The sequence below is a fragment of the Loxodonta africana genome, chromosome 3, assembly GCF_030014295.1.
Source record: "Loxodonta africana isolate mLoxAfr1 chromosome 3, mLoxAfr1.hap2, whole genome shotgun sequence".
In the NCBI taxonomy this organism is placed as follows: Eukaryota; Metazoa; Chordata; class Mammalia; order Proboscidea; family Elephantidae; genus Loxodonta; species Loxodonta africana.
The window spans coordinates 30210587-30276557 of record NC_087344.1 but is presented as its reverse complement, the minus strand read 5'-3'; the positions used below and the strand labels follow the sequence as shown (position 1 = coordinate 30276557).

The following is a 65971-nucleotide window of genomic DNA, read 5'->3' as shown; positions in this document are numbered from 1 at the left end:
AGCCTCAGCCCGAAGGTGCTCAGCTTTAGTTCCATGGGTCAGCAAACCTAGCTCCACCAACTGCATGGAGGCACCCTACTCCGCCAGCAAGCCTCCTGCCTGAAGACACTCAGCTTTCTCCCTGGGAAGCCCACCGCACTGTCTCCTGCTGGTCTCTCCTGCCACGTTTCTCTGCTATCACTTCTGAATGCCGTCTTCAGTGTTATAGCACTCTCTCTCTAGGTATCCTGGTTCCAGGAGCTTCTCAGTGCAGGGTCCTAGGTCCAAAGGACATGCTCTGCTCTTCACTCTCTTCCTTGGTGGTGGTGGGATCCTCTTTCAGCTCTGGAACTGGCTCTCTTTTAAGCCTAGTGGGATGGCAAAACTGACCAATCCCTTTGGTGGGTCACAATTACTTTATTTGCACAGTTCCACTCAATCACTTGGGTGGGAGTTACAAGACCATGTTGAGAAAGGCCACATGAAAGTGATCCATCACACTGCAGCCTGACAGGCTAAGTCATGCCTCCTGAGGTTAGTTGACATCAGCCAACTAGATGAGTCTTTTCTAGTCTGCCAGCCCCCATTCTTTAGCACAAATCTTCAGGTGTGGTCTAGAGGTTTCAAATAAAGGAATCTCGATTACTCCCAGAGTTTCTTGCAGAAACCAAGGACAAAAGCCAAAATTATTTTTCATCACCACACAGTAGCCCTAAGAAACTGAAACAATTTGGTACCTGTTCCAAATTACCCATAAGGGCTTTTTCCTAGAACAAATCCAGAAGAAGCCGTAAGCAGAAAAACGAAATCATGTGTGCAGAGAGTTTATATTATGTGCGGCAATGCACATGCTCAGTTTAGTGAAAACTATGTTATTTTCCATTTGTATGGAGGAGTTCTAGGGTAGACATTTCCCTAGAGAGTAAATACTCAACTCCTAGATACTGCTGGGAGGTAATATCTTTTATTGATGATAATCATATTAGTTTTCAATACAACTTTAGTGACGTGGTTTGTTAATTAATACTCTTGTTTCAAGTCAAAGAATCTATTTTTTTTAAATCTAGTATTTATACTTTTAAAAAAATGAGTATTCTTGAAACCAAAAAATGGAAAAAGCACTGTGAATTATTCCTGGTCTTGATTGGTCTGCTTCTTGAAGTGACCTCATAAGGACCCAATGGATTGGAATTCTAAGCCTCTATATGTTCCTGGGGAGCCCTGGTGGCACTGTGGTTAAGAGCTCAGCTGGTAACCAAAATATTGGTAGTTCGAATCCACCAGCTGCTCCTTAGAAACCCTATGGGGTAGTTCTACTCTGTCCCGTAGGGTCACTATGAGTTGGAATTGACTTGATGGCAACAGGCTTGGTTTTGATTTTTACATGTTCCTGGACTATATGAAGAAGAACGCTGCATCAAGATTGGTGGAAGACTCATTAACAACCTGCGATGTGCAGATGACACAACCCTGCTTGCTGAAAGCGTATAAGACGTTGGGCACTTACTGATGAAGATCAATTAACTACAGCCTTCAGTATGGGTTGTAACTCAACATCAAGAAAACAAAAATCTTCACAACTGGGCCAATCAGTAACATCATAAGTGGAGAAAATATTGGAGTTGTCAAGGATTTCATTTTACTTGGATCCACAATCAATGCCCATGGATGCAGTAGTCAAGAAATCAAGCAATGTATTTTTTTGGGAAAAACTGCTGCAAGACCTCTTTAGTGTTAAAAAGCAAAGATGTCACCTTGAGGACTGAGGTGCACCTGACTCAACCCATATTTTCAGTCACCTCATGTGCATGCCAAAGCTGGACAATGAATAAGGAAGACTGAAGAAGAACTGATGCCTTTGAATATGGTGTTGGTGGAGAATAAGGACTATACCATGGACTGCCAGAAGAACAAACAAATCTTTTTTGGAAGAAGTACAGCCAAAATGCTCATTAGAAGAGAGGATGGCAAGGCTTCATTTCACCTACTTTGGACATGTTATCAGGAGGGACCAGTCCCTGGAGAAGGACATCATGCTTGGTAAAGTAGAGGGTCAGCAAAAAAGAGGAAGACCCACAATGAGATGGATTGACACAGTGGCTGCAGCAGTGGGCTCAAGCATAACAATGATTGTGAGGATGGCACAGGACTGGGCAGTGTTTTGTTCTGTTGTACAAAGGGTCACTGTGAGTTGGAAACCGCTCGGCAACACCTAACAACGATTGTGTCTTGGCAACCTAGTTTTGTGGTTCTTGTAGCTCAGGAAGTTGTTTTCAGTGACTTGCGGGGCTGTGATTAAACTTAGCTTGTTTTGTCTTGGCATTGTGGGTTTTTTTTTTTTTGTCTATTTTATTATTTTTTCTTATTTTGTCTGTACTCTTTTTTGCTCTGCTTTCTCAAATTTTTCTTCATTCTTTTGTTACTTTTTCATTTATTTTCTTTTTCTCATTTTGTTAGTTTTTATTTGTACTTCTCTGTTCACTTCTACTTTTTCTGTTTTCTTTACACTTTTCTCATTTTATCTTTTTCCTTTTATTTCATTTTTTCTTGATTTTTAAGTTTTTTAATGTTCTAGGTTTATTTTCCTAACTCATCTTTTAATTTATTTTTACCTTTTCCAATTTTATTCTTTTTCTAAATTTTTCATTTCCCTTTTCCTTTCTTACTTTTTTCTTTATTCATACATTTTTATGTTTATACATTTTCTATATTGTTCTTTTCTCACTTTAGTATTTTTTCTTATTTTGTTTTCTGTATTCACTTCTTTTTATTGTTCACATTTTATCTTTTCCTATTTTTGCCATTTTTCTTTGTTTTTATATTTTTCACTTTTATTCTTTTAAGTTTTTGTTTTTTTTCCTCATTTTACCTTTTTTAACTTATTAGTATTTTTCTCATTTTATTCATTTTCAATTTTTTGACCACTTTTTTCACTTTATATTTTTCTCATTTGTTAACTTTTCACATTTTAATTAAGTTTTTATTTGATTATCTTGTAATCTTTTAATTCATTTTTATTTTTGTTACTTTTGCATTTTATAAACTTTTTCTAATTGTTATAAGATTTTTCACATTTTTCTTTTTTATAGTTTTATTATATTTTCATCATTTTTCTTTTTAAATTGTTTTAATTTATTTTTTCTCATTTTTCCTCTTTTAATTAAGTTTCTAGTCACCAGCTTTTTCCATTTTTAATACTTCACCAAGGGCAGTCCTTGGCCTCAAGTCCAGTAGGCCTTGATCCTAAGGGCAAAATGATGCAGAGACTCCTAGCCACCTCTGCTGAGGAGGACACCCATGTGAGAGATGTCACCTCATCAGAACCATCTGCAAAAGGACCTTCACCAACATGAAGTTGGTCCTGCACATCTTCACTGGGAATGTAGTAGTTAGGATTGTAGATAAGTCCCAGGTTCCACAGGCTATCCCAAGAGATAAACATTATGAAGGCTTTTAATCATCCCAACATTGTGAAGTGTACAGATTTGTTCCTGGTGCTCAGAACCTGCTTGAGCTATGAAAATGGGAAGCAATACAAATTCCCTCCATAGGTGTCTTAGTCTGGGTTCTCTAGAGGAGCAAAATCAGTGAAGTGTATATAGATATATATAGAGAGAAATATACTTCAAGTAAATGGCTCATCAATTGTGGGCGCTGGCAAGTCCCAAATCCATAGGTCAGCAGCAGGGTGAAGGCTCCTGGAGGGCTGAAGGCTCCTACAGGTTCACGTTGTTGCGGGGGCTGGCAATAACATATTAATGTTTCTAGGAAGAAAAGTTATTGTTAAGAGAGAAGAGGTATAAACATAAAACAGAAAGTGAGAATATTTGCACACTTATCCCATGAATGTTTCTTGCTTTGATCCAATAAGTCAACTCTGAGCAAACATTTGTGGGAATCATTAGAATCCTTGCCTAAAACCCACCTTCTTGCCCTATTTTTGTTTTCAATCTTACACTTAGTACATTTCCAGTCCACCCCAACTCATAAAAACCCCTTGCCTAACCTCACTTTGGAGTTGAACTAATATTTATGCTAAGGTCTCTCTGCATTGCAATAGGCTGAATAAAGTCTTTATTCCTGTTTAACATTGTCTGGTACATTTTCTTTAACATAAGAATAAACTTTATAACATTAAATTTGTATTAGGAATCTGAGTATGAATTTATTATATAAAAAAAATTTTTTTTATTATGTAAGTAAGTATATATATTCTTGTTGTTCACCGAAAGAAATAGGCAAAATTATACCCCAGTAATATTGAGTCAAAAAAAAAATTTTTTTTTTAATATTGAGTCTATGTATCACACAGATCTTAGTTTCAAAAAGAAACCGGAGATTTTAGGAGAAATGGTTGATTCTAGCTCTATAATAGAAAAGTAGATGTGATTTAGGGACTTCTTTTGTATTCAGAGACTAACAAGGTTGTGTCAGAGACACACAGGAAGCAACTTTAAAGACATACCCTTGACCAAATTTGGGAAAATTTGAATATTAAATGACAACGATTGATTATAATATAGGTTGTTGTTTTTGTTGTTAAGTGCTGTCGAGTCAGTTTTGACTCATAGTGACCCTATGTACAACAGAACAAAACACTGCCTGGTCCTGCACCATCCTCATAATGATTGCTATGTTTGACACCATTGTTGCAGCCACTGTGTCAATCCATCTCGTTGAGGGTCTTCCTCTTTTTCACTGACCTTCTTCTTTACCGAGCCTGATGTTCTTCTCCAGGGATTGGTCCCTCCTGATAACATGTCCAAAGTATGTGGGGAAAAAAAAAACAAACCCAAACCCGTTGTTGTCGAGTCGATTCCGACTCATAGTGGCCCTACAGGACAGAATAGAACTGCCCTATAGGATTTCCAAGGAGCACCTGGTGGATTTGAACTGCCGGCCTTTTGGTTAGCAGCCATAGCTCTTAACCACTACACTACCAGGGTTTCCAAAATCATATAAGTAGTGAATGAAAAAAAAAAAAAATATATATATATAAGAATACACTGTGATACTCTAAATAAATATAGAGGGCAGGGGGAAGAACAGCTCTTGTTTTTAGAAACTGCCAGTTAAAGAATGGAGAAGGAATGACAGAAAAAGCCACCATTTTGTAAACCCTCAAATGTAAAAAAAGTTTCAGGCAAAAATCAACAAGTGATGTTGAAGTCATTGAGTGAAAGGCTGTTGGGGAACAGATTATTCCCGTGTTGCCTAAGTAACATCCACAGATGACTACAAAGAAAAATGTGACTTTACAAAAGAGAGATCAGCAGCTACTACCTTAACTAAATGCCTGTTGCAATGCAATGGATTTTTCTTATATATAGCTTTTCTGGCCCTGGCTAACAGTCTGCCCTGTGATTGTGAAGACCCTCAATGAGACAGATTGACACAGTGGCTGCAACAACGGACTCAAGCATAACAATGATTGTGAGGATGGCGCAGGACTGGGCAGTGTTCCGTTCTGTTGTACACAGGGTCACCATAAGTTAGAACCAACTCAACAGCACCTAACAACAACAACTTACTTGCAAGGATTGGTCAGTTTACTGGTCAGAAAGGTGGTGTGTAAAACCACCCAAAAGGATTGAGCAACTTGTGGTCCACCAAAGGGATTGGTCAGTTTGAGGTCCTGCTAAGAAGGCCACACCTTGAAACGGAAAAAGAAATTGCTTATATAAGCAGCAAACCCTACAGAGCTTTTTAGAGAGGAGAGGAGGGAACCTCAACACCAAGAAAAGCCTGGCGCGGAACTGTTTGGATCTGGGGTTCCTACAAGATAAAACCTCCTAAAGAGCTATAACATAGGTTAAGGGCTATAACAGTGAAGATGGTGAGAAGCCTGAAAGGGGCTCAGTGGCGCAGCCAGTGGCTGAGAGGCCCAGAAGGAGCCTGGTGGCAGAGCTGGTGGCTGAGAAGGCCTGCAAGGCTGAGAAAGGGCCTGCACAGTTGAGAGGGCCTGAGAGAGGTAAGCAAGCTGCTACACTGGCTATAAGCTGAGCCAGTTAGCAGCAGAAAGGCTGACAGTGGAAAGGCCAACAACGAAGAGACCTGACAGTGGAGAGGCCTGACAGTGGACAGGCCTGATGGCAGAAACCAGCTGATGAAGCTGTCCTGGTTGGAATCTGTCCTGCACTGAAGAAAGGAAGAGTGTGCTCTCCACCTCGGGGAAACTTCCAGACCTTGCCCATGTGCTTCCTGATCCTGATGCAAGTTGTCCCTATTATTTCCAAGTTGATCCCAATTCTGAGTTGTCCGTGTGGTGAAATGAGTTTCTTTATGTGGTCTTTTGCCTTGGTTCTGTGAAAAAGAGAGAAAAAGAAAACAGCTTGGGAGATTTTTTTCCCCTGGGCCCTGGGGAGTTTTTACAGTTGCCCTTGTTGCAATTACCCAGGGAAGAAGCCAGTCCCTGCTAGTTGAAAATGTCAGTTATTATGCAAGCAGATGGAGCCACTTAGGAGAGGATTGGTCGATTTAGTGCAGAGAGGGGATTGGTCAGTTACTATGTAAATAGGGTGTGTAAAATGTGCCCAACAGGCAATTCTTTATGCCACATTAGACCTGTCATCACTAATAGTGGGAAAGCCTTCATTATGTGCCTACTAATGAGATACAACATGAAGTACAGACATCACATATGAAATTTTCAATCATCTAGACCTGCGCAATCTAACACAGTCATCAGTAGCCCTATATACCTATTGAGAACGTGAACTGTGGCTAGTGCAACTGAGAAATGGAATTCTTAATTTTATGTAATTTTAATTAATTTCATTTTAACAATAAACCTGATTCAATTATTGGAAAAGTAAGTTCAGAATAACCTCAGCTTGTGAACCTACTTTCTCAATGGGAAATTTTACTAAATCTAAATGCTGATTAAGAATTTCCAATGAAAATTGGGCATCCATATTGAGATGTGCTGTTTCCAGATTCTGGAAGACTTAGTACAAAAGAAAAAAAAATCTTTATATACATGACTTTAATTGTTAATTTCAATAATAATTTTTATACTGATAGTAATTAGATAAAATAAAAAATAAAAAATATATTGGGTTAAATATGTCATTAAAATTAATTATTATTTTATATATCATTAAAAATAATTTCCTGTTGACATTTTTAATTTTCTAAAATGGCTACTAAAATTTTTAAAACTACATCTGTGGCTTGTGCTACATTCATGTTAGACAGAACTGCTCTAGCCCCAACATCCACTTTATGAGAAATACAGGAGAAAAACTAATCAAACAAAATCATGTGAAAACAACTAGTCTCAAGTCTCTATTGTTTAAAAAAAAAAAAGCAGCAAAACTGCAGGAGAATGTACTATATAAAATATATTAAAGAGACCTAGGTCCCCATTCACTTTTTATCCACCACCCTGGGTCTCTTACATGTCATTTCCCTTTTCTCCATGCCATTAGCCTCCCAGTTGCTTGTGGTTCCATGAAGATGCCTCATACTCCCTGCTCTTACTATTTGGACAGCAAAAAAATATGATGCCACTTCTTGATAAAAACCCTTAACAAGGTAGGAATAGAAAGAGAATTCCTCAATATGTTTGAGGTCATTTTTCAAAAACCCACTGTCAATATCATTTTCAGTGAAGAAAAGACTGACTGCTTTCAATTTAACATAAGTGTGGTGAAATGAATTCGTTTATGTGGAATTTTGCCTAGGTTCTTTGAAAACATAGCTCGAGAGATTTTTCCCCTAAGTCCTGAGGAGTTACCTTGGCCTTGTTTCCTATCCTAGAGGGTTTGTTACTTTTGCCCAGGTTGATTGACATTTCCTGGTTAAGCTGAACAACTTGAGAGCTTGACAAATTTTGTCTGGCTCTGTGCTGCAGCCTGCCCTGTGACTGGTCTATTTTACATACCTGGCAGGGTTTGGTCACTATATTACAGGCTAAGTTAAATGCATCAAATCTGCTCTTGAGGTGGTCTCTAAATGCAGTTGAGTATATCCAACTGCATTTAGAGACCACCTCAAGAGCAGATTTGATGCATTTAACACTAAAGACTGAAGACCAGAGGAGTTAAGGAATGACATTAATCACATCATACATGAAGAAAGCAAGAGGTCTTTAAAAGACAGGAAAGAAAGAAAAGACCAAAAGGAATGTCAGAAGAGACTCTGAAACTTGCCCTTGAACTTAGAGCAGCTAAGGTGAATGGAAGAAATGAGTAATAGAGCTGGACGGAAGATTTCAAAGAATGGCTTGAGAAGACAAAGTAAAGAATTATAATGAAATGTGCAAAGACCAGGAGTTAGAAACCCAAAAGGAAAAAACACGCTTGGCATTTCTCAAGCAGAAAGAACTGAAGAAAAAAATGCAAGCTTTGAGTTGCAATATTGAGGAATTCTAAGGAGCACTGGTGGTGCAGTGATTAAGCGTTCAGCTGCTAACCGAAAGATCAGCAATCTGAATCCACTAGCTGCTCCACAGGATGAAGATGTGGCAGGTTTCTTCCATAAAGATTATAGCCTTGGAAACCCTATGGAGCAGTTCTACTTTGTCCTGTAGGGTTGCTGTGAGTTGGAGTCAACGTGATGGCAATGGGTCTTGAGTCAGGTCATGGGCAAAATATTGAACGAGGCAGAAAGCATCAAAAGATGGAAGGAATACATGGAGTCACTACACCAAAAAGAATTGGTTGATGTTCAACCATTTCAAGACGTAACATATGATTAAGAAAGATGATAACGAAGGAAGAAGTCCAAGCTGCACTGAAGGCATTGGCAAAAAACAAGGCTCCAGGAATTGATTGAATACCAGTTGAAATGTTTCAACAAATGGATGCATGCTGGAAGTGCTCGTTTGTCTATGCCAAGATATTTGGAAGACATCTAGTTGGCCAAATGACTGGACAAGATCCATATTCCTGCCCATTTCAAAGAAAGGTGATCCAACAGAATGATGAAATTATCAATCAGTATCATTTATAACACACACAAGTAAAATTTTACTGAGAATAATTCAAAAATGGTTGCAGCAGTACCTCGACAGGGAACTGCCAGAAATTCAAGCCAGATATAGAAGAGGACATGGAACAAGGGATATCATTGCTGATGTCAAATGGATCTTGGCTGAAAGCAGAGAATACCAGAAAGATGTTTGCCTATGCTTTATTGACTATGCAAAGGCATTCAACTGTGTGGATCATAACAACTTATGAACAACATTGTGAAGAACGGGAACTCCAGAACACTTACTTGTGCTCATGAGAAACCTATATACTGCATGGTTTAAAATCAGGAAAGGTGTGCATCTGAGTTGTATCCTTTCAGTATACTTATTCGATCCGTACTGAAACGAATTGGTCGACATTCAACTATTTCAGGAGGTAGCTTATGATCAAGAACCAGTGGTACTGAAGGAAGAAATTCATACAGTATGATTCAAATTACATGAAGACGAACAACAGGCAAAACCTATTTCTGGGGATAACAGAACAGTGGTTACTCCAAAGGACAATATCAACTGGGGAAGGGCAAATATCATTTGGGAATCACAGAGGTGGTTTTACGAGTTTGTACACATATGTAGGAACCCTGCTAACCAAAAGGTCTGCAGTTCGAATCCATCAGACACTCCTTGGAAACTCTATGGAACAGTTTTACTCTGTCCTATTTATAGGGTTGCTATGAGTTGGAATCCACTCGATGGCAACAGGTTTGAGTTTTTTTTAATACCTAATAAAAAAGTAAAAGCTGCTTGTAATTGTCATTTTCAGAAGAACTTCATTGTTTACATACTGTTCTTCACAAGTGCTGGTATGCCCGTCTTTCATCCTGGAAAGCTCTCTCCATGTGCCTAAAGTCTTGGAGAGATCAGACTGGGTTTGCATAGGCGGTGTACTGCTCCTGGGAAAAGGTAAGAGATATGCAAGAGAAGACAAACTGAACATCAAGGATTCTAGATGGGCAAATATTTATTTGTAGACCAATTATCTCTCTAAAGAATATAGTAAAAAAAAATTTTTTTCAAATGGCCAAATAAGCAAATACTAAATTTCTCTGCTCACCAAGGGTAGCAGAAATCTTTGGCTACTGAAATCCAGGTTTAAGCTTATATAGGCTTTTCTCAAAAGGAGCCCTGGTGGCACGGTAACTAAGCGCTTGGCTAGCAGGTTAGAGGTTGAAACCCACTAGCCGCTCCGCAGGAGAAAGATGTGGCAATCAGCTTCCATAAAGATTACAGCTTTGGAAACCCCAGGGGCAGTTCTCTCTGTCCTGTAGGGTCGCTGTGAGTCAGAATCAACTGCATGGCAACGGGTTAGGATTTTCTTTATAAAGGAATTAAACAAAGCAGTGGACAATTCCCCAAGCCCAGGGGAGGCCAGAGAAACGCAAGGCCGCAGGGCCGAGCCCTCCGGGTCCGCGCACGGGGCCCCTCCCCTTCCGCAGTGAGAGTCCCAGAAATCGGAAGCGAAAGCGCGCGTCCACGGCCGGCATCCATGTTTTGTCGCACTCCTCCGGTGTTAAGTACGTTTCCTACGTGTAGGCATCTTGCATGCTGCAGTGCCAGGTGAGCCCCCGGGTCGGGAGTCTAAAGCCGTGCTCCCTTTCTGCTGCGCAGTCCTGGCCTCCTTGCCGACCCTGGGTTGCCCCAGAGCCGCGCGACTTCCTCCAGCCGGGCTGCGTCCGGGGCCTGTCACCGCCGCCGCCTCCGAGACACCCCCTTCCTGCTGGCGCCCGACTAATCCGAGGCAGGTTTCTGCGCAACCCCGGCTGCGTCGTCGGGATGTACCAGGGTCAGGGTGCATTAACAGGTAAAATCATATAAATCCTCGCTAAGCAAAAGTGTGGTTTCCAGCCCAGCAGCAGCAGCAGGTTCACTTGGAAGTTTGTGAGAAATGCCTTATCGGAATCAGGGCAGTTATCCCCCGTCTGAATGCTCTGCCCCCACCGCCTGCAGTCTGCCGCTCACCCTGCTTCCCTTTGTTTTCTGTGCTTCATCAAGGCAGGACTTTGGTTAAGTATTGCTGGTCAGACAAAAAGTAGGGTTATGGTGAGGAATATATCCTTCCTCCTTTAATTATTGTAGGTCTTTAACACAGATGAAGAATTAAACACTTTGAGTTGGAACTATTACATGGCTTTAAGACCCTATGTATCCCAATTTCAGGAGGAAAAGATTTCATAAAATGCCATTCAAAGAATTTCTTTAGCTCCTAGGTAGACATTTTCATCACGATTTGTGAGAAACAATATGACTGACTCTACCTTGTCTGATGTAAAAAGTGAGACGGCTGAACAATCTAGATAGATGATGAACACATTTATAGAGATCACACAACCAGTGTGTCTCCAAGATCTTAAGGATTGGCTGAGGGCAGGTTGTGTGTGGGATTGGATACTTGGTGATCCAGCCACAATTTCTGCTACCAAGGAGCCACACTGCTTAATAGGAAGTCCTGGCCAGGGAAAGAACTGAAGACCAAGAACCTGTCACTCTCTCCTTACCCAACACTGTCTCCTCCTATTTCTGCCATTTCAGGTCCCAGGTGTTCCACAGAGAGAACTACTCCAGTCTAGGCAGCTGGAACCGAGGGTGACCATCTTTGCACATCCATGCAATCCCAAGTAAGGATTTCAAGTGCTCTGACTGGTTGTGTAGACCAAAATTTATCTGCCTCCAGACTGCCTAGTGGCCCTGCTTCCACTGCCATCCATCTTACTTAAGTGGCTTCTTGAGTTTAGAGAAGACTGAACGTGAACCTTAGACTTTGAAAAAACTGGAGGCAGGAAATGGTGAGTACCACAGAGAACTGGGTAATTCTAAGTATAAGGGTGTGAGGTTACATATGATTTGGTGGGAAACCAGCTCTGCTCTGTATTTCTTCTGTGAGGTAAAAGGTGGCAGAAGAGGCTCAGGGACTAAGTTCTAAGAAGTATCATAAGGCCTTGTTCTACTCTTATTGAGCCTTTTCTCTAGCATATGTGGGTTTTCAAGCCTTGGATGCCTGGGTACCTTCCTTATGTGACTCTCAGAGGTGGCACCATGGGGTGTTGAGATCCCCACCCTGGCCTTGAAGCTCTGTGTTAGAGACAGAACCTCCTGAACATGGCTTAAAATTGGTGCAGCTCTGGCTGAGGAGAGTGAGCCCCAGGTCCTCTGGAGCCATCCCTTGTCCCAAACCAAAACCAAAAGCCAAACCCATTGCCATCAACCCAATTCCAACTCATAGCAACCCTATAGGAGAGAGTAGAACTGCCCCATAGGGTTTCCAAGGAGCACCTAGTGGATTTGAACTGCTTACCTTTTGGTTAGCAGCCGTAGCTCTTAACCGCTACGCCACCAGGGTTTCCAACCTTGTCCCATCACTACAAATAGTTTTCTTGGCTTCCCTCAGGCAATGCAGCCTTTTGTGCAGTTCTGAAACCATAGCTTCACCTCTCATGCTGTGTGATGGGGTAAAGAAGAGGAGTGAAGTTATTAGAGGAAGAACCCTTACCCTTTATAAGATTCTGTGTGGGGCCAGCACTCTCATGACCTCATCAAAGGAATGAGGCAGAGAGTGAGTCCAGCTGGATCATGTGTGGGGTCTCCAAAACCATGTTTTTTTTTCAGTGGAGAATAGTTTTGCTTGAAGCTTTCAGTTGTGCAAGAAGCATAATACCCAATCCAGGTCCCTGTCTTCCCATCCTGTCTGTGCCTAGAGCTGGCATTTAAATGTAAAAATTTTTGATTGCTCCCAATAGTCTTGGATTAGAATCCAAAATTATTCTTTTTTGCTTGAGAAACTCAACATACGGGATAAAAAAAAAAAAAAAAATTTTTTTTTTTTGATGGGTGTATTTAATTTCTCAGGGTCACAGTTTCCACTAAGCAAATTCAGGATCAGTTTGTTACATTTCTAGTGAGAAGTTTTTAATTTAATGGATATAAAACTTCTTAAATACAGAGGAATGCCTATTTTAACTGATGTAAAAGTTACTCGGAAGTGTACTTAAATATTAAGAAGAATCTTGAAGACTCCCACTACATTTAACATATTACGCCAGAACTTCTAATGTGCTAGGTCTTCTACCCATTTCAGCATTTTCCTGGCTGAGATAAAATATCTGTACAGTCTGATATCCTTCGCTTCTGCATTTAAACAGAGAGCTCTGATTTAGATTTTTTGATTTGCACAAATATATTAAACCATTTCATAATAAATAGGTCCTAAGAGCCCTGGTGGTGCAGCAGTTAAGAGCTCAGCCACTAACCAAAAGGTCAGCAGTTTGAATCCACCAGCTGGTCCTTGGGAAACCCTGTGGGGCAGTTCTACTCTGTCCTGTAGGGTTGCTATGAATCAGAATCGACTTCACAGCAACGGGTTTGGTTTGATTTTGGTTTAAGTGATTATATCTCCAGTGGTTTTATACTTATAGATGGGACTTCCTAGGAAACACATTAAATATCACAGTTGGTTTATATTATGTTTAAAAGTAAAATTACTGTGTTAATTCCAATAGATAATAAACCCACTCCTCACTTATCAACATGGTTGGGTGCCAAAGCCCAGGTTTTTACGCAAAACTCAGTGGTATGTGAAAACAGGATGACTACATCATTATACACACCCAGTGCCGTCAAGTCGATTCCGACTCATAGCGACCCTATAGGACAGAGTAGAACTGCAGACGTACGTCTTTAATGTGCAGAATAGTCATGTAATTGATTTTTCACTGTCTTCGTAAATGCAAAATATTGGATAACGAGATAAATCAATAAGTGAGGAGTAGGTATACCTTTAAAGTTCAAATCTCAATATGACCTTAAATAGCTTACTTTATGAAGACTTGTTCTTACTCTTGTCCTCATCCAGACCATTCTTGTACCTTTAGGTAATCAGCTTTATTGTAATCTGTTCTTGAGCATCTTGCCAGTATTTTTTATGTAAATTCGAGCCAGTAGAATTGGAAGTTTCTATTTCCTGTACTTTGTTACACAAAAGATAGCATGGAATTTACACTTTTTTTCAGGTAAGAAATGATCCTGAAGATCTGCCCATAACAATATGTAGACAGTTTATGTCTAAAGTTGTGTAGAGCATCATAATACTGCGTCTTAGCTAGTGCTGCTGTAACAGAAATACCACCTTAGGGTGGCTTAAGCAAACAAATTTATTCTCTCATAGTCTAGGAGGCTAGAAGTCCAAATTTAGGGCACCAGCTCCTGCAGAATGCTTTCTTTCTTTGTCACTTCTTGGAGAAAGTCCTTGTCATCAGTCTTCTCCTTGTCTAGGAGCCTCTTAGCTCAGGGATCTCAAGTCCAAAGGATGCGCCTTGCTCCTGGCACTTCTTTCTTGGTGGTATGAGGTCCATCTCTCTGCTTACTTCTCTGTCCTTTTATCTCTTGTAAGATAAAAGGTGAATATAGTATTGAATATATCATGGACTGCCAAAAGAACAAACAAATCTGTCGTGGAAGAAGTACAACCAGAATGCCCCTTAGAAGCAAGGATGGCGAGACTGAGTCTTCCGTACTTTGGACATGTTGTCAGGAAGGATCAGTCCCTGAGAAGGACGTCATGCTTGGTAAAGTACAGGGTCAGTAAAAAACAGGAAGACCCTCAACGAGATGGACTGACACAGTGGCTGCAGCAGTGGGCTCGAGCATAATGACGATTGTGAGCGTGCCTTAGGACTGGGCAGTGTTTGATTCTCTTGTACATAGGGTCGCTATGAGTTGGAACGGACTTAACAACAAGATAAAAGGTGATCCAGCCACTCCCCAGAGAAACTTCCCCTTGCATCAGATTAGGGCTATGGCCTGAGTGAGGGTGTTGTATCCCACCCTAATCCTCTAACATAACCTGATCTTGACTCATTAACCACAGGCAGAGATAAGAATTTATAACACACAGGAAAATTGCATCAGATCACAAATTGGAGAAGAGCCACACGGTACTGGGAATCATGGCCTAGCCAAGTTGTCATACATTTTTGAGGGACACAATTCAACCCATAATGTACTGCATTGAGTGGATATACCTTAGTTTCTTCCTTTTTTTTTTAACCTCATCACCATGAATGGACACTTGGATAGTTCCCAACATTTTGCATTTACAGAGCTTTTCAGGGTATCAAAATTTAGGTATAAAAGCCCTTATTACCTAAATTACATCAAAATGAAGAGGTTGTTAGATGACTTGGTAAAATTAATATATGAAAATCACATTTCTTTCCAAGTTGTAAGTAATGCTGTGAACTTTCTATCGTAAAGTATAAGCAAGGAATGTGTGAAACTTCTCATGTAAGGTTTTAATAACACTAAACACCCAATTGTAAAAAGAAGTTGGGAGTTCTTACAGCCACCCAGTGCATCCTGCCCTGATCTCATTAACCTGGAGGTAACTCCTATCTATATAGTATAAATTTATTGTTATTGTTTACTGCTATTACTACAGCTTTAACCACCTGAGTTAATTTGTAAACTATACATAGCAAAACCTATGAGAGCCGGAACTCGACATCACTGCCTTGTTTTTCTGGGTCTTGCAAGTTTTCCACCTTGACAGGCTGAAGTAATCATTTTAATGCAAAATATTTGAGTTTTCCTCCTCTGATAGGTTTCTGCCTTAGACAGGTTCTGGCTTTCGCAGGTTTTGCTGTATTGAGTTTTGCCTCTTTTTGAGCTTCCTATAAATGTAATTACTCTGACTAGGTTCTTTAGTGACTTGTTTTCATTGTGATGTTTTTGAGTTTCATACATGTTGGTGTGCATAGCTCTAGTCTGTCCATGTTCCTGTGTATATATCTGTTACATTTTATGAATGGGCCACAACTGACCTACCCATTGTATAGCTCCTGGGCATTAGGTTGTTTCATGTTAGCTTTTGCTCTTGTGAATGGTTTTGCTCTGTTCTCTTTCCAGGCTCCAAGTGCTTTTGCACAGTAACACTAGTGAGAGAAAACCACTGAGTTGCCGATCATAGCCAAATTTAAATTTACTAGGAAATGCCAATGCACTTTACAAATTTTCCCACCAAGTATGTATATGTATCTTATTTGTTTCATTTTCTTGGCAATATACGGATTTTGGAATAGTTACTTTTTGCTTTGTAATCGGTGTGAAATTTTATTCTGCAGTTATCTGAAACTACTTCCATACTGACAGGCTCTGCATATTTTCCCACTGTGTTAATCCATCTCTGTGTGACTTTTTAGGGCTTCTTTAGCGCATTTGAAAATATACTTTTAGTTTATATATTAAATTTTTTTTTCTAGTATGTAGATTATGTACTCACTGTTTGCTACCCTTTGAATGGTTTAGAATTTCAATGTAGTTGAATTTGTCAGTCTCTTATGTCTTACACTTCTTATTTACGAATTTTTCTCTATTCTGATGTCATAAAGTCATTTGTACTTTCTGGAAGTGTTTTAATTTTACATTTAAGCTATTTGGAATTGATTTTTATATATGAGGTTGGTAATAATACATTGTTACGGATTAAATTGTGACCCCCCCCCCAAAAAAAAATGTGTGTTTTAAATCCTGACCTTTGTGCCTGAGGTTATAATCCCACCTGGGAACAGGTTATTTTGTTTAGGCTTGAGGCAGGATTAGTGTAGGGTGTATCTTGAGTCAGTTGCTTTTGAGATATAAAAGAGATTAAACACAAGGTAGAAGCAGAGATGGAATAAGATGGATGCCAAGACACATGGAGATCTCCAAGGAACAAGGAAGCAGAAGCTGAAGAGACAAGGACTTTCCTCCAGAGCCAACAGAGAGAGAAAGCCTTCCCCTAGAGCTGGCACCCTGAATTCAGACCTCTAGCCCCCTAAAACTATGAGAAAATAAAGTTCTGTTTGTTAAAGCCACACATTTGTGGGATTTCTGTTATAGCAGCACTAGATAACTAAGACATATGTTAATTACTCCAATTAGGTAATGAGTTGACTCAACTGCACATATTAAAATGTGTGTAATTTCTGGCAGTGCTGTGCAGTGCCTTCTGTATCAGGAGTCAACTTTTCATATAGGTAAGTGGGTCTGTTCCCAGTCTATTTTTTTTTTTTCCATTGACATATTTTCTGTATTCTGCTGATACTGTGCTGTCTAATTTATTATACACACACACGCAGACACACAGTTTTTTATATGGTGGACAAGTCCTCATGCAATATTTCTTAGAACATCTTGGCTATTTGTGGACGTTTGCACTTCCATATAAATTTTGAAGTATTTCTGATAAGTTCTAAAAAAATATGTAAATGGTTGGAATTTTTTTGAAATTCTTTGGAAATAAGATCTGTTTGGGTAGAACAGTGTCCTAAAAGCATGCTGCATTTATTTTGGTCAGTTTGAATGTTCTTTAATTATAATTTTTTATTAGGATCTTTTATTTACTAAATTACACTCCATCTTTTTTTTCACTAAAATACGTTATGCCTTTAATTTTTCAACTGCTTGGTACTAGTGTATGTAACTGTGTAGAAGAAACTTACTTTATTTTGCAACCTGAAAAAAGTACCAAAATCTCAGTCCTGTAATACTCTGTATATTCTCTTGGGGTTGTACATGATTATTTAACCTATAAAATAGAATGAGCTCTGTTTTTTTTTTTTCCCTTTAAAATGCTTAATGTTTTCGTGTGTTTATTTATTTGTTTTGAGGGGAATGTACTGGTTAAGGTCTCTAGGATAAGGTTCAGTAGGAATGGAATATTTGACAGCATTGTTTTTCTTTTACTTTTCTCGGGAAGTGTGGAACTTTTCACACTGTATGCTCCTTACATGTCCATTTTTTGTATATGCCCATTTTCAGATTGTGCATGTTTCTTCCCATTTCGAAATTTGATTAGAGTTTTTTACCACACGTGCAGGAAAATATATATTAAATCTGCAAGTGGAGTGAAATATAAAATGAACATCCATGTAATGGTTATACCCTCACTCTTGACACCTCCCCAAAACTAGATTTTTAAACACAATCCCCATCTACCCTTTCAGTGTAACCAGTATCTCGATATTTATGAGCATGATTTCTTTGCTCTCCTTTATATTTTTTCACCTGTGTATGTATCCCAGTCTTAGTTATCTAGTGCTGCCACAACAGAAATACCTAAAATTGGTCGCTTTAACAAACAAATATATTTTCTCACAGTTCAGTAGGTTAAAAGTCTGAATTCATTTGGGGACCATGGTTTCAGGGGACATCTAGGTCAACTGGCATAATAATATCTATTAAGAAAACATTCTGCATCCCACTTTGAAGAGTGACATCTCGGGTCTTAAACGGTAGCAAGCAGCCATCTGAGATGCATCAATTAGTCTCAACCCACCTGGAGCAAAGGAGAATGAAGAACACCAAAGACACAAGGTAATTATGAGCCCATGAGACAGAAAGGGCCACATAAACCAGAGACTACATCAGCCTGAGACCAGAAGAACTAGATGGTGCCCGGCTACAACCGATGACTGCCCTTACAGGGAACACAACAGAGAACCCCTGAGGGAGCAGGAAAGCAGTGGGATGCAGACCTCAAATTCCCAAAGCCAACTCTTCAGACAGGGATTAGACTGGACTGTAGGATAGAAAATGATACTGGTAGGGAGTAAGCTTCTTGGATCAAGTAGACACATGAGACTCTGGGCAGCTCCTGTCTGGAGGGAAGATGAGAAGGCAGAGGGGGACAGAATCTGGCTGAATAGACATGAAAATAGAGGGTGGAGAGAAGGAATGTGCTGTCTTATTAGGGGGAGAGCAACTAGGAGTATATAGAAAGGTCTGTATAAATTTTTGTGTGAGAGACTGACTTGATTTGTAAACTTTCACTTAAAGCACAATAAAAATTTTTAAAAAGTCTGAATTCAAGGATTGGCTGTAGGGGACGACTTTCTCTCTCTGTCGGCTCCGAAGTAAGGTCTTTTTTCCTTGGTTCCTTGACGATCTTCATGTGGTGTGGCAACTATCTTCCCCCATCTCTGCTTCCTCCTGTATGCCTAATCTGTTCTTTTATATCTCAAGAGAGACTGACTTAATACATAAAAACAAAAACAAAAAAACGCATTGCCATCAAGTTGATTCTGACCCATAGGACAGAGTAGAACTGGTTTATAGGGTCTGCAAGGCTGAAATCTTTATGCAAGCAGACTACCACATGTGTATTCTGTGGAGTGGCTGATGGGTTCGAATCGCTAACTTTTAGGTTAGCAGCCAAGCACATAACCGCTGTCATGAGGGCTCCTAACACAGGTGTAGGGGCTAGGATTTAAGTCTTGAGTTGCAATATTGAAGGATTCTATGGACAAAATATTGAATGAATGCAGGAAGCATCAAGGGAACATGTATGGCGTCCTTGATGTCATTCCACAACTCGTCTGGTCTTCAGTCATTAGTGTTCAATGCAGCAAATCTATTCTTGAGATGGTCTCTAGATTCGGATGGGATATACTCAAGGTTCTGCTTTGGCACATGTGGACTTGTTCTAATTTTCTTCAACTTCAACTTAACTTGGATATGAGCAGTTGGTGGTCTCTTCTACAGTTGGCCCCTGGCCTTTTTCTGACTGATTATATAGAGCTTTTCCATTTTCTCTTTCCACAGATGTAGTTGATTTGATTCCTGTGTATTCCATCTGGTGAGGTCCACATGTATAGTCACTGTTTATATTGTTGAAAAAAGGTATTTGCAATGAAGAAGTCATTGGTCTTGCAAAATTCTATCATGCGATCTCTGGCATTATTTCTATCACCAAGGCCATACTTTTCAATTATCAGTCCTTCTTCTTTGTTTCCAACTCTTGCATTCCAAACACCAATAATTATCAATGCATCCTGATTGCATGCTCGATCCATTTCAGACTGCAGAAGTTGGTAAAAATCTTCAGTTTCTTCATCTTTGGCCCTAGTCTTGGTGCATACATTTGAATAATAGTTATATTAACTGGTCTTCCTTGTAGGCATATGGATATTACCCTATCACTGACAGCACTATACTTCAAAATAGATCTTGAGGTGTTCTTTTTGATGATGAATGTGCCTGTCAGTTTGTCATACTATAGGGGCTTACCTGTTACAGTGATGCTGGAAGCTATGCAACCAGTATTCAAATACCAGCAGGGTCACCCATGGTGGACAGGTTTTAGATGAGCTTCCAGACTAAGACAGACTAGGAAGAAGGACCTGACGGTCTACTTCTGAAAAAAGTTAGCCAGTGAAAACCTCATGAATAGTAGTGGAACACTGTCTGATATAGTGCTGGAAGATGAGTCCCTCAGGTTGAAAGGCTCTCAAAAGATGACTGGGGAAGAGCTGCCTCCTCAGAGTAGAGTCAACTTTAATGATGCAGATGGAGTTAAGGTTTCGAGACCTTCATCTGCCGATGTGGCAAGATCGAAAATGAGAAGAAGCATCTGTAAACGTCCATTAATAATAGGGACTTGGAATGTATGAAGTATGACTCCAGGAAAATTGGAAATCGTCAAAAATGAAATGGTACACATAAACATCGATATCCTAGGCATAGCGTGCTGAAATGGACTGGTATTGGCCTTTTTGAATCAGGCAATCATATGGTCTACTGTGCTGGAAATGACAAATTGAAGAGGAATGGCATTGCATTCATCGTCAGAAAGAAATAGTTGTTCATAGTTGTTTTAAATTCCCAGTCTGGAAATTCCAAAAACTCTACCATATCTGAATCAGTTCGCGTGCCTCCTTTGTCTGTTCAAGCAAAGGGAAAAGCTGCCCTGCCAGACCCTTAGTATTTCCTAGTTATTAATATTGCATTATGCTTTCACCTGTGCTTCATGTTTTGTCGCATGTTTTGATGGGTCTTATGAAAGGAGGTGGACTTTCTTTTTTCCCCACAAAAAAATGATGATCTGAATGTAGAACTAGGTTTTTGATTTGTAGAGAATTTCTTTACCTTCTGCTATGTGTTCTGGCTGTTCTGAACCTGTTAAGGAAATAGGAATAAGACTGAAATTGGTCATAGTCAATCTGGAGAGATAAGCTCACTGTGTTAGAAATATTGTTAAATCTATGAAGTAAGATTCCAACACTCAGGAGGTAAATGCAGACAGCAAAGGGACAAGTCTGATGGCCAAATTCTAGATAGAACACAAAATTTTGTGTGTTCTATGAATTCTCAGTTCTCCAGGGCTGTCAGTTTCACCCATCCTTTTTGTACATACTGGGGAAGATGGCACCTTGCTGACCCAGAATATGTATGATGTTTTAGGACTCAGTGGTCTTTGAGGATGTGGCCGTGTGCTTTACCCAGGAAGAGTGGGCTTTGCTGGATTTTTCTCAGAGGAACCTATACAGAGATGTGATGATGGAAACTTTCAGGAACCTAGACTCAGGTAAGGATGTCTTCATTTTTATTTACTTCTTTGGTATATACATATATTGTTCTCATGGACTTTCCTATGGAATTCGGGTTGAGGAACTGGTACTTGTTGGCAAACATAAGACACATTTTCACTGACCTCAAGGAGCTTAGACTCTAAAGGCTTCCCATGAAAGGAAAAATCTTTATATGAAAAGCTGATTCTTTATTTCTCATGGTTAAAAGCCTTGAGGCTATTTAAGTGTTGTGTAAGCACCGGCTTTAGGCGTCAGTTTGAGGCGGAGAGATTTGTGGTTTAGTACCTTGTTAGAGTTTCACTGTGTATGTTATCCATTTGACATGATTATTTTGCTGCAAATAAACTCACACCTGTCCATTTCTAGAGATCTTGGAGACCAAAGTATTAGGGTAATGTCAAGGAAATATGCTTCTCCGTCTTCCCTCAAAATCTACCTTTCCTCAAGAGCACCATGTCATTGTTGTTGTTAGGAGCTGTTGAGTCGGTTCTGACCAACAGGACAAAACATTGCCCAGGCTTCGCCATCCTCACAACTGTTATGCTTGAGCCCATTGTTGCAGCAGTTGTGTCAGTCCATCTCCTTGAGAGTCTTCCTCTTTTTTTGCTGACCCTAGACTTTACCAAGCATGATGACCTTCTCTAGAAACTGGTCCCTCCTGATAACATAGCCAAAGTTCATGAGACAAAGTTTCACCATTCTTCTAAGAAGCATTCTGGCTGTACTTCTTCTAAGACAGAATGGTTCATTCTTCTAGCAGTCCATGGTAGAGTCATTATTTTTTGCCAACACCATATTTGGCATCAGTTCACCTGCAGTCTTCCTTATTTGTTGTCCAGCTTTGTTGTGCTTATGATGGAGTTGAAAATATCATGACTTGGGTCAGGTGCACCTTTGTCCTCAAAGTGAAATCTTTGCTTTTCAACACTTTCAGGAGTCTTTTGCAGCAGATTTTCCCAGTACAGCAAGTTGTTTCATTTCCTGACCTCCACTGCCATGGGTGTTAATTGTGAATCCAAGTAAAACGAAATCGTTGACAATTTCAGTCTTTTCTCCTTTTGTTGTGATGTTGCTTATTGGTCCAGTTGTGAGGATTTTTGCTTTCTTTTTGTTGAGCTACAGTCCATACTGAAGGCTGTAGTCTTTGATCTTCATCAGTAAGTGCTTCCTCTTCACTTTCAGCAATCAAGATTGTGTTATCTGGATATCGCAGGTTGTTAATGAGTCGTCCTCCAATCCTGATACCATGTGCTTTTTCGTATAGTCAAGTTTCTCAGATTATTTGCTCAGCATACAGATAAAATAAGTATGGTGAAAGGATACAACCTTGATGCACATTTTTCTTGACTTTAAACCATTCGGTATCCCCTTGTTCTATTCGAATGACTGACTTCTTCCTGGTCTATCTACATGTTCCTTCTGAGCACAACTGGGTGTTCTGAAATTCCCATTATTTACAATGTTATCCATAATTTGTCTTAATTCACACAATTGAATGCCTTTGCAGAGTTAATAAAACACAGATAAACATCTTGCTGATATTTCCTGCTTTCAGCCATGATCACTCTGACATCAGCAATGATATCCCTTGGTCTGTGTCCTCTTCTGGATCCGGCTTGAATTTCTGGAAGTTCCCTGTCAATTTATTGCTACAACCACTTTTGAATGACCTTCAGCAAAATTTTTCAAGTGTGTGATATCAGTGATATTGTTCGATAATTTCCACATTCTGTTGGATCACCTTTGTTTGGAATTGGCAGAAGTACGGATCTCTTCTGGTCAGATGGATAGGAAACTGTCTTCCAAATTTCTTGATACAGACAAGTGAGCACCTCCAGTGCTGTATCTGTTTGTTGACATCTCAGTTTGTATTCTGTCAATTCCTGAAGCTTTGTTTTTGCCAGTGCCTTCAGTGCAGCTTGGACCTCTTCCTTCAGTACCATCGATTCTTTGATCATGTGCTACCTCCTTAAATGGTTTAATGTCAACCAGTTCTTTTTGGTACAATGACTTTGTGTATTCCTTCCATCCTCTTTTGATGCGTCCTGCATTGTTCAATATTTTCCTCATAGAATCCTTCAATATTGCAACTCAAGGCTTGAATTTTTCTTCAGTTCTTTCAACTTGAGGAATACTGAGCATTTTCTTCCCCTTTGGTTTTCTAACCCAAGATTCTACACATTTCATTATAATACTTTGTCTTCTCGAGCTGCCCTTTGAAATCTTATGTATAGCTCTTTTACTTCATAATTTTTTTTTTGGCTTTAGCCACTCTGTGTTCAAGAGGAACTTTCAAAGTCTCTTCTCACATCTACTTTGGTCTTTTCTTTCTTTCCTGTCTTTTTAATGACCTTGTCCTTTCTTCATGTACAATGTCCTTCTACAACTTGTTTGTTCTTCGGTCATTAGTGTTGAATGCCTCAAATCTGTTCTTGAGATGGCCTGTAAATTCAGGTGGGATATAATCAGGGTTGTATTTTGGCTCTTGTGGACTTGCTCTAATTTTCTTCATCTTCAACTTGCATATGAGCAATTAATGGTCTGTTCTATAGTCAGCCCCTGGCCTTGTTCTGACTGATGATGTTGAGCTTTTCCATCATCTCTTTCCACAGATGTAGTTGATTTGATTCCTGTGTATTCCATCCGGTGAGGTCCACGTGTATAGTCGCCATTTATGTTGTTGAAAAAAGGCATTTGCAATGATAAGGTCATTGGTTTTGCAGAATTCTATCATGTTATCTCTGGCATGGTTTCTGTCACCAAGGCCATATTCTCCAACTACTTACCTTCTTTCCAACATTTGCATTCCAATCAGCAGTAATTATCAATGCCTCTTGATTGCATCTTTGATCAATTTCAGACTGCAGAAATTGGTAAAAATCTTCAATTTTCTCATCTTTGGCATTTGTGGTTGGTGTGTAAATTTGAATAATAGCTGTAGTAACTGGTCTTCCTTGTAGGTGTACGAGTATTATCCTGTCACCGACAGTGTTGTATTTCAGGATAGGTCTTGAAATGTTCTTTTTGACTGAATTTGATGCCATCCCTCTTCAATTGGTCATTCCCATCATAGTAACCATATGATTGTATAGTTCAAAATGGCCAATACAAGTCCATTTCAGCTCACTAATGCCTAGGATATCGATCTTTATGCGATCCATTTCGTTTTTGACCACTCCCAATTTTCCTAAATTCATACTTTATACTATCCGTGTTCCAATTATTAATGGATGTTTGCAGCTGTTTCTTCTCATCTTGGGTTCTGTTACCTCTCAGCAAATGAATGTCTTGAAAGCTTTACTCCATCTGCGTCATTAAAGTTGACTCTACTTTTAGGAGGCAACTCTTTCCCAGTGCCTTCCAACCTCAGGGGCTCATCTTATGGTACTAGATTAGACAGTGTTCCGCTGCTATTTGTAAGGTTTTCACTGGCCAGTTTTTTCAGAAGTAGACTGCCAGATCCTTCTTCCTAGTCTGTCTCACCCTGGAAGCTCCCTTGAAACCTGTCCACCATAGATGACCCCGCTGTTATTTGAAATACCAGCGTCATAGTTTCCAGCATCACAGTAACACAAAAGCCACCACAGTACAACTGACAGACATGTAGGGAGCACCATGTTAGTCACAGTAATTTTTCTCCCTGTAAAGCAATGGAAAGATCTGAGGAGAGTGAACACTGGACTTGGCCAAAGCCACTATGTCAGGGAGCATAGAATGGTTTTAATAGAATAGAATGCTTTTAAAGACCAGCCCTGCTGGGATGGAATTACATTTGAAGAAATCAACTAAAAAAATCTGTTTTGGTTTGAGGAGGAGTGAAAATTTCCACACATACCTGAGCTGACATTCTAAATTTTTCATCAGTTCTCCCTTGCCTTCAGTGTTTGTAGGAAAAGGCCTGCTCCATTTCCTCTTTTAATATACCTCTATGCACGTGCATTGTTTGCAGTACCTTTCAATGTTGCTTTCCTAGTTACATGGTGCTTAAGTTACCATCACTTTCAATCATCATGGAATTGTTAGTAAATTTCTTACCTTTTGGACTATTGCCAAAATCCTGGAATAGTTAAATGTGCCTCAGTCCTTCTTTACTCCCAGGTGGGTTGTTCGTCATGAAAATTTCCTTACTGTTTTTTCATATTGTGAAACTCCAGTTAAAATTATTGGGTCAGTTTCTCAACAGGATAACAATGGAGAAAAGTTGTCAAGTGAACATACAGTAATGCGATTCATGAAGAATGACTCCTGGTGGTCATCCATGTCAGGAGAAATCGTTGAATTCCATGGCAGTGAAAATCAGCACAACAGCCAGGGAAGGCAAATGAGGTATCATACACATGATAGTAAGCAGTGCCTCAGGAGGGGGTTGTGATGTTTGTGTGGGTTTACGTGTGTATGCATAAAACTAGCTCTAAAATTACATGTCTTCCTGATTTTCACATTACAATATTTTCATAAATGTGAGCCACATATTGATATTTGAGAGAAATTTCACTTGTACACAATTATGAGTACACCGCATTATTTACAAAGACTGTGACAGTAACAGTAGTACCCTCTGCGAGATGATTCACCCTATGCCACATGAGACAACTCAGGACAGAAGTGCACATTCACTGTGTATGGTAGTTTTGAAATGGTATAAAATTTAATTCTAACAATGTGCTGCCTATTTTTTACAGAAAAGATATGATAGAGAGCCTCCATGCAAGTAAAGAAGAGAAAGTAAAGAAATACAAAAAAGTTAATCAGTGTGGAAAAACTTTCAGTCGGATTGCCAGTCTTAGTAGGCTTAAAAGAATTCCTGTTGGAGTAAATCATTCTGAATGTATTGAGTGTGGAAAAGCCTTCATGGATCATTCATCATTTAAGCATCACATCAGATTTCACACTGGATACAAGCTCTGTTGTTATGAGGAATGTAGAGAAGCCTGCAGTTGTCCCTCTTACCTAAAACCTCATATAAGAACACTCACTGGAGAGAAACTTTGTAAATGTAAGGATTGTGGGGCACCCTGTAGTTATTCCTCATCTCTCACTAAACATACAAGAACTCACAGTGGAGAGAGGCCTTATGAATGCAAGGAATGTGGGAAAGACTTTAGTTTCTCAAAACTCACTAGTTACATAAGAACTCACAGTGGAGAGAGGCCTTACGAATGTAAGGAATGTGGGAAAGTGTTTCGTCATTCCTCATCCCTCACTACGCATATAAGAACACACAGTGGAGAGAAGCCTTATGAATGTAAAGAATGTCGGAAAGCCTTTATTTGTTCCTCACACCTCACTACACATATAAGAACTCACAGTGGAGTGAAGCCTTATGAATGTAAGGAATGTGGGAAAGCCTTTAGTCAGTCCTCAAGCCTAACTACACATATAAAAATTCACAGTGGAGAGAGGCCTTATGAATGTAAGGAATGTCGGAAAGCCTTTAGTCGATCCTCAAGCCTCACTACACATATAAGAACTCACAGTGGAGAGAAGCGTTACGAATGTAAGGAATGTGGGAAAGCCTTTAGTGATTCATCATCCCTTGCTACACATATAAGAACTCATAGTGGAGAGAAGCCTTATGAATGTGAGCAGTGTGGGAAAGCCTTTAGTCAGTCATCAAGCCTCACTACTCATATAAGAACTCACAGTGGAGAGAGGCCTTATGAATGTAAGGAATGTGGAAAAGCTTTTATTCAGTCCTCTAACCTCACTAAGCATATAAGAACTCACAGTGGAGAGAGGCCTTATGAATGCAAGGAATGTGGGAAAGCCTTTAGTGACTCCTCATCACTCACTACACATAAAAGAACTCACAGTGGAGAAAGGCCTTATGAATGTAAGGAATGTGGGAAAGCCTTTAGTTGGTCCTCAAACCTCACTAAGCATATAAGAATTCACAGTGGAGAGAGGCCTTAGGAATAAAGGAATGTGGCAAAGTCTGCTATTCCTTCTTACCCCAAGGAAGACAAAAGAAGTCGTGGAGAGATAGGTTTTGAATGTAAGGAATGTGAGAAAGTCTAGCTATTTTTAATGCCTCTGTAAACATGTAAGAAATGACAGTGGGGAAAACCCTTATGTACGTGAAGAATAAGGGAAACTCTTCAGTTCTCTCTCAGTCCTTTGAAGATGTGAGAAGGTTCACTGGAAAGAAAGAACACGTGTTAAGTAATGTTGGAAACCTGGTCATCCCTCATCATTTTGAAAACGTGAAGGAAAACGCATGAGAGAGTAACCATGTAAAGAATGCATTATGGGAAAGTTTTTACTCCCCCCCCCCCGTATTTTCTGAGATCTGAGGTTTCACACATATGGTAAAGCCTTCAATAATTAACCTCTACTGAATGTGAGAGGTCGTATTAGAGAAAAATGTATATGTAAGAAACATGGAAACATCTTGTCAATCTTTTGGAATTCTTGCAAAACAGCTACACTGTGGATTGATCCTATGAATGTAAAAAACAGAAACCTTCAGTGTCCCTTCTCACTTAGGACCTCTGTGAGACCTGACATATAGAGAGACCCTGTGACTGTAAGTAAAGTACTCTTTGAATTACAGCACATTGCTTTAGGGAAGCATCAGAATGTCACTTTGCTTCTGTTAAATTCAAAATTTCTCTATACAAAATCTCTTCAACCCATGGGTATCTTGAACTGGGTTTTCTTTTTATCACCTATGTTTATAAAGTTTTTATACTTCACATTCAAGTGCAGTATATTCTCATTATCAAAAACTTCGTTTTAGCAGAGAACTATGAAAAACACCTGAGAATCACTTGAGTATCTCACCACACTTGTTAGTTGGGTATTTCCTTTTAGCCTTTTATGCAGTGTTTTCATTATTGTGCGTGTAGTGTTGTACTGAACATTTTTTGCATTGCTTCTCTAATTTACCATCCCCAACTATTATGATCCCTGGTTTACTGATGAAATGTCCCTCAGAAATGGTGCTGTGAGAAGCAAGAAGGATTGCTCCTCCTGGGGGGTCCACACATACCCACGACCTGATCTCGCAGCAATGGAACTTGTGCACAGCACAGGCCCAGGGCCTCTATTTTGAGACAGAGTCCTTCTTTTGGTAATGTGGTCTCAGGAGGTGAGGCTATGATTGTTGTTAGGTTCAGATGGACTAGTGGCTGTGCTCCACTTGGGTGCATAACTGCTGTAGGACCTGGAGGTTTATGCAGAGCCACCACCCAATGCTGAGCTGGGAGTTAGTGTACAATGGGGAATTTTCAAAAAATGCCTGGCTATATGTCACAATATTGAACTGCAAGTAAATGAAATTGTTGGAAAAAATTTTAGTCTACCATAGGAGAGGCAATCATAGTTTACTATTTAAAAGGCAAGGTATAAAACAGTGTGTCCTTAATGATGGCAATTTTATAAAACATGCAGACAAATCAGTCTGTAGAGAAGCCTAGAACATTAACAGAGATTCTCTCCCAAAGAGGAGACTTGATTTCTTTAGTCATTTTGCTTCCCCGTAATTTGCAAATTTTCTGTAGTCACTGCCCATTACATAATTTTTTAATTTAAAAATAGTAAATTCATTTTTGGAATGTACAGTAGTACAAGTTTTGATAAATTCATATAATCAGTACCACAAGAAAAGTACAGAACACCTCTTCCCTCCAAATAATCCATAGTACTGCCCCTTTTTAGTGAAACCTTCCCTTCACCATGAATTCTTGGCAACTGTCCTTGTACTAGTCATTATGTAGCTTTTAGATTCTGGCTCCTTTCATGTAGCACTAGGAATTTGAGATTCATCCATGTTGATGAATATATTGATAGTTTGTTCCTTTTAATTGTTACAAAGTATTCCACTGTATACACACCTCATTTTATATATTCACCAGTGGAAGGATATTTGTGTTGCTTCCTGTTAATGAATAAAACAGCTATGAACATTCATAAAAACAAACAAGGTTTTATTTTTCTTGCATATATCCCTACAAGTGAGATTGCTGTGTCATATGGTAGTTTTATGTTTTCCTTATATGGAACTAGGAATCAGTTTTTCAAAAGGGCTGTGCCATTGTATATCTCACTATTGATGTATAATTCCAGTTGATGCTGGGACATACAGAGGCTGCTTTTCAGAGGAATTCACACTTCTGTTTGCCACTGGCTTCAGGAGATTAAACTTTTGGATGGGCAGCTCACCTGATACACAGGTCTACATTTGTTTAGGAGGGGCTGTGGGATGTGCCATCTGGATTAGGCCAGAGGCCCAAGAGTATAGGTTTCCAGGTTATGCCACCACTGCTCAGACTAAGCTGAAGGCTTGTAATGTCCCAATGCTACACCATGCAGGAGCACAGCACTGGAGAATAAACACGGAGCAAAGTAGGGACAAAACGGCATTCTCAAGGAGCCTGGTGAGAGAGCTCACTGGAACCAGAAAGGGAAGCCCCTTCTTCCAATATATTGCATATGCTAGTAATTGACAAAAGAGAAAATATAAGGCCCAGCTCCATTTTCAAAGAGCAGGCAAAAAGGAATCTGTAGCAGAAGCAAAACATTGATAACCAGGACAATGGTCAAGTGTGGCTTTGTTATTAGGGTGGTTTTCTGTAAGTGTCTAAGCTCCTAGCAGCACCAAGGTGTAATTCTTGGTTCCCAACCTGCTCTTCCTCCCCACTGAGGGCTTAAAATGTCTGGCCCTGTGTAAAGATGGCGGCATGACATCAGCCCTAACTTCACAAATACCAACAGGGTTACCTGTGGTGGACAGGTTTCAGCAGAGCTTCCACACTAAGACAGACTAGGAAGAAGGACCTGGCAGTCTACTTCTGAACAGATTGTCCAGTGGAAACCTTATGAATAGCAGCAGAGCATTGTCTGATACAGAGCCAGAAGATGAGCCCCTCAGGTTGGAAGGCACTCAAAAGATGTCTAGGGAAGAGTTGACTCTTCAAAGTTTTTTTTGACCTAATTGAAGTGGATGGAGTCAAGCTTTCAGGACCCTCATCTGCTGATGTGGCAGAACTCAAATTGAGAAGAAACAGCTGCAAACATCCATTAATTGGAATGTGAATGTACAAAGTATGAATCTAGGAAAATTGGAAGTCATCAAAAATGAAATGGAACACATAGACATCGATATCCCAAGCATTAGTGAGTTGAAATGGACTGGTATTGGCCATTCTCAATCGGACAATCATATGGTCTACTATGCCAGGAATGACAACTTGAAGAGGAATGGTGTTGCATTCATCATCAAAAAGAACATTTCAAGATCTATCCTGAAGTACAATGCTGTCAGTGATAGGATAATATCCATATGCCTACAAGGAAACCAGTTAATACAACTATTATTCAAATTCACACACTAACCACTAAGGCCAAAGATGAAGAAATTGAAGATTTTTACTAAATTCTGTGGTCTGCAATTGATCAAACATGCAATCAAGATACATTAATAATTACTAGCGATTGGAATGCAAAAATTGGAAACGAAGAATTGGTAGTTGGAAAATTTGGCCTTGGTGATAGAAATGACAGGATGGATAGGAGTTTGCAAGACCAATGACCTATTCATTGGAAATAACCTTTTTGAGCAACAGGATCAGCAACTATACACGTGGACCTTGCCAGATGGAATACACAAGAATCTAACTGACTCCATCTTTGGAGCCCTGGTCGTGCAATGGTTAAGAGCTTGGCTGCTAACCTAAAGGTCAGCAGTTCAAATCCACTAGCCACTCCTTGGAAACCTTGTGGGGCAGTTCTACTCTGTCCTACAGGGTTTCTATGAATTGGAATCGATGGCAACATGTTTGTTTTTATAGAGCCCTTGGGGACAGAGGTGGTTCAGTGGTAGAATTCTTACCTTCCATGTGGAGACCCAGGTTCAATTCCCAGCCAATGCACCTCATGTGCAGCCACCACCTGTCTGTCCATAGAGGCTTGCATGTTGCTTTGATGCTGAACAGGTTGCAGCAGAGCCTGCCACTAAGACTAGGAGGAAAGGCCTGATGATCTACTTCCAAAAATCAACCAGTGAAAATCATATGGATCACCACAGTCCAATCCACAATCATGGAGATGGTGCCTTTGTGCTGAGCATGTTCTTCCCTTTTGGTATTCTAACTCCAGGTCTTTCCACATTTCATTATAATACTTTGTCTCCTCAAGCCATCCTTTGAAATCTTCTGTTCAGCTCTTTGATTATCATTTCTTCCATTTGCTTTAGCTACTCTACATTGAAGTGCAAGTTTGAGTCTCTTCTGACATCCATTAGGACATCCAGGATCTTTCCTGTGTTTGTAATGACCTTTTGCTTTCTTCATGTATAATGTTCCTGATATCCCACAATTCATCTGGTCTCAGTCAGTGTTCAGTGTTCCAAACCTGTTTTTGAAATGGTCTCTAAATTCAGATGGGATATACTCAAAGTAGTACTTGGACTCTTTTGGATTTGTGTTAATTTTCTTCAGCTTCAGCTTGAACTTGCATATGAGCAATTGCTCTTTTGCTCAGCAGTTGCCCCTGGCCTTGTTATGACTGATACTGAGCTTCTCCATCATCTCTTTCCACAGATGGAGTTGATCTGATTCCTATGTATTCCTTTGTCACTGTTGAACTGTGGTGGCTTGCCTGTTGCTGTGATGCTGAATGCTGTGCCACCGGGATTTCAAATACCAACAGGGTTACCCATGATAGGTTTCAGAGGAGCTTCCAGACTAAGACACACTAGGAAGGAGTACCTGGCAATCTACTTCTAAAAAAATTAGCCAGTGAAAACCATCCTTGCATCTAAAGAGCATTTAATATTCTTCTCCAACGCCATAATTCAAAGACATTAGTTTTTCTTCAGTCTTCCTTATTCATTGTCCAGCTTTCTTATGCATATGAAGTGATTGAAAATACCATGGCTTGGGCCAGGCACACCTTAGTCCTCAAGGTGACATCTTTGCTTTTTAACACTTTAAAGAAAGTCTTGCAGCAGATTTGCCCAATGCAATGCATCCTTTGATTTCTTGACTGCTACTTCCATGGTCGATTGTGGATCCAAATAATATGAAATCCTTGACAACTTCAATCTTTTCTCCATTTATCATGAGATTGCTTATTGGTACAGCTGTGATGATTTTTGTTTTCTTCATGTTTGAGGTATAATCAGTACTGAAGGCTCTGGTCTTTGATCTTCATCAGTAAGTGCTTCAAGTCCTTTTCACTTTCATCAAGCAAGGTTGTGTCATCTGCATATGGTAGCTTGTTAATGAGTCTTCCTCCAATCCTGATCCCAAGTTCTTCATACAGTTCAGCTTCTTGGATTAGTTCCTCAGCATACAGATTGAATAAGTATGGTGAAACGATACAACCGTGACACACACTTTTCTTGACTTTAAACCATGCAGTACCCCATTTGTTCTGAACAGCTGCCTCTTAGTTTATGTACAGGTTCCTCATGAGTACAATCAAATGTCCTGAAATTCTGATTCTTTGCAATGTTATCCATAATTTGTTAATGATCCACACAGTGGAATGCCTTTGCATAGACAATAAAACACAGGTGAACATCTTTCTGATATTCTCTGCTTTCAGCCAGGATCCATCTGACATCAGCAATGATATCCTTTCTTCCACATCCTCTTCTGAATCCGGCTTGAATTTCTGGCATTTTCTTGTTGATGTACTGCTGCAACCACTTTTGAATGATCTTCAGCAAATTTTTACATGTGTGTGATGTTAATAATATTGCTCAATAATTTCGGCCTTCTGTTGGATTACCTTTCTTTGGAATGGGTGCAAATGCTGTTTGCTTGACCTAGAATTCTTTCCCTTGTTCAGATCAAGTAAATATTTAGTAGTTTTCCTATCTGTTTCACTCCTAGGAACACCATGACTAAGTAGCCAGTGCCATATGTCCATATGAGTCAGACTATTATGATTACAGCTTTGACTCTACTGTCCATTATGGTAACCACATCCACCTTGTCTTTGTCAACTGAACGCTGTCACTTGGCCCTTACCACCATGGGACCCAATCAACCCCATTGTAGTTAGGTGTCTTAATTAGGGCAGTTCCCACTGTCAAATCCAACTTACATAAAGTAGCAATCAACAGCAGTCTTGAAGGATGCTGGCGTTCCCTTCACAAATTTGTTCCTCACCATTGTGGTAAAAGATGTGTCCTCTGGGTACTGCATGTATGGATCTGCAGGTCTAACCTGATAAATCCACTCTTACATGCCAATTATGCCTTCTATAGTATACCAAGGCAGGTCTGGTACTTCAACTTGATTTAGCGTAGGCCACCATGTAATTCATGCTTCAGCAACCCAACCAAATAAACTATTAGATCCTTTCCTAACCTCTTGAGCTGAAACACTGAATGAAGAATCTGTACTTAGTGGGCCCATATCAATAAACTCAGACTGATCCATCTTTATGTTCCTTGCACCATTATCCCACACCCTTAATTTCCATTCCAACACATATTCCCAGGTTTCTGTACATATTGGAAAAGTCAAGCTGTTCTTTTGGAGTGTTGTGTACCTCCTGGTGGGTCACATTTTGTACTTCACTCTTTGGGGGTCACTGGGACTTTAGTTACAGGTCTAGAAGCCAAAATTGGTGGTGGGGATGTGTTTTTAGAACTTCCAACATTGTCTTGTAAGGCATCTGCCTCAGGCAATGCCCCAGGCAATGACTCAGACAAAGGCTCTTCAGACACAGCTGGGTTAATCTCATCAGATGTGGGTGGAGGGGCTAATGGTTTTATTGGGGAGGGTGGCTTAGCAGTCAAAGATGGAGAAATCTCTTCAGATGGGAGTAAAAGGGCTGATTATGTAGGCAGGAGTGATTCAATGGAATTTAGGGGCTCAGTGTCCCAAGCTTCCTGATTACCTGCTCATATGTCCCCACCCCAAGTTTCAGGATCTCATTTCTTCCTATCAATGCCCTCACTTCATACACCTCTTGAGGTTGAGAATTAAGTTGGCATTGTAATTTAGCCACGCTTATAATAAGACTCTGGGTTTGGTATTTGGTAATTATCAGCTCTGTTACTACAAGAAATAAGGCTTTCTTTCAAGGCACAAGTGGAAACTTTGAGGTCATTTATGTGGCATTTGAGCTTTGACTCTGAAGCCCTGATCTCATCTATTTCACCACTTTGTCTAGCAGAAGTAGAACCAACCAACCAGCTTCCTTATACTTCTCATTATGACAAATGTAGAAAGGTATCAGACGTGCAATCACCCAGAGCCTTGCCTCTCACCAACACCTGATCTATTATTGGTGGTGATATTTTGCATATTTGTACTGCCACCTCATGTCATGGATTAGCAGTGCCCTCTTTACTACTGGAAGCAGAGTCATCAACATCTTTAATACTAACGAGATTTGAGAACCAATTTAGAAAACTAATCCTTATAATTCTGTTTCTCTGGAACCACTCTTGTTACCAGATGTCTTAGGCTGGGTTCTATAGAGAAGCAAAACCAGTATAAGTGTATACGCATGTATATAGAAAGATTTATATCAAGGAAATGGCTCACACAGTTATAGAGGCTGGAGCATCCCAATTCCATGGGTCAGGATAGAGGCTTCTGCTGATTCCCATAGCTGCAGGGGCTGGCAAACCCAAGATTGGCAGGTCAGAGAGCAGGGTTCTTGTTCACAGGCTTCGAAGATCAATGAATCCCAAGATCAGGCAAGACGACAGGTAAGCTGCTAGGTCAAGTCCCAAAACCAAGGTCAGACAAACAGAAACCAGCTGCAGGATCCAGAGTGAGCGAAAGCCCGTGAGCCTTGACAGAAAGTCCACTTATATTTGATGTAGACCACACATCCAAGGAAACTCCCTTTCAACTGACTACTCACAGCATATTCCATTATATAAAATCTCATCATGGAATTGATCACATCATCTTATGACTGATAAACTACATCATAACTGCCAAAACACTGAGAATTATGGCCCAGCCAAGTTGACACACAACCTTAATAATCACACACTCCCCCCACTGCCACTCCCAACACACATTTTGTTGTTATGGTCTCTGCTGTCTTCTTTGTGATGACAGCTCTGTGCTTTCAATTTCAAGGTAAAAAATCTTCACATCATCGACTCCTTTCTTTTACCCTCACTACATGCCTAATCTGTCAGTAAATACTGTTGTTGTTGCCTTAAAAAAATATCCACTTTAGCTGCTCACCTGGTCCTGACCACCATCAATCTCTCACCTGGAATATTGCAAATAACCTGTCCTCCCACCCCTATCTGGGCTGTGGTCCTTGCTGCCCTATGATCTGGAATGTGCTGATGCTCCACCTCTTCTCAGAACCTTCCAGGGGACCCATCTCACCCCGAATAAAAGCCAACCTACTTAGAGTGGCCTTGCAAGGCCGTGTGGAGTGTGCACCTGTCACCTCTTTGGGCTTAACTCCTACTTCTATCCCCCACTTTCTGGTCACACTGGCTTTCTCCCACGGTATTCCAGGAGCATGGAGGCACTCTCACAGGCCTCCTTTTTTTCCTTTCAGGAGTGGTCCTCACCTAGATGGCCCCCCCCCCAAGTCTTTGTTCTCCCTGACCACTCTATTTAGAGTTGCAGCACCTCCCACTGCCTTGCCCTTAGTTATTATCACCTTCTATCATATAATTTACATACTTATTTGCTTGTCTCCCTTCCACTAGAATATAAACTACATAAGAGCTGCAATTTTTGTCTCTTGTTTATTGATGTATCAACAATGTCTAGAATGCCAACAACTTCTAGAACCATGCCTGGAACGTAGTAGGCACTCATCAGTTATTTCTGGAGTGGACAAATGAATCAAAAATATACATATAGTGCTAATTTTGATGATCATTAAGCATAAAGTTACATTTTACCAGAAATGTATCTCTGAGAACAGAGAGATTATTATTTGCATTTTTCTTACATTTAGCTGATGTATTTGTGAATATTACTTTATTCTAGAAAGAAGGCGGCTCAGGCTCAGTATCAGTTCTCTTCCTGCCTTTTGTCTTTATAGATGTGAGCGCTGAGAAATGCTTGTTCATATGAATAAGCAGACAGGCTTGAAAGGTGTTTTGTTTTATCAATGCCATTCTGTCCTCGGAGTTCAACGTTAATGGCCAAAAATCATGTAAGTATTTCCCTGGTCTTTCAGTTGACTAGTTTAGGTCCTTCTTCCATGTTGTTGAAAGCACAGAACTGGAATCCACCTGATTGCAGAAGGCATCTCCTAGTCGCCTTCACTTTTCAGTTTCGGAGGCATGCACCAAATCCACTTTCCAAGACCCATCAAATGTCCATTCATTAGGACCCTTTTCTGGGGATTTTTTTTTACACCTAGGGCAGTGTATCATATTGAAGTTAAAAAAAAATTAGAGTTAGGGGACATTAAAGGTGTGTTTTTTCTTTTAAAAGTGGGAGAGAGTGAAAAGGGAGGTGGAAAAGGTAAACGGGCATGAGATCTTGATGTCAAACATTGTCAGCAAAGTCATTTTAGGATAGAGTCCATGTGTAAGTGGACCATCTAGAAATTGATTCTCTTGATGCTATCTCTGCCCACAAGTCTTTGTTCTCTCAGGGATACCCATAACCTCATTTGAAGATGCTGGTGTTGTGTGCCTTGAAGGCAGGAGAGAGTGGGCTCCAAAGCCCAGGAGGAGGGAAGGGTAATTCCTCCAACAGTCACAGTGAGGGTGGGAGACAGATTGGCAGACTGAAAACTGCAGTACCAGGAACTCTTTCCCATTGCATTTCATGACTGTATTTTAAAGTCCAGTTATCTTAGAGGCAGAAATGTTTTCAACTGCAGTACCCGTAGATATTAACCTACAGTTGGCCTGTCCTAGACATGGATACGGTGTTCTGTGCCATGTTCATATTTTGGTCATAGACATGCTAAATGAACTCTATCCTTGCTAGCTCCAGAGTTTGGGAGACCTCTTTCCACACTGTACACTGGAAAAGGCAAGCCTGGGAGACAGTCCAGAGGTTGAATCATAGAGAATTCCTCAACTGAGTAATCCTTAAGAAAATTACAGTAAACAAATGCTACTTCCAATCTGCTCCCCAGCTGCTTTTTAAGTTGGACTGTGGAATTTGTGAACAAACTCAATAATAAACAAAGTTTGGACCAGTTAAAAATAAGCATATGGCTTAGAAAATGAAGGAAAAAGAGATACTGGTTCAGAAGCAGATCGTTTTCCTGAGATAGAATTATTCCATGAAAGAGAATAAATCTTAGAACATGCCTTCTCTTTATTTTCAATGAGTTAAGATGTAATTCTATAATTATTAAATGAGATCTTGGCCAGGACAGAAAGCATCTGGCAGTATGAAAACCACAGTAGGCCAAGTAAGAACTTTGAAAATGATAGGCAATAGAATTCAAACTATATAATCAATGAAATGGAAAGACAACTAGAGGGAAAAAAAAATGTATGGAAAGATGGACTGGACAGATCTCAACCCTGAGGATAGTCCATGGCAGCTAACATGTGAATAAGTTATTCCTAAAGAAAAAGTCAGAGCAAATGCAGCAAAGTCATCCCAAAGCCGTGGTAACAGTTCATGGAATTAAAATTTCTCTGATTGCAAATAGCATGTACTGCACGGTTTGCAAAGTGAAGAAGCCTAACATTGGATTCCTGTGCCATGGCAATCAATACCAGAATAGAGACTTATGGTCACACAGCCTCCAGAGGCTAGGGTATACTCTGAGTATTTTATACTTAAGATGCCATTTACTTGAAAAGTCTCCTATCTGGAGTTTCAAAACTTTGCCCCCAAAAGAATCTTTTTTTAAAGGTTTCATACTGCCAATCACAAACCCAAGTGTATATGTAGGAATTAGCAATATACTCATCAAATAAGTAGGGAAAGAATAAAATTATAAATGCTGTGAGGATGGTTAGCCAACCAATTAAAAACAATAGGTTATTCAGTAGATAAATGGATGAATTGATTAAACTTAATAGATGAAACCATAAAATTACTAAAAGAAAATACAGGAAGGCATTTATAAAATCTCATTGGAAAAGAATTATGTAATAGAAGAAATCATAAAGAAAATGACAACTTAAAAATGAAAACTTTGACATTCAGAAACAACAAAATCAAAAAGCAAAGAGGAGGCTAAAAAGTTTTTTATGGCAAATATAAAGCACAAGGATTAATTTTTTAGAGATTTTCCACATTGGTAATTAAAAGAATACCTCACTAAAAAGAAGAGACTGGAAGAATATTACATTCACTCCTCAAAAAAAAAAACCTAAAAGTGGCCAAAAATTTCAAAAGAATTTCAGCCCCACTGGTATTCATTAGATGAATGTATAATACAATATGGAAATAGTATTCTTCTTCTATCAAGTGGGCAAAGAATAAAAACATTGGGACACAGATCATGTCAATTTTAACTGTTGGATAACATAAATGTTGAAGCAATCTCGAAGCTCTTAGGGAAGAAATATAAATTTTTTAATGATCTGTCAGAGGCTAACGACTTCCTATTAAATGTTCATTTTATATAAAAAGTTGGAGGAAGCTGATGCTTCGTTTTAATGGTGATTGCCAATTCTGTCAGTACTGAACATTTGTAATATTTCCATTCATTTCAGGGTTGTCCAGACTCAAGCATATTCCTGTGCCAGTGATGGTACCAGTAGACCCTTCCTGAGTGTGGACCTGGAATCCCTGCAGGCTGACTCTAGAAGAGAGAGGACAGCACAGTCAGGGAGCCAACTCTGTGCTGAGGGAGTCTGCGGATCTCAGGGCTGTATGGCAACGGCATCCAGACCCTGGACATACTCCTGCATGCCATCTGCTGAGACTTTCTACGTTCTCCAAATCATAAATTGAGAAACCTGGCTTGACAGACACTGTGGTACTGCCTCAGGTGAGAGACCATTTGAGAGATTTGGTTTTAAGCACAAAGATTTAGAGTTTGGGGGCTATTTCGACAGTTTCTGGAAACCACCAGATGTACAGTAAAATTCCAGACTTTCCAATAATTACCTGGACATATGCTATCTCTATGGATTGCTCATGAAAAGAATTTTAAGATTAAAGAGGGGTTTGTGATATTGTCCTTTCAAGACAAAATGAGTTATTGAAAAGGACAAACCCTGTTTGCATAGTCAACTAACCAATTCCTTTGCAAAACTGTAGCCTAGCAAATCGTCTTGGCAGAATTACAAACCCAGGGCCAGAAAAGTCATATATAAAGAGAAACCCATTTCAGTGAGGACAAAGTCTGATTTCATTAGGAACAAAACCCCATACTCTCCACCCCAGTAGCACAGAGAGAGGCCAGCCTCCTACAATGGATCTAGTTTCTAATCTGCTTCTGGTATGTCTCCCATGCTCATGCCTGCTCCCGCTCATCCTCTTCTCTGCCTCTTCTCATCCAGGTCAGTATGGTGCACTTCCCAAATGGTAGGCTGGTGTGTATCACTGTTGCAGTGCAATGGGTTTCTCTTATATATGGCCTTTCTGGCCCTGAGTTTATAATTCTGCCAAAAAAGATTGGTGGGGCCTCTGTGTACCCTATGATTGTTTTATTTTACACACCTGCAGGGATTGCTTGATTTGCTAATTCAAACAGTGGCTTGAAAATCCATTTAATAGGATTGAACAACTTGTGGTCCATTATGGGGTTTGGCCAGTTCATGGTACTGCTGGGAGGGCCATGCCTTGAAATTGACAAAGAATTTGCTTATATAAACAGCCAACCACAAAGGTTTTTAGAAGCAAGAAGAGAATGAAGAGGAGTGGACCTCCTAAAAGAGCTGTAATATTGAAGACAGTTCAAGACGGCATGAGATGGCAAGGACAGAACAGCCGAGCAGCAGGGAAACAGCACAGCAAAGCCAAGCAGCATAGAAGTGGTGGCAGCAGTACAAGTAACGGCAACCATGACTCTGGCAGACAGTGGTGGTGGGTGAGTCGGCCCATAGAGTGGAACTGGGCACCTCTGGGCAGGAGGTCACCAGTGGAACTGGGCGTCCAGTAAAGGAGAAGGAATCACAGTCCGGGTCCATGTAGGTGAATGCATGAGCAGAGCAAGTAGCAGTGTGGGGACTACCTTAGTCATCTGGTGCTGCTATAACAGAAATATCACAAGTGGATGGCTTCAACCAAGAGAAGTTTATTCTCTCACAGTCCAGTAGGCTAAACGTCCAAATTCAGGGCGCTGGCTCCAGGGGAAGGCTTTCTCTTTCTGTTGGCTCTGAAGGAAGGTCCTTGTGATGCATCAGTGTTCCCTTGGTCTGGGAACTCTCAGCGCAGAACCTCAGGTCCAAAGGACGCCCTCTGCTCCCAGCACTGATTACTTGGTGGTATGAGGTCCCAAACTCTCTGCTTTCTTCCCTTTCTTTTTATCTCTTGAGCGATAAAAGGTGGGGCAGGCCACACCCCAGGGAAACTTCCTTTATATTGGATCAAGGATGCGACAAGCCCACCCTAAATATTCTTAACATAAAATTACAATCACAAAATGGAGGACAACCACAGAATACTGGGAATCATGGCCTAACCAAGTTAATACACGTATTTTTTAGGGGACATAATTCAAACCATGACAGGGGCCAAGCTGGTCTACCCTTAGCAGCAGCAGATGATTAGGCTGTGCTGAGAGCTATAACCCTAAGGCCAAGAGGGGCCCTGAAGTGCCTAAGAGAAGGCATTCCCAGAAGTATCAGCTGGCACAGCAGAGAAGGGCAGTCAGCTTGCTTGCTCAGCTGAGAGTAAATAAGAGAGCTGTCCAGGTTGGAACCTGTCCTGAGTGATAAACTGCATCTTGTGTCCTGAGTTGTACCGTGTTACCTCCAAGTTGATCCTGATCCTGAATTGTACTTCCCTAATAAACCACAAAACTGTGAATATGTTTGGTGAGTTCTGTGTGGCCATTGCAACAAGTTATCGAACCCAGCATGGAAGTACAGAGTGCCATGGTTTGTGTGTGGAGGGGGGTGGGGTGGAGTGGTGGAACAGCTGGTGTCACGAATGATAAAAAATTAGGAGTGGAGCTGTGTCTGACTTCCACCTCATAGGAACTAGATTTTTGTGCTGACCCTGATTCTATTCCCTCAGCAATCTAGATGAGTCCTGATGCTAGTAAACAACAGTATTCACAGCAAACAGTAGGGTGAGTATCGACTGGATAAAGGGCTTTATCTACTCTACTTTCAAGAGCAAGTTTCAGAGTCTTTTCTGACATTTTTGCCTTTTCTTTCTTTCCTGTCTTTTTAATGACCTCTTGCTTTCTTCATGTATGATGTCCGTCCACAACTCACCTGGTCTTCGGTCATTAGTGTTCAATGCGTCAAATCTACTCTTGAGATGGTCTCCAAATTCAGCTGGGATACACTCAAGTACGTATTTTGGCTCTCGCAGACTTGTTTTAATTTTATTCAGTTTCAGTTTGAACTTGCAAATGAGCAACTGATGGTCTGTTCTACAGTCGGCCCCTGGCCTATGTCTGACTGATCATATTGAGATTTTTCCATCATCTCATTCCACAGATGTAGTCAGTCTGATTCCTGTGTTTTCCATCTGGTGAGGTCCACATGTCTAGTTACTGTCCATGCTGCTGAAAAAAGGTATTTGCAATGAATAAGGCATTGGTCTTGCAAAATTCTATCATGTGATCTCCAACGTCGTTTCTATCACCAAGGCCACATTTTCCAACTACTGATTCTTCGTTTCTGACTTTTGCATTCTAATGACCAGTAACTATCAATGCACCTTGATTGCGTGTTTGACCAATTTCAGACTGTAGAAGTGGGTAAAAATCTTCAGTTTCCCCACCTACGTCATCAGTGGTTGGTGTGCAAATTTAATAATAGTTGTATTAACTGATCTTCCTTGTAGGCATATGGATATTATTTTATCACTGACAGCATTTTACTGCAGGGTAAACCTTGAAATCATAATCTGTGATATTAATTTCTTCCATTCACTTTAGCTACTCTACATGCAAGAGCCAGTTTCAGAGTCTCTTCTAACATCCATTTTGGTCTTTTCTTTCCTGTCTAATGACCTTTTGCTTTCTTCATATATTATGTCTTTGATGTCATTCCACAACATCTGGTCTTGCCTTTAGGGTTCAATGTGTCGAATCTATTGGTCTCTAAATTCAAGGCTCTTGTGAACTTGCTCTAATTTTCTTTAGCTTCAACTTGAGCTTGCATATGAGCAACTGATGGGTCTGTTCCACAGTCGGCCCCTGGCCTACTTGTGACTGATGATACTGAGTTTCTCTAGTGTCTCTTTCCATGATGTAGTCAGTTTGGTTCCTGTGTTTTCCATCTGGCGAGGTCCATGTGCATGATCGCCATTTATGTTGTTGAAAAAAATATTTGCAATGAAGAAGTCGTTGGTCTTGCAAAATTCTATCGTGCAATCTCTGGCATTGTTTCTATTACCAAGGCCATATTTTCCAGTCAATGATCCCTCTTGTTTCCAACTTTTGCATTCCAATCACCAGTAATTATCAATACATTTTTATTGCATGTTTGATCAATTTCAGACTGTAGAAATTGGTAAAAATCTTCAATTTCTTCATCTTTGGCCTTAGTGGTTGGTGGATAAATTTTAATAACATTTGTATTAACTGGTCTTCCATGTAGGTCTATGGATATTATCCTATCACTGACAGCATTTAACTTCAACATAGATCTTGAAATCATCTTCTATGATCTCACTTATATGAAATAACAAGAACAGGTAAATGTATAGACACCAAAGTTTATTAGTGGTTAACAAGGCAGGAGGGAATGGGTGAAGGGGAACCATTGTTTAGGAAGCAAGAATGTTTATGTTGCAAAGGATCATCCACAGATTACTACAAAGAAAAACGTGACTTTACAATGATAGATTAGCCGCCACCATCTTGACCAAATGCTTGGCATCACTAATAGTGGGACAATGGCATTTTGTGCCTATTAGGATACATGAAGTATGCAACATCACCTAGAAAGTTTTCAGTCATCTATCCCTGCACAGTCTGATGTGGCAACTACCAGTACCACAGGGCTACTGAAAACATGAAATGTGGCTACTGCAAATTCAATTATTAATTTTATTTCATTTAACAATTAACTTGTTCAATTATGGGAAAAGTATGTTTGTGAATCTACATTTTCAATAGTCACTTTTATGAAATGTAAATACTGATCAAAAATTTCCAATGAAAAATTTCCATCCACATTGAGATGTATTGTTTCTGGATTCTGGAAGGCTTAGTACAAAAGGAAAAAAAAAAAAAAAGTAAAAGGTGCATTTGTAAAGCAGGGGTAGTAGCATCAGAACCTGTGTAACTTCAGGGGGAATAATGACCTGGATCAGTCCAAAGCTGATCCCTATGACATGGAGATCAGACACACCTCCACTCTCCAACCTTTTTACCAATTCTAACACTACCACTCCCTCAGCGGCTTGCTCTACTTCTGGGTTCCATAATCCATTGCAATGGCCACAGAGAACTCATGGACCATGCTTACAATTAAGTGGTTTAATTAAGGAAGTAACAGAATACAACACATGATCAGGATCAGAAAGCATGCAGATAAGGTCTGGAAGGCTCCCAAGAAGTGGAGAGCGCATCCATCTCTTCTTCAGCAAATCGCTCTCAGCTCCTCTTGGCCGTGCAAGCAGCCCCTTCTCTCTGTCCTGCGTATGCCCTCAGCTGTGCAGCCCTCCTCTCAGTCACCTCATGACAGACTTCCTCTCAAGCCCCTCAGGACAGGCCTCCTCAGTACATTCCTTTCTGCCTTAGGCCTGTCTGCTGTAGGCTCAGCCGCAGGGTGGACCTGTCACCTGCTTATGTGATATAGCCCTTGACCCATGTTACAGCTCTTTTAGGAGGTTCTTTCTCTCCTCTCTACTTCTCTCTTCTTCCTTCTGCTTGTGTCTACTTCCTGTCTGAACAACCTTTGTGGGATTAGCTGCATATATTAACCCTTGTCAATTTCAAGGCATGGCCCTCCCACCAGGGCCACGAACTGACCAGTTCCCTGTAAGTACGCAGATACTTCATTTGCAAAGTCTATAGTAGCTATTTGCATAGTACAACGACCAATCCCTGCAAGGTGCACACCAAACACAGTGCAGGCTGTAGCCCAGGGCCAGGCAAAAAGTATGAAACCACAAGTTGTTTGCAGCTTACCCAGGAAATGTCCATTAACCTGAAGAAAAGTAACAAATCCTCTGGGCAAAACTAGGGCAAATGTAACTCCTCAGGGCTTAGTAGAAAAATCTCTCAAACCATTTTCCAAAGAATCAAGGCAAAAGGTCGCATAAAGGAATTCATTTCACCTCTTTAATTTAGTTGTTAATTCCACCAAAAAATTTTACATTGATAACTGGATACACTGAGTTTAAGTAAGGAACATCATTAAAAATAATTTCACATTTACATATTTCTTTTTCTAATACAGCTACTAAATTTTTTAAAAATCGCATCTGTGTCTTGCATTACATCTGTATTAGAACTGCTCTAGTCCCAACATTCACTTTACAAAAATAAAGGAGACAAACTAATTTGAAAAAATCATGAGAAAACCACCATCAGAATGTTGGAAATTATACTAGACAACTACTTGTGTGTAATCTACAAGAGTCAATATTATTAAAACAAAACTCCAGGCGAATGTACTACATAAACCAGATGAAAGAACTAAAAATAAAAAGGAAATGTGGAAATCTTGTTTGGATCCTACCCGTAAAACACTTAACAACAGATAACTGGAGAGATTGTCTTGTGTGGGCCTTTGTTTATTTTTGTGGACTGCCCTTATTCTTAGGAGGTGCATACTAAAGATTAAGGGTGAAGTGAATGTCAGCAATTAACCATTAAATGTTTCATTGTAATAATGCATTTATATACTGACAAATGAGGCAATTTTTTTTTTAACAATTGGTTAATCTAAGTCAAGAGTTATGTTTGCTCCTTTTTCTGGAACTACAGATTTTCTTTAGATACGGAAATCAAATTAAATACATGGGAGAATATCTACCTGTCAAAATTCATCTTGTTTATGATAAATTACATCTGCTACTGACAAATATTAGCCTGCATCGTTTTACTTCTTACAGACTCATATTTTAAAGCTCTGGGGGGTGGGAGGGAGAGGATTCAGAAGTCTTTAAGTGAAGTGAGGTAGCGAAGAGTTGAAAACAAAGTTGAGTAGACATTTTTTTCCTTTTATTGTTGTGAAAGAATATATGTAACATTTGCCAATTCAGTATTTTTCAGGTGTACAATGTGACATCAATTACATTAATCATGTTGTGCAATCATTACCCATAAACTTCCCATCACCATAAACAGTCATTCACTGATTCCTGCACAATGACTCCTTTCCCTGTGGCCTGCTAACCACTAATACACTTTGGTCTCTATATCTTTACCTTTTCTTTTTACTTTATATAAATGAGACAGCACAATATTTGTACTTTTGAGACTGACTTGTTTCACTCAGCATATTTTCAAGGTTCATTCATACTGTAGCATGTTTCAAGACTTTCTCTTTATGACTAGCACCCCACTGTTATGTATGTACCACATTTTGTAGATTCATTCATCTGTTGATGGACATTTAGGCTGTTTGCAACTTTTGGCTACAGTGAATAGTGCTTCAGTGAACACTGGTGTACATGTGTTTGTTTACTTCACTACCTTCAACTCTCTTGGGAATATACATACCAGTGCAATTGCTTGTTCGTATGATAGATGGTTTAATTTTTTGAGAAAGTGACAAACTTTCCCGTAGTGGCTATACCAGTTTGCCTTCCCACTATCGATGGATAAGGGTTCCAATTTTTCCATATCTTTGTCAATATTTTTTGATTAGGTCGTTCATCTTTCTGATAAGTTATAAAAAATTTTTAATACATTCTGGATATCAAATATATGGTTGTGAAAATTTTCTCCAATCTGTAGGTTGTCTCCACCTTTTTTTTTTAATAAAGTCTTTTGATGAACAAAAGTATTTAATGTCCCATTTATGTACTCTATCTTTTGCTGCTTGTGCTTTTGTTGCCCTTTCTGATAATCCACTGTCAAAATCTAGCCTTTGCTGCCACATCCCTAAATTTTCCTCTAAGAACTTTATGGATTTAATTTTCATATTTAGGTCTTTGATGAATTTTGAATTGGTTTTGGTGTAAGGCATAGATTCTGATTCATTCCTCTGCATACTGAAAGTAGAGCTTTCCTTCGTGATAAATGTGTATTTATATTCATTCACTCACTCATATATTTACATTAGATGCATGTGCTCCCTAATAACCTGAAAAAGACACTCTTTCCTCCTGAATATACTTATCATAATCAATAACCAACACCCAAAGACAGAAAAATTACACCCAGTGTTCACTAGAACATGTTAGAATCACCAAGTGGATACAAAAGGTGGAAATAATTTTTCCTTCTGGAGAAAAGGCACAAATGTTGTTCTGAAGGCACTGGGAGGGTAGAACACAGCAGATGCATTAGCTGACCCCCTCCTCTCAGGAGCTCAAGCCCAGGGCTTTGAACTGGTTCATTCTGGTTCTCAGCAGGGAATCTGCATTTCCACCCCAGATATACTGGATCAGAATCTACATTTTAACAAGATTCCCAAGTGATTCTTATGTATAATAAATTTTGAGAACCACTCCTTTATTAGTGGTTCTCTGAATTGGTCCCTAACCAGCAGCATTAGCATTGCCTAGGAACTTGTTAGACATGCAAATTCTATGCAGGGGTTCAAACCAGAACGAACCAGTCAGAAGTCTTGCTCAAGCCCCACACAGCTGCCAACTCCTGCAGGTTGGGATAAACAGTCTGCTGGCATGGCGAAAAGAGCTGGATTCTTGGAGGAGAAACTATGGCTCTTAAGCACCCAGAGAGGGTGAATCAACCAGCAATGAGCTTGGAACCTGTGACCTTTGACCCCATATCACCACCTTTGGATTCTCACCCTCCCACATGTCAACATCTGGACATCAGGCAGAGGGAGGGAGCGAGCAGTAACAAAGCCACCTACCAGTTGACCCACTACCTCAGATTTGCACACCCACTTCTGGTTACCACACTAGGTACATAGTAATGGCAACAGCCTCAGGAATTATGGTAACAAGGTGCAAGAGCAACATCCTATAGCTGAAACCTAGAGAAATGCTATTTTCCTTCCACAAATGACTCAGTTGGGCCCTGGTCTCAGACCAGTCGGGCATCAGCAGTGGTGGCATATCCTGGAGTTTCATACATATGGGCCTGAGGTCTAATTGAGATTGTTACATATCAACCCCTCTCTTCAACCAATGGGGGGCTGCTTGTCAGATGAGTCACCCCCCCCAAACGCCAACCCTGATACCACTGCCGAAAAGAAGTCTGCTAAATTCCTCTAGAAAGCAGCCTCTCTAGATCTCAACAGAAACTGGCAGTACACATTACTGGTGGGAATATTAAATAGCACAACCCCTTTAAAAAACTGATCGGTAGTTTCTTAAAATGTTAAACTATATACTTAGCATATGACAGCAATCCCACTCCTAGGGATATATGCAAAAAAATAAAAACTTTATGTTGACATAAAACCTGTGAGAGAATGGTCTATCAGCTTTATTCATAACAAGTGGATATCCAAATATCCTCCATGGTGAATACATAACTATGGTATGTCTACACAATGGAATACTATGCAGCAATAAAAACCAACAAACTATCAATACATTCTTCAAAGTGGATGATTCTCAAATATATCATGCTAAGTGAAAAGAGTCAGAATCAAAAAGCAACGCAGTATATTGTATGCATAGGAAATCCTGACGGATTCATGGTCAGGGGAAGGTGTGACTAAAAAGCAGCAGCACCAGGGAGGTTTCTGGGAAGAATACAGGTGCTGTTCTGAGCTTTCACTGTGCTACTGACTATAAAACGTAATGCATATGTCAACTCACATCCCAAAAGTGAATTACTGTCTAAACTTTGAAAAAAAACTTTAGTGGCAGTACAACATTCTGATGTGTGGTCATTTATCTTACAAATTCCTTCCTGTTAGACACTGTCTTCCATGGTTTCCACCCTCTATCACTACTATCAATAGGTACCATCCTGGTGCCTTGGGAGTTACATAGGATGACTCTACAAGGGTAATTGCTGGGTCAAGGGGAGGTCTAATTTGAAGGCTTCTGCTATCTGCAGCAACTATTTCCCAGGCCCCTTACATGAGGAGTCAGTGAAGCAGCTCCCATCTCAGCGTGAGGTACATTGGCACTGAATAAACACCCAGGCCCAAAAGCCTCTTGTGTTATCTCCACTATTAAGGAACCCTAGCTGGGCTCCCAACTCATCCAGGCCCTAACGTGGGTGTGCATACCAGGTGGAGCAAGAACCACTATTCCAGCACAGCCCAACAACTGCTTCTGTTTTGACACACACAATCTTGGTCAGAAGTATCAAAACCAGGTCTCTGTGACTGAGCACAGACCCTGAGTGTGTGGGAAAGAAGATATACAACTAGGTCATTTTAGGGCTCTATATGGTGCACCACCACCTATGTTCCCAGAATGAGTCAACAATCTATGCAAGCCCTGATTCTTGCAACACTACTTCAGAGAGGGGCACTTCTGTGTGGGATGACTTTGGGTTAAAATCTTCTATATAGTTTCCTCATCAGTAAAGCAGGGATCAAGATAGTAATTGGGGAGAATAAATGATATGCAATGTAAAAATATACACAAGTGCACTAAATATTCAGTACAGTCCTGATTATATTAAAACCATTAATCTGTAGCAATTAAAGGCTAAAAAATAAAAATAAAATACCAAGAGTGGTGATATTCTAAGTGATTATTTTATATATATTTCAGTTAAAATCAAATTTTCTACAATAAGAACACGCTGCTTTCTACTAAAAAATATTAAAACTTGATAGCTCATGAAAAGAAAACACACACTTCAAAATACCCACGTGTTGATGAAACTTTCTTGTAAGAATTTTTATATAAACAAACTAAATGCAAAAAAACACATCAAAATTCATGTCCTAGAATTGAAAGGGATGTTACAGGGATATTTATCACCTTGATGTGTTTCACAGAAAAAAATGGAGATTAATGCATATGGAGATAAGGCCGTGGTAATTTTTGTAATTTTGGTAATATGGAGATAAGGCAGTAGTAACTTTTGTAATTTTGTACATTTGATAAGATTTCTCCACTGATATAAATATCCTTGTGCAGGCATTGGGAAATTCTGTGATTAAAGACTTTATCAATGCTTACAGTTACAGGGTTTCCCCACTGTGCGAGGTCTCATGGGCATCCTGAGGGAGGGGGATGCTGAAGGCCTCCATCGTCTTTTACATTCACAGGATCAATCCAGAATGTAATATCTTACATGATGTTCCCAGGTTCTTTATTTTTATATGCTTTTTCTGTGTGACTTCTCACATGTTCCTTTAGTTAAATAGAGAAGACTTTTCCATATGTGTGAATGTCACTGAAAGTAGGGAAGAAAAAGAAAAATTTTCCCACATTCATTTGCCATATATCTTTTTTCAGGTTTGAGAAAAGATAAAGGATGAAAGATACCCAACAAAAGATACATGCATATTGTTTCTCTACAGGATTCCTACTCAGATGTGTTGCAAAGCATTAGGGACATTTGAAGATGTTCTCATATTCCTGACATTAATAAGTCCTCTCTCCATTGTGAGAACTTATATGTCTAGTGAGGTGTGAGGAACTACTAAAGGCTTTTCCACATTCCTTACATTCATGAGGCCTCTCTCCACTGTGAAAACTTATATGTGTAGTGAGGGATGAGGAACGACTAAAGCCTGTCCCACATTCCTTACATTCATAAGGCTTCTCTCCACTGTGAGCCCTTATATGTGTGGTGAGGTGCGAGGGACGATTAAACCTTTTCCCACATTCCTTACATTCATAAGGCCTCTCTCCACTGTGAGCCCTTGTATGTGTAGTGAGGTGTGAGGAACTACTAAAGGCTTTCCCACATTGCTTACACTGATAAGGCCTTTCTCCACTGTGAGTTCTCACATGTGTAACGAGGTGTGAAAGACTGCTAAAGGCTTTCCCACATTCCTTACATTCATAAGGCCTCTCTCCACTGTTAGCCCTTAAATATACAGTGAGGTGTGACGAACGACTAAAGCATTTTCCACATTGCTTACATTCATAAGGCCTCTCTCCAGTGTGAGAATTTACATGTCTAGTGACGTATGAAAAACAACTAAAGGATTTCCCACATTGCTTACATTCATAAGGCCTCTCTCCAGTGTGAGAACTTACATGTCTAGTGAGGTTTGAAAAACGACTAAAGGACCTCCCACATTCCTTACATTCATAAGACCTCTCTTCAATGTGAGTTTTTATATGTGTAGTGAGGTGTGAGTAACGACCAAAGGCTTTCTGACATTCCATATATTCAAAAGTCCTCTCTCCAATATGAGTTCTTACATGTCTAGTGAGGCATTAGGAACGTCTAAAGGCTTTTCCACATTCCACACATTCATAAGGCCTCTTTCCACATTGAGTTCTTATATGTTTAGTGAGAGGTGAGAAACAACTACAGGGTTTCCCAGAACTCTTACATTTACAAAGTTTCTCTTGAGTAAGAGTTTTCACATGAGGTATTAGGGAAGAGGGAAAAAAGCAGGCTACTCCACATTCCTTACACTGATAAGGTTTGTATCCAGTGTGAGATCTGATGTGAGGCTTAAATATATGATCCATGAAGGCTTTTTCACACTCAAAATATTCAGAAGGATTTACTCCAGCAGAACTTCTTTTGAGCCTAGTAAGATTTGCAATCCAGCTAAAAATTTTTCCACACAGGTTTCCTTCTGTGTTTTTCTTTATATTATCTTCTTTATTTTCATGGAGGCTTTCTACCATATATGTGCTGTTAAAAACAGGCAACGAAATTGATAGAATTAAATTTGATACCATTTCACAATTACCATACACAGAATATGTGTTTTGTGCTCTGAGTTGTTTCATGCTGCACAGTTTGGATTATCTCACAGAAGTGAAACCATTATTGTCACTTTCTAAATCAAGGGACTTTCTGATAGTTGTGTACAGATGAAATATGTCTGAAGTACTAAATATATGATTCACATTTATGGAAATATTGTGTGTCAAAATTATGTGAATATACCATTTTAGAGCTAATTTTATATATACACACACACACTCAGAAACGTCATGACATCTAAATATTCCTGAAGCACTGCTCACTGTCATATGAATGATACTCGAGCCACACACTTTTCCAGGTAGTTGTCATCTTCAATGTCATGAAATTCACAGATTTCTCCTATCATGAAGGACCGGGATTCATTCTTCATGGACTTTTGCCTGTTATTATCCTGCTGAAAAACTGACACAATAATTTTAAGTGGAGTTTCACAATATGAAACAAACAGTAAGGAAATTTTATGAAGAACAAGACAGGTATGAAGAAAGACTTTAAGGCATTTGGCTGTTCTACGACTTTGGCAAGGGTCAAAGGGATAAGAAATTTATTAAGAAATAATTCCATGATGATTGAGAGTGATGGTGATATAAGTAGGGTGTAACTAGGAGAGTAAAACAGAAAACTACTGCAAGTAATAGACATGTATAAAGGTAATACTTAAAGAGGAAATGGGAGAGGGCTTTTCCCACAAATGAAGAAGGCATGAAAGGATCAATAAAAAATTTAAAAAGTCAGCTCAGGTATATATAGAAGTTCAGCATCCTCAAACCAAGAGATTTTTTTTGAGCTGATTTATTCAAATGTAGTTCTGTCTCAGCAGGGCTGGTCCTTCAAACAATTTTTGCCTCCTGGTGCTACGTGATACTACATTTCTGTATAAGTACTATTTCCACTCTCCTAAAATCTCTCCTTTACTTCTCAGGAAGAAAAATTACTGTAGTTGACGTGGTGCTCATGCGGAAAGGCAGATCATGACGGAAGGCAGAGGAGCACATTTTCCTGACGTTTTGTTAATACTTTAGTCTCCAGGGGTTCTAGGGATGGAGAGATATGAGTTTATTTTCAGCAAAATAATCCAGTGTAATTTGTAATAAACACAGTAAAACTCCACCAAGGTTCCAACCACACATCTCTCTTTACCCCAAACTGACCCCTGAAGCCAATGCTCACACCTAAAACATGTAAAGAGCTTCATGCCTTTTAGGCACAAATGAAATAATCAATACATAGCTTTTTACTTTCATGCAGAAACCACTAATATTCTAAGCTCCATGACAGCAGTGAATATGCATTTGATATTTGCTAATTTATTCTTCAACCCAAATCCTCTAAGAAAGTCAATCAGTACAATACATTTATTCATTAAGATGTAAGTAAGAAAAATAAAACCATTCTTACCTGATTCCAAGTTCCTGAAGGTTTCCATCATCACATCTTTGTAGAGTTTCCTCTGAGAAAAATCTAGCAAAGCCCACTCTTCCTGGGTAAAGTCCACAGCCACATCCTCAACAACCACGGAGTCCTAAAACATCACACATTCTGAATCAGCAAGATACCATGTTCCCAATGTGTGCAAAAAGGATGGGTGACGGTGACAGTCCTGGGGAACTGCGAACCCATAGGGAGGTGACACAAGGTTCAGTGTTCTACTCTAGAGTGTGGCCATCATGGCCGTCTACATTTGCTGCACGTCTTTTGGCATCTTATTTCATAGATTTAACGATATATCTGACACACTGAGCTCATCTCTCCATGGTTTGACTATGAGCAATTCCAGTCTTATTTCTCTCTATACTTATGGTCCAGAAGAACCAGAACATACAGAAGGGAAGGAAATCCGCTACAATTAAAAGAACCATTTGCACATCCAGATAATTTGTGGAAAAAAATCAATTTCACTTCCTTCCATAAGACCCATCAGAAAATTCAATAAACATGAGGAAAGGGTTAAAATGAGTTACTAATAACAGGGAAACACTGAAGGACTGGCAGCTTTAACTCTGCTTGAACAGACAAAACAAGCATCAGAAACAGAATCAGATACAGTAGAGACTGTGGAATTAACAGACTGGGAATTTAAAATAATTATGATTCATATGATAAGGCTTCCAAAGGAAAAGTAGACCACAAGCAAGAACAAGTGGGTAATGTAAGCAGAGAAATAAAAACCCTAGGAAACCTCGCAAGGAAATATTAGAAATCAAAAACACTGTAACAGACATGAACAATGTCTTTAATGGGATCATCAAGAGACTGGACATCACCAGGGAAATAATCAGAGAGCTTCACGATAGGTCAATAGAAACATCCAAAACTGAAAAGGAGAAAAAGGAAACAAAATATCTAAGAACTTTGAAACAAAAGGTGTAACATATGAGTAAGGAGGTAACTAGACAGGGAAGAGAGAAACTAAAAGAAATATTTGAAGTAATAATGGCTGATAATTTTACAAATTAATGACAGACACCCAATCATACATCTTGAACACCAAGCAAGATAAATACAAAAAATCTACACCTAGGCATATTGTATTTAAACTATAGAAAATACATACACAGACAAAATCCTGAAAGAAGCCAGAAGAGAAAACATACCCCTCTTAAGAGGGGGAATATTAAATTCAGAAGCCATGTAAGCAAGAGAATGGAGTGAAATATTAAAGGTTTGAAAGGGAAAAAAAACTACCAAATTAGAATTCTGCATCCAGCCAAGTTATTCTTTAAAAGTGAAGGAAAAATACAGACATTCTCAGACAAACAAATACTAAGGGAATGTAAAATGGCAGCGTCAGAGGTCCTCTCATGTCACAAGGGGGAAGGACAATCATCAGCCCAAGACTGATTCCTACGAAGTAGAGGTCTGACATACCTCCACTCTTCAACCTTTTTAACCATTCTGACACCAGCCATCCTTCCCACAGAACTTTTTACTTCTCCACTGGGTTTGATAATTTGTTGCAATGGCCACAGAGAACTCCAGACCATATTCATGATTGAGAGGTATATTAGAGAAGTAACAATTACAATTCATGACCAGGGACAACTTGGGATATAGTTCTTCCATCATGAGAGCTTCTTCTTGACTGTACCCGCAGGCAGGCCTCACTCTCAGCCTTGGCCCTTGCTCTTGGCGTCTGCTCAAGTCTGGCCTCTTCCCTGTACAGGCAAGTGTTATAAAGCTCTTTAGCTCTACTGATAAGTGTGCCAAAGCACCCCACTCCACCAGGAAGTCTCCTGCCAGAAGGCACTCATATCTCTCTCTCCAAACCCCTTGTAGCTACCTTGCTTCATGGGCCATGAACCGCCTGGCTGTCTTGTGCCAGTCTCCTGGTTCTGCTGCTGCCATTTCTCTGCCACTGGATTCTGCCATGGTTGCTGCTGCTTCTTGCCCCTCAAGTGCCATTTCTAGTGTTACAGCTCTCTCTGTATCCTGGGTCTAGGAAGTTCTCAGTGCAAAGACCCAGGGTCCAAAGGATGCACTCCACTCCCTGCTCTCCTTCTTGATGGTAGTGAGGTCCCCCTCCAAACTCTGGGATTGGCTCTTTTTAAGCCTGAGGGGATGGTAAAACTGACCAATCTCCTATAAGGCTCTATGCACCTTATATGCAGAATGTCCAACCCCTGCAAGGGTTCCATGCACTTTATTTACATAGTCCTATCCAATCATTTCGTGGGAGTTACAAGACCATGGGTAGAAAGGCCATATAAAAGCAATTCATTGCACCGCAGGAAATTTGTTGCCAGTATATCTGTCTTGAAAGAAATGTGAAAGGAAGGTCTTCGTAGAACAGAAGGAAAATGATATGTCAGAAAATCAGAGGTACAAAAAGGGAAAAAAGTTAGAGAAAAAATGAGGGCAAAATATTTTATCTTCTTAATTCACCTAACATAATGGTTTGCTAAAAATAATAATAGACAAAATATATTCAATAATTATACCTAAGAGTTAATGAAATGAAGGGCAGCAATGTTACATAGGACAGGAGAAAGGGACTGGTAGTACGGTTATAATGTACCTGCACTACACATGAAGGGGTAGAGTGTAATTTCAAAGCAGACTTGGATTAGTTATAAATATATAATGTAAACACTAGGGTAACTGCTAAAAAAGGGCAAAAAAAAAAAAACCACATTTTTATGCAAATAATGTACACCTTCTATGTTTGCCAACCTCTGCATCGCCCCATAAGGTATTTTCATAAGCGTAGCTATGCCAATTTTTTTTACATGTTGCTAAAAAAACAAATCAGCGTAGCATGCTCCCAAAAATACCTCACATGGGAGGGCATGGTTGGCAAACAAATGTAACAGGCACACGTCATTTGTGTAAAAATACAATATGGTTGATATGCTAAGTGTGGAGAGAAAATAGAATCACATAAAATGCTCAACTAAAACAATAAAAGGCAGAAAAAAGTAGAAAATAAATAAGAAACAAAGGATAATAAACAGAAAGCAATAAACAAATAATGAAGTTATTAATATACCTATATCAACAATCACTGCCTAAATAAAATAAATAAATAAAACAAAAACTATCTGGTCTACACAAAACCCACTTTACATATAAAGACACAGAAATATCAGAAGTACAGGGATGAAAAGAAAAGGGACACAGGTCAGCAAGATAGTGACATAAGTAGCTCCATGCTCACATTCCCAGGAAATACCTAAAAAACAAGCAAGCAAACAAACAAAAAAGCAGAAGGTGGTAGAACCAACTTTGTCAGAACACTGGAACAAGTCAAAGGCTTACAACAACCAATAAAAAGGTAAATTCACAAGGATAGAAAAGTTTTGTGGCATTTTCAACTTGCCCATGCCTCAACCAACCCCTGGATAGGTGACAGTCTTAAAGCAGTGGCAGCCCATAGTCCCAGGGCTAGAAAGAGCAAAGGGGCATCATGGACAAAGAACTAAAGGCAATGTAGTAACAAAACGACAACATCAATAGAGAGATATAATTACTAAAAGAAACTAAAAAAAATTTGAAGCCGAAAAGTACAATAACTAAAATGAAAAAAAAAAAAAAAAAATCACTACAGTAGTTGAATAACATATCTGGGCAGATACAAGAAAGATCAGTGAAGTTGTATACTGTACTTATTGTTAGGCTGATTATGACTCATGGTGACCCCACACATGCAAAGTACAAGTGCTACATATGGTTTTCAAGGCTGTGACCTTTTGGAAACAAATCACCAGGCTGGTCTCCCAAGGAGTGTATTCCAACCACAAACCTTACAGCTAGTAGTCAATCACTTAACCGTCTGCACCACCCAGGGACTCACCAACTTGGACACAGAACAACTGAAATTATTCAGCCTCAGGAGCAGAAAGAAAATATGAAGAAAACTGAACAAAGCCAGAAGGATTTGTGGAAACATTCAAATGGATCAACATATGCATTACAGACACACCCAAAGGAAAAGAGACAGAAAAAGGGGCAGAAAAAGTATTTGCAGAAATAATGGCAAAATTCTCCCAATTGTGATGAAAGACATGAATCTGCACGTCCAAAAAGCTCAACAAACTCCAAGAGATCCACACTGAAAGCTATTACAATCGAACTGTAGAAAACCAAAGAGAGAATCTTGAAATCAGCAAGAGAAGTGGCTCATCACACCATGAGGGATCCTCAATAAAATTATCAGAAATCACGGAGACCTGGAGGCAGTGGGATAACATATTTAAAGTGCTAGAGGAAAAACAAAACTATCAATCATGAATTCTATATCCACCAAAACTGCCCTTCAAAAATGAAAGCGAAATCAAAACATATCCAAATACACAAAAGCTGATGGAGCTGGTTACCACTAGACTAGACTTGCCTCACGAGAAATGCTAAAGGGGGTTCTTTATGCTGAAATGAAAGAATACTACGGTGTAATGTGAAGCTATATAAAGAAATAAAGATGTCCAATAAAAGAAATGTGTATGCAAATATAAAAGCTAGTATTATTGTATTTTAGGTTTATACCTCTACTGTTTAAATCATGCATGATTTAAACAATGCATAAAAATATTTCTAAATTTATGTTATTGGGAACTGAATGGATAAAAATGCAGTTTATGAGAACTTAAAGCAGGGGTATGAAGCTATATAGAACCAAAGTTTTTGTATACTACAGAAGTTAATGGTAAAAATTTAATTTTGATTGGTATAAATCCACAATGTTAAATGTAATCTCCATGGTAACCACAAAAAAAACTTTAAAAATATCCTAAAGGAAACGTGAAGGGAAACAAAACAAGCACTAACAAAAGTGAAGGGAGAAATAGTTCTACAAGCAAAGTTGGAGATTTCAATATACCACTTTCAAAAATGGATAGAATATCTAGGCAGAATTTCAATAAGGAAATAAGAGGATTTGAACAACAGTATAAAACCACCAGACCTCACAGACATCTATATAATACTCTACCCAGTAAAAGAAGTATATACAGTCTTCTCTAGTGCATATGGATCATGTTGTTGTTGTCAGGTGCTGTCAAGTCGGTTCTGATTCATAGTGACCCTATGTACAACAGAACAAAACACTGTAAAGTCCTTCACTATCGTGAGGATGTTGTTAGGCTTGAGCCCACTGTTGCAGCCACTGTCAATCCGTCTCCTTGAGGGCCTTTCTCTTTTTCACTGACCCTCTACTTTACCGAGCATATCTTTCTCCAGGGACTGGGCCCTCCTCATAACATGTCTGAAGTATGTGAGGCATAGTCTCACCATCCTTCCAAGGAGCATTCAGCTCATACTTCTTCCGAGACAGATCCGTTTGTTCTTTTGGCAGTCCACAGTACATTCAATATTCTTCTCCAACACCACAATTCAAAGGCATCAATTCTTCTTTGGTCTTCCTTATTCATTGTCCAGCTTTCACATGCATATGAGGTCATTGGAGACACCATGGCTTGGGTCAGGTGCACCTTAGTCTTCAAGGTGATATCTTTGCATTTCAACACTTTAAAGAGGTCTTTTGCAGCAGATCTGCCCAATGCAATGTATCTTTTGATTTCCTGACTGCTGCTTCCATGGGTGTTGATTGTGGATCTAGGTAAAATGAAATCCTTGACAACTTCAATCTCTTCTCTGCTTATCATGATGTTGCTTACTGGTCCAGTTGTGAGGATTTTTGTTTTCTTTATGCTGAGGTGTAATCCATACTGAAGGCTGTAGTCATTGATCTTCATCAGTAAGAGCTTCAAGTCCTCTTCACTTTCAGGAAACAAGGCTGTATCATCTGCATAACGCAGGTTGTTAATAAGTCTTCCTCCAATCCTAACGTCCCATTCTTCTTCGTATAGTCCAGCTTCTTGGATTATTTGTTCAGCATACAGATTAAATAGGTAGGGTGAAAAGATACAACCCAGACGCTCACCTTTTCCGACTTTAAACCACACACTATCCCCTTGTTCTGTTCGAACGACTGCCTCTTGCTCTATGTACAGGTTCCTCATGAGCACAATTAAGTGTTCTGAAATTCTCATTCTTCGAAATGGGATCCATAATTTGTTATGATCCACACAATCGAATGCCTCTGCATAGTCAACGAAACACAGTAAACACCTTTCTAGTCTTCTCTGCTTTCAGCCATGATCCATCTGACATCAGCAATGACATTCCTGGTTCCACATCCTCTTCTGAATCCAGCTTGAACCTCTGGCAGTTCCGTATCGATATATTACTGCAGCCGCCCTTGAATGATCTTCAGCAAAATTTTATTTGCGTGTGATACTGTTCGATAATTTCCACATTTGGTTGGATCACCTTTTTTGGGAATAGGCATAAATAACACATCTCTTTCAGTCGGTTGGCCGGGTAGCTGTCTTCCAAATTTCTTGGCATAGAAGGTAAGCACTTCCAGCGCTGCATCTGTTTGTTGAAATATCTCAATTGGTATTCCATCAATTCCTGGAGCCTTGTTCTTTGCTGATGCCTTCAGTGCAGCTTGGATTTCTTACTTCAGTACCATTGGTTTCTGATCATATGTTACCTCCTGAAATGGCTGAACGTCAACCAATTCTTTCTGGTACGGTGACTCTGTGTATTCCTTCCATTTTCTTTTGATGTTTCCTGCATTGTTCAATATTTTCCCCATCGAATCCCTCAATATTGCAACTCAAGGGTTGAATTTTTTCTTCAGTTCTTTCAGCTTGAGAAATGCCACGCACGTTCTTCCATTTGGTTTTCTACCACCAGGTCTTTGCACATGTCATTATAGTACTTTGTCTTCTCAAGCGCCCTTGGAAATCTTCTGTTCAGCTCTTTGACGTCATAATTTCCTCCTCTTGTTTTAGCTACTCAAAGTTCAAGAGCAAGTTTCAGAGTCTCTTCTGACATCCATTTTGGTCTTTTCTTTCTTTGCTGTCATTTTAATGACCTCTTGCTTTCTGTCTGTATGACGTCCTTGATGTCATTCCACAACTTGTCTCGTCTTTGGTCTTTGGTCATTAGTGTTCGACATATCAAATCTATTTAGAGTGATGGTCTCTAAATTCAGGTGGGAAATACTCAAGGTTGTACTTTGGTTCTCGTGGACTTGTTCTAATTTTTAATTTCAACTCGCACTTGCATATGAGCAACTGACGGTCTGTTCTGTAGTCGGCCCCTGGTCTTGTTCTGACTGATGATATTGAGCTTTTCCACTGTCTTTCCACAGGCATAGTCAGTTTGATTCCTGTGTATTCCATCTGGCAAGGTCCACATGTATAAAAATAGTCACTGTTTATATTAGTGAAAAAGATATTTGCAATGATGAAGTTCTTGGTCTTGCAAATTCCTATCATGCGATCTCCAGCATCGTTTCTATCACCAAGGTCATATTTTCCAACTACTGATCCTTCTCTTTGTTTCCAACAAAGGTGTATGGATTACAACTCAATATAAAGAAAACAACCATATGGGACAGTTCTACTCTGTCCTATTGGGTCTGTATGAGTCAGAATCGACTCAACGGCAACGGGTTTGGTTCAGTTTTGGTTTATAAAGAAAACAAAAATCCTCACAACTGGACCAATAACAACATCATGATAAATGGACAAAAGACTGAAGTTGTCAAGGACTTCATTTTACTTGGATCCACAATCAATGCCAATGGAAGCATCAGTCAAGAAATCAAAGGATATTTTGCACTGGGCAAATCTGCTGCAAAAGACTTCTTTAAAGTATTAAAAAAGCAAAGATGTCACTTTAAAGACTAAGGTGCACCTGACATAAGCCATGTATTTTCAATTGCCTCATATGCATGTGAAAGCTGGACAATGAATAAGGAAGACCAGAGAAGAACCAATACCTTTGAACTATGGTGTTGGCAAAAAATATTGAATATAGCACGGGCTGCCAGAAGAATGAACAAATCTGTCTAATAAGGACAGCCGGAATCCTCCTTAGAAGCTTGGATGGCAAAACTTCACCTCATCTACTCTGGACACGTTATCAGGAGGGACCAGTCCCTGGAAAAGAACATCATGCTTGGTAGGGGGTCAGCGTAGGAGAGGAAGACCTTCAACAAGATAGACTGACACAGTGGCTACAAGGATGGGCTCAAGCACTGCAATAATTGTGAGGATGACACAGGACCAGGCAGTATTTCTGTTGTAGACAGGGTTGCTTTGAGTTGGAACTGACTCAACGGCATCTAACAACAACCACAAGATCCTTCTCAATATTAAAGTAAGCTTTAAGGTAACTTTAAAAAAAAACTTTTAGATCAGTTAAAATAGGCATTTCTCTGTGTTTCACGAGTTTATATCCATTAAATTAAAAAATTCTTAGTAGACACAAATTTATGTAGAAATTTTCTTATGGTATGTCTTAGTTTTCTAGTGCTGCTGTAACAGAAATACCACAAGTGCATGGCTTTAATGTACGAATTTATTTTCTCACATTTAGGAGGCGTCTAGAAGCCTAAATTCAGGATGCTGCTCTAGGGGAGGACTTTCTGTCTCTGCTGGCTCTGAAGGAAGGTCCTTGTCTCTTTGAGCTTCTGCTCCTGGAAGATTCTCATGTGGGGCTTGGCATTTTTCTTCTCTCCTCTCTACTACCCTTCTTGTTTGTTTAACCCTTTTGTGATTTGTGGAACATACGGTTCCATTTTTTATGCCTCCGGATTTCTTCAGAAGTATACTTTTTCTTGCTTCCCTCTAGTGGGGACTTGTGTAATGGTGAAAGGTGAAAGAAGCATTTGTTGAAGCAAACTATTTGGGGTATTAGGCAAAACAAGAGGTGCTCCATGTACCCAAGTGGAAGGTGACCACAATAAAGCCTGCTACCAGTGGGCCAGATGGGCTCCCACAAATCACGTATTTTCACATATTTGTCAAAATCTATATTAAAAAAAAATAAAACACCCATGACTCAACATGCATTCTACTACTGAAAACACACGGTATCAATAATAAATTCAAAGGAGAAAATAATTGGGTATTGAAAGGGTTAATCTCTTTTATATCTCAAAAAAGACTGACTCCAGACACACCCCATACTATCTCTGCCTCATCATCATAATAAAGACAACCCATTCCCAAATGGGATAACTACAGGCAGAGAGGTAAGAAATTACAACACAAATTTTTAGGGGACACAATTCAATCCATAGCACAGTGCAAACTGTAAACCCAAGAACATAAACACACCCATCTCTTATAGCGAACTTCTCTAGCAAAAAAGAACAATTTGATTTTAGACTCTAATTTAAAACTGAGGATAGCAGTCTAAAATTATAGGGATTTAGTACCAGCTCTAGGCACAGATAGCTGGAAAGACAAGGGCCTTGATTTGGGAATCATGCTTCTTACCTCCCAGAAGCCTCAAGGCAAAAGCATTCTGCACTGGAAAAAAGCATGGGTCTACAAACCACACACAAAATCGAGCTGGACTCATTCTCCTCAGCCTCATTCCTTTGGTGACGTCAGGAGAGCACCAATACCACCCAGGATCCCATAAACAAAGTCAGAGCCTTCACCTACTGTCTTCCTCCTTCTTTATCCCACCACACAGTGTGAGACGTAGAGCTATAGTTTCAGAACTGCACAGAAATGGCTCCAGTGCCTGAGAGATGTCAATAAAGCTATCAAGAGAAAGATGGAACAAAGATGGCTCTGGAGGGCCTCAGGCTCACTCTCCTCAGCCAGAGCTGCTCCGTCTTTAGGCTCTGGTCAGGTGATTCTGTCATTTAACACAGAGCACCAAGGCCCAAGGTGGGGATGTTAACATTCCATATGCCAGCTCTGACAGTCACATGACGAAGGTGACCCCAGGCATCCAAGACTTGAAAAACCACATAAGTGTAGAGGAAAAGCCCAGTGACAGTGGAGCAGGGCCTGAGGATCCCTCCTGGGGCTCAGTCCATTGGCCTCCTCTGCCACCTTTTTACCTAACTGGGCAACCTCAGGGCCAGGTGCACACAGCTGTTACCCAAACAATTCATATCTGGCCTTAATTGCTTATAGTAAGAATAACCCAGTTCTCATAGCACTCGCCACTTCCTTGCTCCAGCTTCTGGAAGTCTAAGTGAATGTCCTCTCTAAGCCTAGGAAGCCACTTAGAGGGATTCTAAGTAAGAGGGGTGGAACTGGAAGCAGGGCCACTAGGCACTCTGGGGGCAGATGAAAACCTTTGGTCCACATGCCAGTCCAAGTAGTTGAAATCCTTACTTGTGATTGCATGGATGTACAAGGTGGTCTCCCAAGGTCTCCAACTGCTTAGAGTAGACTAGTTCTTCCTGCACCACACCTGGGATCTGAAATGAAAGAAGGACAGGGAGGAAGACAGCATTGAGTAACCAGGGAGTGACAGCTTCTTGGTCTTCAGCTAGTTCCCTGGGTAGGGATTCCTCCCAGCCACCCAGATGGCATATGCATTTAAGGCAGAACAGGCTCAGGCCTCCCAGAGCACAGACTTGTGTTCTTCATGCAGCTCCACAGGCCTCTTCCTTCTGGCAACTAGATCACAGGTGAAGGAATTTACGCATATCAGCATCGGAGGCACCAAGACCTGGACAGGCTAGAAAAATTGAATCTGATTTCTTCCAGGGACTCAGGAGTCCGAAGTTGAGGTTGTGGGTTCACCTATCTAACTTAGCCCCTTGTAGACCAACATGCACACTTTGGTATCAACCTGGGTGCTTTCCATGGAGAACATATATTTCAAGTTAGGTCAATAACTCATCATACTTCATTGACTGTTTTAATTACGTGCAGTTAAAACACTTGTTATGCTTTGCCTTTTATTTTTAATTTTATTTCTAGCATTGTAATATGTGATCAGTGTTTTTCCTGTTGCTTTGGCAATTAACATTTCTCTCCCTTCCCCTACACTTATTTTTCCTTGGTCCTCTGGCCATGATTCCACCAATACCCAAGCTTTCCTGCAATCTGGGAGGATCCCTGAACACTTTCTCTTTCAATGGTATAATAAATCTATCAACCAATAAATCGGAAAATAATTAAGTTTTCTTTAAGGAGCAGTCTCTCCTGTGTCCTTAACTTTCCACTCCACTTCTCCACCCAGCTGATTCCTACTCTTGTCTCTCTCAGCGTAAATGTTTTCTCTCCCACACATAGTACCAGTGTCTCCCCTTTGGGCATTATCCTTCCTTTTATTATCTTCTGTAATACCTGTTTCCGTCTAGTCAATCCCGACTCATAACGACCCTACAGGACAGAGCAGAACTGCCCTATAGCGTTTCCAAGGAGCAGCTCGTGGATATGAACTGCTGATCTTTTGGTCAGCCGAACCCTTAGCCGCCAGGGCCCCCATTTTCTGTAACAGCACTCTCTAATTTTAATTCACATCCTTATTTCTATACTTATTGTTTTTCAGCATAAACTGGAAGACTGTTAGATACAGAGACTCTCAGGCCCCACTCCAGACCTGCTAAATCAAAATCCATATTTTAACAAGACCCTCAGGTTATCCATATCCACATTCAAGCTTGAGAAGCACTCACTGCTCTAGAGCCTATAACTAAAGGAATGAACATTCCATCAACACTCTATCCTTTGAACCATCTCTATCATTCCACTATCTTCCTGATCCACAAACATCCTCCATGTCTAAGCACCTCAGTCTTCCTTAACTTGTTTATAACAAGCACCTGCTTAACGTCGTTCATGGTCGTAATTTCCAAACTCTATTTGCAGTACAGCAACTGGAGTGTTCTGTTTTAAATTACAAATATATCCACCCTTGCTTAACGCTTGTCAGTGACTGTCCACTGGCCTACATAAAAACCCAAAGCAGTCAGCATGGTTCTAAAGGACATGCCCCCATTGCCTCATCCTGTCTAACATTCCCACCCCCATTCCCCAACCTTGTTTTCTCTGATTCAACCTCAGCTAACCTTTATCAAGGAAAAGATAGGTTCTCTGAACAGTGGGTTCTCTGCTACCTCGGGGGTTTACATACTTATTTTTCCCAACTGAAATACTCTCTCCACTCTCACCCCTCCTACCTGCTATAAACCCTGCTTGACCATGTATGTAGCTAAATCTCACTTAAATAATTTTCGCTGTCTAGCATTTGAGTCTCAGGTTAGGTGCTTTTATTTCAGGCTATCAAATATCCCTAGTATTTCATTATTCATTTAGCAAAATTGTCTCCCATGCTAGACTATCACTCTCTGAGAAGATGACATTTGAAATGAGCCCTGAATTATGGGAGTCCTGTAATAAAATGTTTCCTTCTAGTCAGAAGAAATTATCTGGTGCAAAGGCAGAATGGTGGGGAAAATCTTGGTATCTTTAAAACAGGTTTTTTTTTTTCCTCAAAATTTAACAGGTGCCAAACACATCATTTACTTATAAATTTAAGCTTTACTGTATGTTTAAAATCAGTTACTATAAATGATGACTTCTTAATAGTTGCACATTTCACATTTATTTAGCAAGAGTACTTTGCAAAATTATTATTATAAAGGATGAGGTACCTTTTGCAACACTGTAGTGTGACTGACCCTCTGGTGGTATCTGTTTAAGGACTCTGATTAGTTTCATGATATATGCCTTACATTTTGCCCTCATCCCCAATACTTGGTGCTCTCACATTGGGAATATGCAGGACATTTGGTCCAAGACATCTTAAACCTATTAATAAGTGTGGCTCTTTGGTAGCAAAACATGTGCCTGAATCACCAGCATCCAATCCAACATACATCCTGTCTCAGTAAAGCCTTAAGATCCTAGCGAAACACTGGGTGTGTGATCTGTACAAATCTCTTTATTAAGCATGTTCAGTCACATCGCGTTTTACATCTGACGAACTAGGGGTGGCCATATTGTTTCTCACACATTCATGACGAAAATTTCTGCCTTATAGCCAAAAAAAAAAATTTTTTTTCTTGAAATGTACCTCCTACTACATATTTTCCTCCTGACATAGGAGTTAAAACTGGAATCATTATTTCCTGTCCTTGAATATTAAGAATGTGACCCAGCTGGACTGACAAGGACTCACAGAGACACATCAACTAAGCCCTGAGGTATAAAAACAATAGCTAGGGCAATCTTGGAAAACATCTTGACCCTAGTTGTTCTCCCTATGATGTGACAGCACACTCCTCCTTTCTACCCTGTATTTCCCGTGTTCATTCAACCATCTCCTACCCCTTTCTGCCTTCTCATCTCGCCTCCAGGCAGAACTGCCCATTTAGTCTCATGTATCTACTTGAGCTAAGAAGCACACTCTTCACAAGTATCTTTCAATGTCTTATAGTCTT

At 39.8% G+C, this 65971-nt stretch overlaps 2 protein-coding genes and 1 long non-coding RNA gene across 9 annotated transcripts; 2 read left to right on the top strand and 1 right to left on the bottom strand.

Moving 5' to 3' along the window:
• The first annotated feature begins 10420 nt into the window (after positions 1-10420).
• Positions 10421-28853, top strand: LOC100663525 (zinc finger protein 699-like). Of its 7 annotated transcripts, none has more exons than XM_023552294.2 (5): positions 10421-10516; positions 11489-11574; positions 21170-21293; positions 25470-25623; positions 25980-28853. In XM_023552294.2, exons 2-5 carry the CDS (start codon positions 11563-11565, stop codon positions 27208-27210), a joined length of 1521 nt encoding a protein of 506 aa, XP_023408062.2. In that variant the 5' UTR covers positions 10421-10516; positions 11489-11562; the 3' UTR covers positions 27211-28853. The 7 variants fall into 7 exon arrangements, with proteins under 7 accessions (XP_023408062.2, XP_023408063.2, XP_023408061.2 ...); XM_023552295.2 differs by having other exon boundaries at positions 11489-11742; XM_023552293.2 differs by having other exon boundaries at positions 10430-10760.
• Positions 28854-36050: 7197 nt separating this feature from the next.
• LOC111751487 (uncharacterized) lies at positions 36051-41859 on the top strand. Its single transcript, XR_002786594.2, has 3 exons — positions 36051-36402; positions 38885-39162; positions 39994-41859. It is a non-coding gene; the product is annotated as an uncharacterized LOC111751487 (long non-coding RNA).
• A 6227-nt stretch (positions 41860-48086) lies between these two features.
• Positions 48087-52774, bottom strand: LOC100663811 (zinc finger protein 699-like). The gene has a single exon (XM_064283131.1). The coding sequence runs from the start codon at positions 50697-50699 to the stop codon at positions 49947-49949; it is 753 nt and encodes a 250-aa protein (XP_064139201.1). The 5' UTR covers positions 50700-52774; the 3' UTR covers positions 48087-49946.
• Between the last annotated feature and the right edge of the window lie 13197 nt (positions 52775-65971).

Excerpts from the sequence above, each read along its gene's own strand:
- LOC100663525 (XM_023552294.2), top strand. Across the intron at positions 21,294-25,469 it reads TTTCAGGAACCTAGACTCAG|TTTCTCAACAGGATAACAAT; the intron begins GTAAGGATGTCT and ends TTATTGGGTCAG. Across the intron at positions 25,624-25,979 it reads AGCCAGGGAAGGCAAATGAG|AAAAGATATGATAGAGAGCC; the intron begins GTATCATACACA and ends TATTTTTTACAG.
- LOC100663811 (XM_064283131.1), bottom strand. The coding sequence starts at position 50,699 with ATGGAATGTCAGAAAGCCTTTGGTCGTTACTCACACCTCACTACACAT.